This window comes from Arachis hypogaea, chromosome 13 (assembly GCF_003086295.3).
Source record: "Arachis hypogaea cultivar Tifrunner chromosome 13, arahy.Tifrunner.gnm2.J5K5, whole genome shotgun sequence".
In the NCBI taxonomy this organism is placed as follows: domain Eukaryota; kingdom Viridiplantae; phylum Streptophyta; class Magnoliopsida; order Fabales; family Fabaceae; genus Arachis; species Arachis hypogaea.
In genome coordinates this window covers 7006859-7078947 of record NC_092048.1, presented here as the reverse complement: position 1 = coordinate 7078947, position 72089 = coordinate 7006859, and the positions used below count along the sequence as shown (strand labels likewise).

Here is a 72089-nt window from a genome sequence, read left to right as displayed (position 1 = left end):
CGGAATGCTAAACCTAAGTGCCTTCTCTCTTCTTTCCAATTTAATTACAGAAAATTGACAAGATGTATAGTGCTTTCACTGGACAGCCATTAGAGAAGGTGCAACAGTATACCGAGAGGGATCGTTTTCTGTCTGTTTCTGAGGTATTGTCAACTTCTCTTCATAATTGCGATGAATATTTGTATCGAATTCAGCCGAAATTCTCAGAAAATGTGCCAACTTTCCAATAAAAATAAAATTTCGGAATCTCTCGGCAAATGTTTTGATATAATCTGGGTTATCTGTTTAGGTTATACCATTGAAATATTTGGCTGGCTTACAATATGAACTTAATACATGCAAAAAACACCCATTATCAGTTGAATAAAAGTTGCTTCTACAATTTGTGGTATTCTAATTCTTCTTTTGTTGCCTTTCCAAATGCAGGCTTTGGAGTTTGGTCTAATTGATGGTGTCCTAGAAACAGAATATTAAATTCCAATTTACTTGCAGGTTATTTTTCTTTTCTACAGATTTGAAAATGTTATAATTTATGTCAAAACTTGTATTGTAGAATTTCATTAATTAATGATAATCTCTTAATGTTTGAGTATGCATTTTTCTTCCAATTATGCAGTCATTTGGAAACTGGCTTTCACATAATGGTTGATCTAGTTTTAATTTACCGAACTGACTTTGTAATAGTTTGGGTCATGATCCAGTCTGGGTTATAGAATTTTGTGAAGTATACGGATAAAAATAGAAAATATGATTCCATTTAGGCCCGGCTCGTTTAAGCCCGTGGGTTAAATGGGTTGGTCCATTTAAGTTTGCTTCATTTGCGCGCTATAATTTTTCAGCCCGAACCGTTTATGGCCAACTTGATGGGTTAAACGGACTCGCCTGTTTACTATTTTATTTAATTTTTTGAAAACTATTTCGACAAAAAAATATCACTTTTAGGTTAAGAACCTTAATTGAATTTTCGGGTTGGGTCTGGAGAAATATCGGCCAAATGTGCTATTTTCTTGGAAAAAATGTAAAAAAAATAAACGGGCTGTCTGTTTAGTTTGAAATTTAAGCGGACTTAATTTTAAAGGCAAAGTTTGCCCATTTAAATGGGTAAGTTGACCTGATGGGTTTGGTCTATTTTACCGACGCTAATGTTTACTAGCAAAGTATAAAGAAATAATATAATTTGGCATTACCTAACTAATAATTATTAATCATGCTAATTTTACATAAAAAAAAATCAGCTACTAATTAGTGTGTACATATATTAAAAAACCATTCTTTTATTTTTCTAATATTAAAAACAAAAAAACGTTGACAATCTTTTTTATTATCAAAAGAGAAAGGTATCCAAGTGTATATATATCATTTCTCATTATAAACTAACAGTCAGAAGTGTTGAGATATGTGGAGATTAATTACAATTATCTATATATGTCTATTACCTATTGTATCAACTTACTTATAATAAAGGAGTTAAGCTAATTTAATTATATCAATCTAATTATTCTACTCATTCTTGTAAATAACTTAAATATTGGGATGAGATTGTGAAATAACAATATAATTGCTTCCATGATACTCAGTTAATTGTTTATTTTTAGCGGGATTCTGAAGAAACAGAGTTTGGTATATTCCCTAATATACTGAGACTTTTAAGTTTACAAATTTTTTTAATTCCATGTGATAATGTCACTCTACACTGCAATTTTTTAAGTTTGATTAAATACTCAAACCTCAAACTCAAAGCTAGGACTTTGAAGTTTGAACACATAGGATAACGAAAACCACAATAAAACGTTATATTTTATCTTCAATCTTATTCTAAATTTCTGATTGTACTAAAGTAGACATTTTCCTCCATTATTGTTGTGATCTACTCTTGGATCTGGGAGTGGGTTTCTCCATAGATGAAACCAATGCACAATAAGTTAAGGTTTCAACTTCCTTTTCACCCACTGCATGAGGAGTTAATTGTACGTTTATGTTGAGTGCATGTGCATTGGTATTGATTCGTACCCTATATCTCGACTAACAATCCAAAATTAAACTAGGCTAATAATCCGGAAAAGTCAAGTCAGAGTTCGGCTACGTAATCTGATATTAGGTCCCAACAAGTCAAAAACTATCTCTAAAACCGTTACCACAAAATCTGGACGAGCTTAACAAAGCTCGAACCTTCTCAAACCAAGTCAAATGTTATCATCAAAACTGACTTCAGTAAGCGTGAAGAATCCCGAAACAAGTTCCAACTGAACAAACTACACGCCTATATAAGCAAGTAAATAAGCTTGGAAGAGAGGTCACATAACTCACTCTAATTTTATTATCATCATTTCACTTAATTCACATTCTTACTTGAGCGTCGGTGTGCTTTTTGCAGGTGCTTCCGCTGCGGTGTTCCAACCTGGCCGACGTATAACTCTTCCACCTGGACACACTCGCTAGCAGGAGGAGTTGCTATACCTCGACTCTATACGCACAGAACATTTGGCGCCCCCCGATTCAATATAACCCCACTATTTCTTCTACCATGTTCTGTATTCCTTTCTTTTGCAGGGCCTCCGATCTTCCAATATCGCCGATAATGGAGTTCCCCATCACACCCAAGCCGAACTTCTGGCTCAGATAGCAGAACTCCAGGTAGAGGTTCGAAGGATAGCCGAGCTGACCACCCACAATAATGCTAGAAAAAACGAGGAAGGAAATTCCAAAAGCTCGGCCTCGGGAAACATAGACCCTCTAAGCATCACCCCACCAAAGGAGAAGTTGACGTTAGACAACCCTTTTTCGGAGGAGATTACCAATTTTCAAATGCCAAAGAACTTTGTGCTGCCCACCTCCCTAGAGCTATACAAGGGGATTGGTGACCCCGTGCTCACATTAAAAAATTCCAGTCCATGATATTTTTTAACGGTGCTAATAATGAGCCCATACTCTGCCGAGCTTTTTCCACTTATCTTGATGGTGCTGCTTTACTGTGGTTCTCTAAATTATCTGCAGGTACAATTTCTTCCTTTGAAGAGCTAGCGAGGTCTTTCATTAATTACTTCGCCGTCAAGGATATATGTACACGGATCAGACTACCTCAGCACTATCAAACAAGGACAACACGAGAGCCTGAAGGACTATATGACACGATTCACCAAGGTAACTATAGAGATCCCAGACCTCAGTCCCGAGGTCCACCTGCATGCACTTAAAAGCGGCCTCCGTCCTGAAAAATTTCAAGAGACTATAGCCGTGACCAAGCCAAAGACTTTAGCAGAATTTCAAGAAAAAACAGTTAGACAGATGGAAATAGAAGAGCTTAGAGAAGCTCGGCGGAATCTCGTGCTAAAGAGCGTGGAGGTTCGAGTCCTCTTCAAGGGATAATATTGAGATCTCTTATTGAATTGGAATAAGTTCGGCAGCAATAAACCAACTCAATCAAAAGAAGATGACCAGGAGGATCTTTTTGAATCAACAAATTGATCGGCAGGGGACTTATACCCTTCAAGCACTACTAGGCAAAGAACTATGGCTCGAAGATGTACTCTTTTTTCTACTCACACGACTTTTTTCTACACTGGATTTTACTTGGAGAGGTTTTAATGAGGCACTTTCATCCTATACCTTCTATATTAAGAGAGTAATTCTCAATAAAGAGTATATTATTTTTAACTTCATCATTCTTTATTTTTATCCATGCCTTTAGTTCAGCTATTGTTTACGCTCTACACATATTATGGCAAACTAATATTAAAGTCGGCATACAAAAACAAACCGACAGTTATAAGTCGGAACCAATCTAACAAACCGGCAACCATAAGTCGGAATCAATTCAACAAATCGACACCTATAAGTCGGAATCACTTCAAACAAACTGATAATTATAAGTTTGAATCAATCAAAGCAAACTGACATCTATAAGTCAGCCTTAGTCCAACAAACTGACACTTATAAATCGGCGTCAGTCCAACAAACAATCACCTATAAGTCGGCAGCATTCCAACAAACAATCACCTATAAGCTCGTTCAAAAATATATTGAAATAAGCAACCCATTTTTCAGTGACAAACTTGTCCAATTTTATTTCAAGATTATCATGTTGATCTTGGAGGCTAATTCTTATATCTTCGATTTATAACACAACCGCATCTCTTCAACATCCTGCCGAATTATAACTCAATTTTCATAAAAGCTCAACCTGCTTTTCTTAAAAATAAACAGGTCAACCTTGGGGCTGTGATCTAGTCATTATAACTCGGCGGATACAAACTATAATTCGGAGATTAGGTCTGATCTGTCCTTATAAGTCAGTCACGTAAGCTATAGCTCGGCCACTTGCAAATTCAAAATAAAGTAGTTCGTGATCCATCCGTATAAGTCGGCCGCGTGTGCTATAACTCGGCCACGTGCAGCAAATTCAAAAAGAGAACGGTTAATTACTTATAACCCTAAAAAGACCTTTTCAAAGAAGCCACCAAATGATTCTATGTGAGATTCTCGGACGGTATTCATGCCTCATATTTCGGAATGAGGAGAACATATATACCACAATTAAGTCATATACAAATCTTATATAAACAAAACCAAGTAAACATAGCAGTGTCCCAACCTCCTCCGGTGTTCCTCGACAGCTGAAGTATAGCTCGGCGTCTATGCTCTTAGGACAGAAAACTCCATACACACGGAAGGAGTTATACCTCGGCACTAGAAGGAGTTATACCTTAGTTTAAATTACTGGATAGGAACAAATGCAAGCTCGGGGGGCATCATGCCTACAATAGCTGAGGTATACGAAGAAACTAGAAGCTCGCCTATGTTTCCTCTGGAACACAAGGCAAGCTTGGGGGATATGATATGTACCCTATACCTCGACTAACAACCCAAAATTAAACTCGACTAATAACCCAGAAAAGTCAAGTCAGAGCTTGGCTACGTAATCTGATAACAGCTCCCAACAAGTCAAAAACTATCTCCAAAATCGTTACCACAAAATCCGGACGAGCTTAACAAAGCTTGAACCTTCTCAAACGTTATCATCAAAACTGACTTTAGTAAGCGTGGAGAATCCCGAAACAAGCTCCAACTGAACAAGTGAGGTCACATAACTCACTCTAATTTTATTATCATCATTTCACTTAATTCACATTTTTATTTGAGCGTCGGAGTGCTTTTTGCATATGCTCCCGCCGCGGTGTTCTAACCTAACCGACGTATAACTCTTCCACCTGGACACACTTGCTAGCAGGAGGAGTTGCTATACCTCGTTTCTATACGCACGGAACAGGTATATAAATATTGGAACCAATTTTAAACATAATTATAAGTGATTAGATTAAAACAATCGCTGTATATTTACAGCGAAAGTAAGAACTAAGAAGTGTAACATTCCTAAAAATTAACTTGTCATTAAAAGTACTAAAAAAAAGAGAAACAATAAAATAAAATATTCTAAATTAAATTTAAAATTCAAATTTTAAAACCATCTATATAAAATATAATAAACAAAAGATTGAGATTTATTTAATTGAAAATGAGTATAGCACTCCTTATTTAATAAAAAAATATTTAAAGGTGAGTCATTTTAGCTAATGAGACGAAAATGTTAGGAAATTATTTGATTTCCTAACTTATTTGTGGGCAATACATATATTAATTATAATCACAAATTATGCTATTTTAAATTAAATGACTTATATAATGGTGATCTCATTTATTGTTATAAATGCTAAATTGAATAAGTCATTATTACTTTTGATTTGGAATTAAATGAAAATAAAACCGGATATTATCTTTTGTTCCTTAGATAATTATCTTTTTGGATTTTAGATATATTATCTTTTGGGCTTCAGATACTATTTTATTTGGGCTTAAGGGTTTAATGGGTGCCATGCTCAAATATAAATAGACCTTCAGGGTTTCGGTCCCCAATATACCAAAGCCGCCTTTGTTGCTCTTTCCCCATCAAAAGAGTTGCAGTTCAGCCTCCTAGGAATACAGAAGGCTTTGGTTGAGGAAGATCGAAAGAACCACAAGATCCAAACTCTTCCAATCGTATGATTCATGTTTATCAATTCAGGTACGCTTCCGCATTTGATATGATATATTTTTGATGATTCAATATGGATGATCTGGGTTATTGAAATTAATTTATTCCAACAAGTGGTATAGAGCCATCTATAATTAAATCATCGAAAATATTCGATTTTATTTTAATGGATCAATATATATACATATGCGTTGTTCATCCGAAATTGTTGCACAAATTGTTCCCATTATGTGTCTGCATCAATACGTATATATACGCATTATATATATATATATAAAAGAAAATTATATGGTACAGATCTAAATCTGTACAAATTTAAAGATTTGCTTACTTAAACCACACTTTTTAAAGCCACACTTTTCACTTAAAACCGTAGCTCTTCACAAAGAAAAGCGTCACCTAATGGAAAAAAGTAAATTAGAAGATTTAAGAGAAGAAATAATTAAGTTATCAAAATTAATAGATAAAAAATTAATGATTTTAACTAATGTTAACTGTAGTGACACCGAATTCTTAAAATCAATACAAAATGATTTTTCTCAAAATCTTTATTTTACTATAAGCTTTATTGAAGGACTTCAAAAACCTGAAAAAACTTATTTTTCACACGGAATTTCTAAGAAATGTTATCATGGAAATGATTCCCCACATCTTTATCATACTTTTAACCCACAATTAAATTCTATAGTAGATATGCTTGAAGAAATACTAGTATCCATAAAATTTCAAAGAAATAAGGAAAAAGAAAATCCAAAAGAAGAAAAATTTCAAAATATAATCAACATAACAGATTTAAAAGTAAAACCACCACTAAAATTATGAATATTGAAGAAAAATTAGAAGAAGTTACAATGCTTTTTAAACAATTAAAAATGGCCCAAGAAAATAATATTATGGAACAGGGATTTCAGATAGAAGAAGAAATAGTAAATTCTGAAAATATAGAAAATGAAGAACACATCCTAGATTATTCAAGTGACGAAGAACCAGCAATTCCAATACAAGTAAAAAATGAAGCTGGAACATCTAGGGATAATCAATCTCAATTTAAATAGGAAACAGGTTTTGATAATTATGCTTTTAAAAAGGGGTTTATAAATAAAGATTCAAAATATACAAAAATACCATCAAAATACGTTCCTAAAATCCAGGAAATGGAAGGAGAAAGAATGCTCGATTTAGACTGTAAAACAAATGAAAAAGAAATTTTCGAAAACTGGTTGAATTCCTTCTTATTAGAAGCCTTTACTAATCCAAAACTTAATGAATTATCTGGAAGAGACATTTGGAATTACATAGGGTTTCATACTAAAGGAGCTATAAGAGATTATATGACATCAATAGAAAACCAAATAATAGAAGAATTAGCAACAAAAATAACAGCTTATGATAAGATATTATATATAATGATGATTCTATATAAAGAATTTTTTGGAAAAAATATTATAGATCATAAACAAGAAGTCTATAATAAAGAATATCAAGAAGCAAAAAACCATTTAGCTAACATTCACATATATGATCTATGTAATGTGGAGTCTTATATATGTGAATATAGAATACATTATTACAAATTAAAAGAAGAAGATAAAAATCATTATCTTAATATGTATATAACAAAACTTCCATATCCTGCTAACGAATTTATTATGGGAAGATTTATAAGAGAAATAAATAGAGGAACAATTGAAAATAATTTTGGTGGAGCAACCTCTGCAATAAGAGAGGAAATAAAAGAACGTTGTATGCAAGAAGCAACTCAAAAAAGATTTGCAAATATAATTAGAATTTGCTGTCAGGATAATGAAGAAATACCTCAAAAATATGGTCTTAATAAAAATTTTCAAAGAAAAAGAAAATATCAATTTAGAAAAAGAAAATACTATCCAAACTGGAGAAAAAAGAGGTATTTTAGAAAAAGAAATAACAATAAAAATAAGAGACAAAAAAGTGATTATTGCCCAAATAAAAAAGAAAATTGTAAGTGTTGGTATTGCCAAGAAGAAGGACACTATGCAAATGAATGTCCGAAAAAGAAGGATAAAAAGGATCTTACTAAACAAATAGAAATCGCTAAGTCTTGTTTCATGGAACCTTTAGAAGAATCTGATGATAACTTAGACTATATTTTTGAATATGTCTCGGAAACAGACTCAGAGACTGAGTAATAATGCTACATTTATTACTATAAAAATAACAGAAAAATTTATAAATGCTTTCATAGATTCTGGAGCAACACAATGCTTTGCTAGTTCAAATACAAAACTTGATTGGAAAAAATTAAAGAAACCATTAAGAGTTAGAATAGCTGACAAATCAATACATAAAATTGACCAAAAAGCAGAGATGGTTGAAATTTTTATTCAAAATTATAGGTTCATTGTTCCATCTATATACATGTTAGATTCTGGAATGGATTTTATCATAGGAAATAACTTTTTAAAGCTATATCATCCATTCATTCAAGAACTAACATATATAGTTTTAAAAGCTCCACACGATTCTTCAATAAATCAAAAATCAAAACGTATAAAAATACCAACTACTACTATAGATAAGATCTTAAAATTTAAAATATTTTCTATATTGGAGACATGTTATTTAAATTTATACTTTCAAATAAATATCCCAAAAAATAATCTTGAAATAAAGATAGAAGAACTTTTGAATGAAATTTGTGCTGAAAATCCTTTAGATATTAAAAATACAAATAACGAATTAGTAAGCATTAAATTAAAAGATCCGACAAAAGAGATAAATGTTCCAAATAAAATCCCTTATTCCGCAAGAGATAGAGAAGAGTTTTCATTAGAATGTAGAGATCTTTTGGAAAAAGGAATTATAAGATTAAGTAAAAGTCCTCATGCGGCTCCAGCCTTTTATGTCGAAAACAATAATGAAATTAAAAGGGGAAAACGAAGAATGGTTATTAACTATAAGAAGATGAATGAAGTAACTATTGGTGATGCTCATAAACTTCCAAGAAAAGATTCAATTTTAGAAAAAATCAAAGGAGCAACTTGGTTTTCATCTCTTGATGCAAAATCAGGATATTGGCAACTTCGTTTAGACGAAGAAACAAAGAAATTAACTGCTTTTACTTGTCCAACAAAAGAATCAACAAGTGTGTTGCTCTATGAATGGAATGTATTGCCATTCGGATTAAAACAAGCTCCAGGTATTTATCAAAGATTTATGGAAGAAAATCTAAAAGAGTTAAATGAATTTGTTTTAGTATACATTGATGATATACTAATTTTTACAAAACAGGATAGAGAAGATCATCTTCAAAAATTATTAATAGTTTTAGAAAGATGTAAAGAAAAAGGATTAGTTCTTAGCAAAAAGAAAGCAAGAATAGCAAAACAAGAAATAGAGTTTCTTGGATTAATTCTATCCACTCAAGGAAAACTAAAACTTCAGCCAAATGTCCTAGAAAAGGTAAATTTATTTCCTAATAAAATAGAAGATAGAAAACAATTACAAAGATTTTTAGGGTGTATAAATTATATTTCTGATCAAGGATTCTTAAAGAATATAACAGAATACACTAAAAGCTTATTTCCAAAAATAAGTACTAAAAAAGAATGGAAATGGGATGAAAAAGATAGTATGCAAATTCAAAAGATTAAAGAATTATGTGAAAAACTTCCAGAACTTTATATTCCAGAAGAAAATGACTACTTAATAGTAGAAACAGATGCTTCAGACATAATCTGGTCAGGATGTCTAAAAGCTAAGAAAGCTATAAAAAGTTTGGAGCAAGGAAAAGAATCACTAGATTCTAAAAATTCCCCAAAGGAATTACTTTGCAGGTATATTTCAGGGACTTTTACTCCAATAGAACAGAGATATACCACTCATGAAAAGGAAACTCTAGCAGCAATTAAATCTCTTAAGAAATGGAAAATTGATTTACTACCCAGAGAATTTACATTAAGGACAGATTCAAGCTACCTAACAGGTTTCATACGATATAATTTAAAAGTTGATTATAATCATGGACGATTGGTAAGATGGCAATTATTTTTGTTACAATATCCAATAAAAATTGAATATATTAAGGGTGACAAAAATGTTATTGCAGATACATTAACAAGAGAATGGAGTTCGTCTACAACGCATTAGATCAAGAAATTCAGAAATACGAACAAGAACTCGAAAAATGCAAGCATTGTCAGCAAATAAGGACACAGATCCAATCCCTCAAGAAGGCCGTCGAAGCAATGAAATTAACACAACAACCAAAACCATCAGAGCTCAGCCAGCTAAGCGTGGTGGACAAATCAGGTGAAGAAAAAATTCCAGAAAATAAAACAATTGCTGAAATTATCAAAAAATCTACCCAAGATAAAAAATATTATGTAATTTATAATGGCCCCATGAAAGGAGTATATGATGCCTGGGAAAAAGCAGCACCATTTACACATCAATCAAGAATAATTCATAAAGGAGGGTTTTTAACACTGGAAGAAGCAAAGGAATCTTTCAGGGAATATGAAGCTCTTCATCCAGAGCAAACCCTAAAAAGAGCAGATAAAGCTCCAATTCAAACCCAGAGAACAGGGATAATAAGAAACATTCCTACAAGGGCTGAAATCAAAGAAAAGAAAAGGGTCTGTAGATCAAATCTCAGAGAAACCCTTAATATAGTCCTGAACTGGACTGAAGAAAAAAGAGCAATTTTAGGATATTATCCTATTGCCAAAGAACAGCTAACAAAGCTGGTTATATTTCCAGATGCATCCCCATCGGACACCTATCAGTTTTTCCAGTATGGATTAATTGATACAATTTTAATTTTTAATGATCTAAAAATTATTAGTGAGTTTCCTGCAGGATTCGTTGATGCAGTGAAGAGATTTAAAAATATGATTGACAACGTAAATCCAAGGGATATATCCCTAAAATTTACGAACAGTCAACCTATTTTTAATGAAGAAGAAGAATGCTTGGTTCCAGCACACCAAGTAATATTCATGTCCGTCTTCCCAGGAAATTTTCAACCAATTGATCAAGTTCAAGATTTAACAATCTACAGTCATGAAGGAAGGCTAGCTAGCACACTAGCAAGGGTCTTCGAAAGAACTCAAAAGATAACAAGGGAATCTCACACAAGAATTAATTATAAAAGCAGAAATACTTTGCTTGTGTCTAGTAAAAGGAATGAAATTGAAGAAAGAGAGATGAGACTCTTAGTGGAATTTGAATCAGCATTCTACAACTTGTCTGGACTCTTAGAAAAGCTCCCTGAAGGGATAAAGAGGAATCTCTGCTATCTGATAAAAGAGAGAGAAGACCACAAGTGCCAGCTATGCGTCTCAGAGTTATCTGAAGAAAGCAATAATAAAACGGAATCAACCCACATGATAAAGGAAGAAGACAACGCATCTGAAGGACACATAATGAAAGAGGAAGACAGCACATCTGAAGCATCTCTCAACATTATTGCATAGTGACGTAAGCGCTTAGGTCATAGAGCACCAACAATGTAGCTGGTGCAAGATAATAAACAATGACGTAAGCAATGACGTCATAAGAAGGGTAAGGATGGGAATTGTCCATCAGACCCAACCATTATAAATAGGTTGCTTAGGCAATTGTACAAGGCATCAGAAAATAGAAAGCATGAGGCAAAGAGTACTCAAATGCTAGGAGAGCAAGGAGGAAGCTGCCGAGGCGATTCTATGATCTGAAGAAGAATTCTCATTAGGGAAAAATAGTTCTAAACTCCCCTCTGGAGTTAGTATTTACAATCTCCCCTCTGGAGATAAAAACACCTTATGTAAAATATATTAAATAAAGGAAGTTTTTCTCCAAAAAGGTATGTATTCATTCTAGTCTTTCAATTATGAATTATTTAGAAAGTTTAGAATTAACAGAAGAATCTGATTATTATAGATTAACTGCTTTATTAGATAATGAAAAACAGGCTGTTTTAAAAACAGAATTAAATCTCAAATCAAACGAAAATTTTAATAAACAAAACCTTTTAAAAGAAGTTTTTAATAGAAAAAATATAATATACTATGGAAAAATTCAACTTGAAGCCCCTATAAAGATAAAATCCGCCAATGGAGAACTTGAAATAGCTTTAATAAATGATGAAGAATTAAGTAAACAGATTGAGAAAATTAAGGATCAACAAAAAAGATCTAAAATTGGATGGATTCATATTAGTACTATACAAGTCTTAATCAAATCTACATATATGAAAGGAATTAATTCACCAATAAGCTTAGCAATCTGTGACAAAAGAATTACTGATGACCCAATAGATCAAATAATTGGAATTGTTCATGGAAACTTGGCAAATGTAAATGTTAAATTTAATGCCCATCTGGGATATGCTATACCTTTATCAACTGAAAATCTTGGAAGATCTATAAGTATGGCTTATAAATTTCACAGAAAGAATCTAATGGAACAAGATGATGAACCATTTTCAATTACATATGCAATAAATTATGCTTTAACAAATAGTCATCATAGTATAATATTTAAAAACAGAGAAAGAATTTATGTCGATGAATTATTTCAGAAAATTGTAAAAACAGAAATACCAAAATATAAAGCTATTGAAAACCCAGTTCTATTAATAAAAGAACCGTCAGGAAAATTAGTTTCATCGAATTTTGAAATTAGAGAATCTAAAATTAATAGCCCTTTAAGTCTATCTAAGTTGAAGATTAAAGAAGAAAATTCTGAAATAAAAGAATTAACAAAAAAGGTCGAAAAATTAAATGAAACCCTAAACACTAAATTATGACAATAAATAAAGAAGAAATATATGTAACCTATCAAGACAAGAAACAAGAGCTTTTTGAAAGAGAAAATCGTTTGAATTATTTACAGTTTTCTGAAATAAATCAAAGAGCATTTGAAGCTCTAAAAATAATCTATGACAAGTTAAAAAGAGAAGTTAAAGAGCTAGAAAAATTAATAGAATCTCTAGAAAATAGTGATGAATCAATGATAGAGTTTGCAGAAATTTTAAAATAAATAATGAAGTATAAAAAGATTGAAAAACCAGAAAATAAAATAAAAAGAAAAAGGGCAGAAAAATTAAAAAGTAACATAAAAGAGTATAAAAGGGAATTAAATAACCTTCAGATCGAAATTGATGACCTTATAATAAAAAGGATAGAAATAAGAATAAATATAAACAAATTGGAATTAAACTTAAAAAATTTATAAATGCCACCATATTATGACTTAAAAGAATTAAAGCTGTTAAAAGAAAAAATGGAAAATGAAGTTGAAAAATTAAGAAGGTATTTAGAAACAACAGAAAGTGTAGAAATAAAAGAAGTTTTTGAGGATTTAAGAAATTATATTAAAGAAAAAGACAAACAGATAAAAGATTTTATATACAATAATCCATGCAAAAAAGAATATTATAAACTAAAACAAGATTGAAAACTATAAAAATGAAATTACAACATACAAGGACTAGTAAAAGATTGCAAAATTGGTATCAGAGCCAAGTTAACGATTAAGGGTAACACTTTCTCCTTAAGCAACACTTTTAGTGATACACTTTTAAACCAAATAAAAACAAAAATCTATAAATCTGTACCAAAGTGCATCTGTACACTAGATGGACCCATATATAAAACGTATTCCGATATACTGTTTTGGTTCGCTATATATATATGTTACGCATATGTATATTATTGGATGATATATACAACTTTCACGGTATATAACATGTAATTATTATTATTATTATTATTATTATTCTTTTTTTTACGTTAATGTTGTCTCGGTTACATATATATATATACGGTCAAATAGATATTTTTTTATCATGTGTTTTTCGTATATTTTTGTAACTGTATATAATTGGCATTTAGTTGTGTGCCATTAATTTGGTAAACTTAATTGATTATCCTTTTAGGATATAAGGATTAATATGTATATGTTACTTATGCGAATATTAATCGATCTAAAAGGAGATTTATATTTGGCCAAGTTATGTATATATATTAATAATAATATTTGAATAATAGAAAATATTATTTTGTTGTTACATAAGGAAATTGGTAACAATTTGGATTAGTATACCCATCTATTTTATAAAGATTTGGTTTTGGAATAAATTAATTGAACATTATGCTGCCAAAGTAGCCTCTTTTGTGAAAATTGATTTATTCAAAACATAAAGAATATGGTGTTATATAATTCATGCGAATATTGATCGGCCCAAAGGAAGGTCTATATTTGGCCGAATTACATATACATATTGATGGTAAATATATATTTGGGTAACTAATTAAGAATAAAGTAATGCTTATTATTTATGCGAACAATAATCGGCCCAAAGGAAGTTTATTGTTTGGCCAAATAATAAGCATTGTACACTTTTGTTTATTTTCTATTAATTATGCGGTCAATAATCGGCCCAAAGGAAGGTTATTGTTTGGCCAATTAATAGAAAATATATGCGGTAATAAATAGGTTGCGAAGTTTAAGTTTCCATGTGCACATTAAGTCGGTCCAAAGAAAGGCTTAATGTGTGACAGGAATTTTGACAATATTTAATTACTGCAATGAGAGTATCACTTACAGTTAATTTTTCTATCCAAAGATTGAAAATTAATGTTGTGCTGGATATCTCAATATGGATTTTTACCCATTAATTAACTAATATTTACTGCATGTTCTTTTGTTCTAATCCAGAAACTATGGCTTTAGCTACCAATGTTTCTGCGCAAATTAGCAGTATTCCTATGCTGAATGGTTCAAACTTTAAAGTTTGAAAAGATACCGTGGAGATTGTCCTCGGTTGTATGGATCTAGATATAGCTCTTCGAGAGGAGAAACCCACTTCCACTCCGGAAAGTCTCAATGAGGTTAAAATAGAGAAGTGGGAGAGATCCAATCGAATGAGCATTATGATCATGAAACGCTCAATACCTGAGGCGTTTCGGGGCTCAATTACTGAGGATAAAGATGCCAAACAGTTCCTGAAGGATGTTGAAAAATTCTTTACTAAGAATGAAAAGGCGGAGGCAAGTAGCCTTTTGAGCAAACTTGTCTCCATGAGGTATGAAGGTAAAGGGAACATAAGGGAGTACATTATGGAAATGTCTCATCTTGCTTCAAAATTGAAAGCACTAAAGTTAGAGTTGTCTGAAGATTTACTCGTACATTTCATTTTGATTTCCCTTCCTGCACACTTTGGGCAATTCAAAGTGAGTTATAACACTCTGAAGGACACTTGGTCCTTAAATGAGCTTATATCTCACTGTGTGCAAGAAGAAGAGAGGCTACAACAAGATAAGACTGAAAGTGCTCACATGGCTTCATCTTCTCAGTATAAAAGAAAGCGTGATACTACTGCGAATGTGCCTTCTTAGCAGAAAAAGGCTAAGAAACAAGATCAAGTGTCAACTTGTTTCTTCTGTAAGAAGGTGGGACACATGAAGAATGATTGTACCAAATATGCCACCTGACGTGTAAAGAAGGGTATAATTTTTACTTTCGTTTGTTCTGAGGCTAGTTTAAGTTATGCACCTGTTGATACTTGGTGGGTAGATTCTGCTACTACTACTCATGTAAGTGTTACTATGCAGGGTTGCCTGTGGAGCCGACCGCCAAGTGATGCTGAAAGATACATCTATGTGGCAGACGGTAATATAGTTGCAGTCGAAGTTATAGGAACCTTTAGATTATGTTCCATGAGTGGATTTTACTTGGATTTATTAGAGACATTTTATGTACCGTCATTTAGACGAAATTTGGTTTCTGTTTCTCGTTTGGACAAATCAGGTTATTTTTGTTCATTCGGAGACAATAAAGTCAGTCTCTTTTACAATTCGAATAATATTTCCTCTGGTCATTTGGTGGATAATCTATATAGGCTTAACTTAAATTCCTATAATAATGAAATATTGCAAACGGGTACAAAACAAAAAAAAACTGAATGAGAATTCGGCATCATTATGGCACAAACGCCTAGGCCACATCTCTAAACAGAGAATTTAGAGGCTCATGTCGGATGGAATTCTCGGACCCCTAAATTTGGCGGACTTTGAAGTCTGCATTGAGTGCATAAAGGGGAAAAGGACAAACGAAAGGAAATTAGGTGCCGAGAGAGATAAAGATGTCTTAGAACTAATACATACCGATATATGTGGCCCATTCCCTACTGTCTCTTGGAATGGACAACGGTACTTTATTACGTTCATAGATGATTACTCTCGTTACGGGTATCTATATTTAATTCATGAAAAGTCCCAAGCCTTGGATGTTTTCAAGTCTTTCAAAGATGAAGTTGAACTTCAACTTGGAAAGAAAATTAAAGCTGTCAAATCTGATCGTGGTGGTGAATACTACGGAAGATATGACGGTTCAGGAGAGCAACGTCCTGAGCCTTTTGCTCTTTTCCTAGAGGAGTGTGGTATTGTTCCGCAATACACTATGCCAGGCAAACCTAGCATGAATGGTGTTGCAGAGCGAAGGAACCGAACTCTTAAGGACATGGTGAGAAGTATGATTAGTCATTCTTCCTTGCCTGAATCACTCTGGGGAGAAGCCTTAAAGACCGCAGTGTACATCCTTAATAGGGTGCCAAGCAAAGCAGTTAACAAAACCCCATATGAAATTTGGACTGGGAAAAGGCCTAGTATAAAGCATATGCATATTTGGGGATGTCCAGCTGAGGCGCGACCTTATAGGCCGCATGAAAGAAAAATTGGACTCAAGGACAATTAGTTGCTACTTTGTTGGTTACGCTGAGCGTTCACGGGGGTACAAGTTTTACAATCCTGCATCAAGGTCTATTTTTGAGACGGGAAATGCGAGATTTCTTGAGGATGTTGAGTTTGGGGGGAAGGAAATATTAGGAATGTTGCTTTTGATAAGGATTCTATAACTGACAATGATCAGGATCTTGTGCCTATTATTGTTCAAGATACAGTTATAGTACAAAAGCACAATGAGAATCCTGTTGTAAATCCAGCTACAGTACAAGAGAACAATGAGAATATTGTTGTTGCTCAAGATACTGCTACAGTACAGGAAAATAATGAGAATCCTCCTCAAACCCAACCCATACAGCAAGCTCAACAACCTCAAGAAGTGTCATTAAGGAGATCCAATAGAAAAAGGAGAAAATCCATCTATGGTCTCAAACAAGCTTCCCGTCAATGGTATCACAAATTTCATCAAGTCATTACCTCATACGGTTTTGAGGTAAATATTATAGATGAATGTGTATACCGTAAGTTCAGTGGGAGTAAATACTTTTTTTTGGTCTTGTATGTTGATGACATTCTATTTGCCAGCAACAATATAGGCTTGTTGCATGAAACTAAGAAATTTCTATCGAACAAATTCGAAATGAAAGGTCTTGGTGATGCCTCTTTTGTATTAGGAATCGAGATACTAAGAGATTACTCTTAAGGTATTCTTGGATTGTCACAAAAGAACTATATCGAAAAGATTTTAAGTAGATATGTCATAGAAAGTTATAGACCAATGGACACACCCGTAGTTAAAGAAGACAAGTTTAGTCTCAAGTAATGCCCCAAAATGATCTTAAGAAGACAACAATGCATGATAAATCTTATGCATCAGCACTAGGGAATTTAATGTATGCTCAAGTCTACATACATCCCGATATATCATTTATAGTGGGAGTGTTGGGTAGATACTTGAGCAATCCGGATATGGATCATTGGATAGCTGTTAAACGCGTAATGCGTTGTTTAAAAAGAACAAAGGATTACATGCTTATTTATCGGAGATCAGAAAATTTGGAGATCATTAGGTACTCTGATTCCGATTTCATGGCATATGGTTGCGAAACTTTGTCACTAAGCTTCATATAGTAGATGACATTGAAAGGCCATTAAAGATATTTTGTGACAGTAAGTCAGCAGTACTATACTCCAATAACAATAAGAGCTTGACAAAATCGAAGCATACAGACATTAAGTTCTTAGTTGTCAAGGAGAAAGTTTAAGAAAAAACAGATTTCCATAGGACATATAGGAACAGAGTATATGCTAGCAGACCCATTAACCAAGGAATTGATCCCTAAAGTCTTTCAAGAGCACACTGCTCGAATGGGTATCAATATTTGTGATGCTTTGGTTTGGTGGGAGTTTATGCTATATGTCCTATGACAGATAATGAGTTATTTTTCTGCAGAATTAAGTTGATGGTTTATTTCATGTTATGTGAAATGTTCATTTTGCAATATTTGTATTGTGTTTGATCTCAATAAAGTTGGACCAGCTGGAAATAGACATGCATGAGATCACTTGGCATGTAATTTCCATATTACTCATCCAAATTTGATCTATGTCGTTGAGTATATTAGGATGGTGATTGGCGTGGTTTAGTCACGGCATTTAATGTGATAAAAGCTGCGGTAGTTCCATATCTAATGTATGAGACGGACCAGATTGTTAAAGTAATGAAAGAAATAACATTCAGATGCGCGCATAAAGTTTATAAAGATGTGATTATGTCAAGAAATAATATATGTATAGCCCAAGTGGGAGATTGTTAGGAAATTATTTGATTTCCTAACTTATTTGTGGGCAATACATATATTAATTATAATCACAAATTATGCTATTTTAAATTAAATGACTTATATAATGGTGATCTCATTTATTGTTATAAATGCTAAATTGAATAAGTCATTATTACTTTTGATTTGGAATTAAATGAGAATAAAACCGGATATTATCTTTTGTTCCTTAGATAATTATCTTTTTGGATTTTAGATATATTATCTTTTGGACTTCAGATACTATTTTATTTGGGCTTAAGGGTTTAATGGGTGCCATGCTCAAATATAAATAGACCTTCAGGGTTTCGGTCCCCAATATACCAAAGCCGCCTTTGTTGCTCTTTCCCCATCAAAAGAGTTGCAGTTCAGCCTCCTAGAAATACAGAAGGCTTTGGTTGAGGAAGATCGAAAGAACTACAAGATCCAAACTCTTCCAATCGTATGATTCATGTTTATCAATTCAGGTACGCTTCCGCATTTGATATGATATATTTTTGATGATTCAATATGGATGATCTGGGTTATTGAAATTAATTTATTCCAACAGAAAATTCAAAACCTCACAAGTGACATTATATTGTATGATTTGAACAAAAGTATTAGTCTAAATAGAGCAACTCGTGAAGTTATACAATTTTCATTTTCATTACAATCATAGTTAATTAAAAACCCAAAAAATTCAAATAATTATAAATGAAAAGTCTTGGCATATTCATCTATTTATAAGTTAGTTAATTCATAGAAATTAGTCTTATATATGCAGAAAGGAATTGATCTCAAAATTAAATAACTCCTGAAAAGTGACATTTGAATATATAGTTGAATACTTTTGTGTGTGTGTGTGTTATAGCGTGCACTACACAACTGATTACGTTTTATATCACATAAAATTTGCATTATTGATGCTCAATTGCTTATCGATAAACATAAGTATGATAACCTTATTAAACTGCAGGACTTAATTAGATAGTCATTCTTTAATGGTTAATTATCTTGTCTAATAAGCAAGTTCTATTAATTAATATACTAAATTAATTGACACAGTCACAAAGTTTTTGTGCAATCTGATAATATTATCCTATTTAATATGGTGAATGGAAGAAATCTCCCTAGTGCGGTAGTGCCTATAAAGGGAGTGCTTCTATTCAAGTTGAACTCATTCTCACTTCACTAGTGATATTAGTGAAGAAGCTTTTTTCAACATAGTTGGAAAGATGGCTACCAAGCTTGCTCTTTGGTTTCTTCCGTTTCTCCTTTTCTTCTTAATGGTAATTCATTTATGCACACTGATCTTAGTCTTGCTCTATGTTATAGAATAATACTATACATTTAGTTTTTTTATAAAGTTCAATCAACTTAAATAATAAGATTTAACATAATGTTAGTCATAACTGATTTTTGTTATGTTAGACTAACTGAATTGAACTTGATTAACAAAAAAATTTGAATATGTAACATTATTTTATATGATATTATTGAGGGTGGTTTCCATTATGTATGTCGTCCTAGTAGACATATATCACTATTTAGTAAATGAACTGCAAATAATACATTATTAAGAGTTACATTATTTACTTATGTTATTTTTTTTAATGAGTAATGCTACACGTCAAGTCTTTTATGAACTAAATCTAATCAAATTAAATAATAAGATTTAGAATAATGTTAGTCATAATTAATTTTATTATGTTAGATCAACTTATTTGAATTTAGTTAACAAAAAGACTTGGATGTGTAACATTATTTTTTTTAAATATCCATTTGACATTATATTGGTGGAGTATGGAATTTAAATAGAATGAATTCCATATTCTATTTGATGGTAAAAACAAATAATGTTAATGATTTGGTGTCGAATAAAATAACTTTCCATACATATTTTGGTCCTTCTTCTTCAGTTGTCTTATTAATGAAGGAATATAATAAAATATTTAAAAACATAAATCTTTTTTTTTTTTTTGTCTTTGGACAATTAATATAAGAAAATTTCTGAGAACTTTTATTGAATTTGCCTAAAAATAATATTGGAGTAAGGTGGAATCCATGCCTTTATTTTCGAGTCTTACATGTGAATTTTTAAACGGTGAATTCTAGTATGTCTATGTTTACGGTAGCTATGAGACTATGCAAGTGTTTTAAAAATTAAAGTCATATTTTATTTCATTTTGGTAACACTTTTTAAAAAGTGTTGCTAAATAATAAAAAAATATTATTTTAATTTTAATAACACTTTTTAAAACATTATAACCTCCATAGACACCATAATAGACATATTAGAATCATCATTTTTAGACACGAGTAGTGCTAAGGAGCCAGCAACTTTTGTGATTTGTAGTCATTAAATAGTTATCAATGATGATTTTAATGGTGTGAAATTGGTGTGAGATTTTATCCAATAGCTCACTTTTCTTTGCTAATTACATGTTGGCCAAAATTTGAAAAAATTGCTGGTCCTAGACTTTTCCTTTAGATACGATATAAAAACCTTAATGTAAAGCCGAAGGTACTCGTTTATAATAAATAAAAAATAATGTGTACGTAATAAATTTTATTAGCTAGCCATTTTTTATTTATTGAAAATTAAATTGCAATGAGGTTAGTAATTAGTTGCTAGTTGTAGCCAATAAAAAGTCAATAAATATCGTCCGAGAATCAAAATTCATAAAAAGAAAATAGATAAGAAATCCTTTTACAAAACTGGGATAAAGAAGAACACCATTCATGTCACTACCCATGATGCATTAGTTGTCAATTACTGTCTAAAATCCTAGTACTTCAAGACACGCATACCCATTTTCAAAGTCTGTTTATGAATTCCTTGTCCTTTAATAACAGAATGGACATGGCATCAGCAGCAGAGATTTGAAGGTAGAGTTGCAAGATCATACAGATACGAATTCACAAGCTTACCTCACAGGGTACAACACTGAGAAGGAAGCAGATTCACAAGCATACCTCACAGGGTACAACTCTCAGAAAGAAGTGAATCCGCAAGCATACCTCACAGGGTACAACTCTCAGAAAGAAGTGAATCCGCAAGCATACCTCACAGGGTACAACACTGAAAAGAAAGCAGATTCACAAGCATACCTCACAGGGTACAACTCTCAAAAAGAAGTGAATCCGCAAGCATACCTCACAGGGTACAACACTAAGAAGAAAGCAGATTCACAAACATATCTCACAGGATACAACACTCACAAGGATGAATACCTTACAGGGTACATAGCCACTTCAGACAATACCCAATCAAATTACAAAACATCCAAAAAACACAACCACCCTTCACATCATGCAAACAACGTAAAAAACCATCCATCACATTCACACCATGCAAATCTCAATCAACCTTACATCACCACCTATGAAACTTCTAATGCCCATGATGCCAACAAACCTAACTACCTTATAGGTTATAGAACCAGTACCCATGCTCCTGGCAAAGATATTACTGGGTACACAACTACTCCCCGTGATCAAAAGGAGTCTCGCTATGGTATCGACACGCCATACATCACTCAATATGGTGGTGGTGATGGTTTCAAGGAAGATTCAGATACACCATATATTGCTCAATATGGTGATGCAAAAAAAGGTCCAAAGGAGTCTCGCTATGGTACCGACGAGCCATATATCACTGGATATGGTGCTGATGTTGCTCCCAAAAGAGATTCAAATGCGCCATACATCGCTCAATATGGCGTTGGTGGTTCCAACAAAGAAATAAAAAAATCTGCCACAGCCCAGGATTCGGCTAAGCCCAACTTTACAAATTATGGCCTTCATTCCAAGAAAGCACAAGGGTTGAAGGGAGGGCCACCATCTTCTAATGTAGACCACACTGAGGCATTCAAGGTTGGATTCTTTGCCATGGATGATCTCTACATAGGGAACATTATGACCCTCCAATTTCCTGTCGAAGACTTTTCTCACTTCCTACCAAAGAGACAAGTTGACTCCATTCCTTTCTCAATCCCACAACTTCCAAGTGTCCTTCAACTCTTCTCAATCTCTCAAGATTCTTCACAAGCCAAGTCCATGAGAGGCACAATTGAACAATGTGAAGCAGGAACCATCACAGGGGAGACTAAGATTTGTGCTAACTCTTTAGAGTCCATGCTGGAATTCGTCCACAACATCATTGGATCAGAGGAAAAGCACAACATTCACACAACTAGTCCATCTTCAGGGGCTCCTCTGCAAAAATATACCATTTTGAAAATATCAGAAGATATCTATGCTCCTAAATGGGTAGCTTGTCATCCTCTGCCATACCCATATGGTGTTTACTATTGCCACTTCATATCAACAGGGACCAGGGTGTTCAAGGTCTTGTTAGATGGTGAGAATGGAGACAAAGTTGAAGCTCTTGGCGTGTGCCACTTGGACACATCTGATTGGAGCCCAAATCACATTCTGTTTAAGCAGCTTGGGTTCATGCCTGGGGAGGCTCCAGTGTGCCACTTCTTCCCTGTGAAGCATCTTATGTGGGTTCCCCAACCCTCAACAGCCACCATGTGAAAAGAATAGAGTTTTGTGTTGATTAGGGAGTGACTATCTATGCAATAAAAGGGTCAATGATCATCTTTGTTTCTATCCTTGTGTTTTATGTGTGAATTTTAACTTTTAAGATTATGCAGCAGATAGCTGCAATCCTAATATGGAAAAAGGTTAATATTGTTCTTAATATTTAAAATGGTTTATTTTTATTTTAAATATTTTATTTTATTTTTTGATTAAAATTAATATTTTCTTTTCAATTTTTTTTTCTATATTATTATGGTCTTTTTCTTCAAATTCTTTAACTAATTTTACTCCCAAATTATTGCAATTATCATTATACACCCAAACATCTATCCCCCTAATGCTTTATCCCTAAAACCCTGAATCCTAAATCCTAAACCATAAACACTAAAATCTAAACCTTAAATCCTAAACCTTAAACACTAAAATCTAAACCGTAAACCCTAAAATCCTTAAACCCTAAAACCTAAACCCTAAACCATAAACCCTAAAATCCTTAAACCGTAGTTAAAAAAAAAACAAATAATATTTTATAACATAATAAACAGCAGATTGTGAAAATATATATATATGTATATATGTAAAATGTGAAACACAAGAAAATCCACAAAAATACACCTAAAAGAACAGTACTTTTACACCCAAAGAGTTATCCGCTACTTCTGGTACCCTGAACTGATAATTCATAACACGTCTTTGATATTGGCTAGAATTTGAATGCACAACTGATGCACCATCAAAGAGGTTTAACTGAATATAACAAACTCACATATTAGCTAAACTATTAACGAGAAAATTAAACTCAATCACCACATATTTAAAGAACATTACTTTTACCTCGTTTAAAGCTTTCGTTTTCTTCTTCTTTGTGGCATTTACAATCTATTTGTCTAACTTTGAACCTAGCCTATTTTTTGGACGTCCTCTTGTTCAAATCCTTGGAGAACTTTGAAGCTCGTTAACGGATTCCAAGTTGGCGTCTTCGTGAGATAAAGAAGATATCCCCTTCCATTTGGCTTTCAATGATTCCATCTCAACCATGACGTTATCGTACGCACGGTGCAGAATTGCAGTCAGCTCCTCCGATTCTGATGCAAATTCGCAAATATTTTACGAACGAAAAATCAATTGGTCAAACCTCTTGCTTCTTGGCTCCAACAGTGGATCGTCGTGGCTGCTCTTGATGTGTGTGTGTCGCCTCTTTACCTTCTTGCTCCATTGTTCCAGTATATATCTAGGTGACACTTGGCTTACTCGTTCAAAACTTAACACGCTTAGTGCGTGACGGCACAATATCCCTCTTGACTCGAATAATAAGCATTGACATTTTACCTCGGCTGCTACTGAGTCGTAAGTAACTACAAACTTGTTGAATATTGAGCTGAAAACTTGTTCTTCAACTTCGTATACTAAATAGCCTAGAGCAGAATTTGTTAATCTAGTGATGCAATTCGCCTTTCCTCTGAATTGTGCTTGGACTTCCCTAAACTTTTGAAGAGTGTACACATTTTGAAACTGAGTTTCAATGGAGGATTTTGTTGCACACGGTATGACCGTATGAAAATCTGCAGCATCTGATTCTCTCTCTGCTTGCTCCCTGCTTTCGAGGCAATTATCGTATTGTTTGATAAATTGAATAAGCGAGCTGTTCTGAGTAATAAACTTGTTAAAAAATGAATGCATGCTCTCGCTCCTTTGTGTGCTTCTCATCCCTGTCCAGAAGTGGTGATCCAGATAGATTGGAACCCATATATGACGGTCTTCATAGAGATCTGCAGAATACACCCAAAAACAGACTATAAATACACCCGAAAAAAAATTTAATTTACACCTCTACTGCAGATTTTAAACAAACATTACCTGAAAGTCACTTGTTGTCCACAAGACCAAAATTCAGCAGAAAATCATTCCAATTCCTATCAAATGAGTCTTTACTATGAGAGTTTCAAACAACTTGGCTCATTTCTTGTTCAATTTCTGCATGTCCCTTGTACCCATTTAATTTGCTTAGAATCTTCTTCATGATGTGCCAAATACACCAACGGTGAACTGTTGTTGGCATACAAGCCTCTAAAGCCCTTTTCATTGATGCGCATTGATCGGTGAGAAACCCTTTCGGAGCATTTCCTCCCATACAACGGAGCCAACATTGAAATAACCATTTGAATGATTCAATTTCTTCATTTTTCATCAAAGAGCATCCAAGAAGTGTTGACTGACCGTGGTGATTCACCCCGACAAAAGAACCACAAACCAAATTATACTTGAAACAAGTTACCATAGTGCAGAATGAAAAATCATTACGTACACCCAACAAATACTTTGTATACACCCAAAAATACCCAATATACACCTCTGCGGTAGATTCATAAAAAAATATTAATTTAGCATCATAAACAGGGACATTTTATTACCTGTTTGTATTGTAGGTGGTGTCAAATGAAATAACATCTCCGAAATACTCAAAGGCAGCTCTACTTCTTGCATCGGCCCAAAAAGCCAACTTAATCGATTGATCCTCCTCGAGTTCAAGCTCAAAAAAGAAATTCTGATTCTTCTCTTTCATTCTTAACAAATATTTTCCGAATTTCTTTGCATCTTCTTGTTCAGAAACATTTTGCACTTCTCTCGTAATGTAATTCCTCACATTCTTTTCAATAAAATTTAACTCGCGATGACCCCCGGCAGCCGCAACAAATGATTGGTAAGTTTTGCTTGGTCTAATACCAGCCTTCGTTATTCTCTATTGTACGACGAATGGACATGCTTAGTTCCCTGTACTGTTTGAGCATCTCTGCTTTACTTGGACAGCAAGGGTGTGAATGATCCAGCACAATCTTTGAAATGATCCAAGCACCAACATCCTTCAATGTGTGTATATAAATTCCTGCAGGACAGTTTAAACCAGCTGTTGAATTTGTCTTCTCGGTCGGAGATATTTTAGATTTCCATTTTTCCTCTCTGCTATATGTAATCAATTGATTCTTAATCTCGTTTTCCTTCCTATTTGTGCTCCGAACTCTTATAGAAAAACCTGCAGCCTTGGCGTAGTTCCTGTAAAATTTTCCAGCATCTTCAAGGGTAGTAAAGGTCATTCCAACCTTGGGAACAAACTTGTCATCAACAACAGAGAGAGGCTGCAGAATACACCATGTCAAACACTAAAAATACACCCAATCATGTCTGATCTAATACACCCGAACGACAACAACTCAACTAAAATAACAAAAAAAGCCATAAAGTGTAAATACACCCACACTTCCCCCTAAAATACACCAAAAAAATTCTAATCTACACCCGAGCGTCTGCTATAAATTGCAGATAATTAATCAAAACTAATACATTAGATTCAATCCACAGATTTATGCTCACACGTTAATTTCACAGTCAATGTTCACGATTTATTCAGCTAGACAATGATATACGAATAACTGCAACAAAATTCAGAGTAATCGTAATTAGCTGAATGTAAATCAAACCTCAGGAACTTCGTTAGATTCAAATTCAAAATCCACTTCGCCTTGATTCAGCTGACAATCTGAGGTTGAATCATCCATTATCTTCAAAACGAGTTCAAAATTTGATTTCAGAAACCAGAATATAAAAAAAAAAAACGAAGCTGGAGTTACAAAGAGAGGAACTCACGTCAATGACGAAGAACAAACCAGTGATAAAGGAAGGGAAAAAAACGATCGAAAAGGCAGGGGAAGACGCTCGAGAAGAAGAACGAAGAAATTTGGCAAGAAGGAGAACGAAGAAGGAAACGAAATCTTTTAAAATTGGTAGTTATATATTCGCGGGATCTGTTATATAGCGCGTGTAAGCTACGTAACACTAGGAGCGCGTTTTGGGAGTTACTGATTAATTGAACTTGTAAGGGTTACAAGCCTTAATCGCTTGTATGCGAAGAATTTCTGTATATTATTATGCTCTTTTTTTTCTTATTCTTTAACTAATTTTACTCCCAAATTATTGCAATTATCATTATAACAATTATAATTACAATTTTATTGTTACAAAATAAGATATATGCTATAAATATGAAATATTTTAAAAACTAAAAATAAAATTTGAATGTAGTCCGAAAATCAAAACAGTAATTTACTCAAACTATTGCGATCATTTGAATGAGCAATCATGATTGTGATGATTCAGAATCAAACATAATTGTAAGTGATTAAAATTCAAGCAATAACCACATACATATATATTGAAAAGGTATCTTATGGCAGTTATGGGAATAAAATTTTCATATAAGAGTGTATTTATAATTATTGAATTAATTTAAATGATTAAAATTAAATGTATCTAATAAATAGTATATAAATAATGTATTAATTATAGTCATTGAACTTATACGTGAATGGATTTATCACTATTAAATTTTTTTATTTTTGAAATTTACTAAAAATTGAATTCTAGATTTTTCAAACATAAAATTTTGATAATATATGATAAAATCACTCATCTCAAAAGTTTAAGTTTATATGAGAAGATAACGTAAATGGTTATATCGTATATATTTTTGTTTATCTTCTCATTAAAATCATATCTATTAAGTATCTCAAAAATTCAAATAATTATAAATGAAAATTCCTTGAATATTTATTTATAGGTTAGCTAATTAAGTACAGAAAGGAATTGATCTCAAAATTTAAAAAACTCCTGAAAATGATACTTGAATTATATTTTTCTTGTCTTAGCGTGCACATCACAACTTATTACGTTTTGTATCACATAAAATTTAGCGTTGATGCTCATCGATCAATAAACTTGAGTATGATAACCTTATTATTAAACTGCAAACTTAATTAGGTCATTCATTAGAGGTTAATTATCTAGTCTAATAACAAGCTAGCTCTATTAATTAAAATACTAAATTACCACAATCACCAAGTTTTTGTGCAGCCTGAATATTATTATCCTATTCAATATGTGAAGTGGAGAAACCTCCCTAATGCCTATAAAAAGAGTAGTTCTCTTCAAGTGGAACTCATCCTTACTAGCTAGTTACTTCACTAGTGAGTGCTGAAAAATCTTTTTCCAACATATATATAGTTGAAAGGATGGCTGCCAAACTTGGTCTTTGGTTTCTTCCTTTTCTCCTCTTCTTCTTAATGGTAATTCATTTATGCACATACACTGATCTCAGTATTATATTCTTTATTATATCAAATTATTGGGCCAATTTCCATGCATTATGTCCTAGTAGAACTATATATCCCAATCTAGCATATATTAATTAGTTACTTGTTTTTTTCTTTTTTTGATAATTATTAGTGACTTATTATACCTTTTTTTAATATCTTTTTGACATGCATAACTCAGGCCCCATAACTTTCATACATATATAAAATTTAATTTTAATGTACTAATAATATAAATTATTTTATACTATCATTTAATTATGTCTGTTTATTTAGATAATTATTCACATATTAATTGTTAAAAATAGTTATTTTTACTAATTTGGTGATACGTAATTAAATACACATATAAAATTCTTTTTACATATTTAGTACATTAAAATTAAATTAAATTATATATATAGTGACGGTATAAATTTTACATAGAATAATGAGTTTTATACCCTATTTAATAATAATAAAAATAATGTGAACAGTTTGATATTGAATAAATAAGTCCAGCACATACATATTTTTCTATGCATATCTTTAATATATATTACTGGAGTATAAAATTTACATAGAATAAATTTCATATTCTATATAATAGCAAAAAAAATAATGTGAACAATTTGGTATTGAAGAAAATAATTTTAATACATATTTCAAGAATGAAATCATCAATTTTATATTGTTCTTCATTTATCTATACCAATATATAAAGGCAATACTAGAGTTTGGTGTCCAATTTTTATAGACACCATTTGCCCTCAAATAATTCATTTTACAAATCAAATTTATGGATAAAATAGTAATAATACATTTTTGTTTATAATTAAAAAAAAATCATTAACCCATTAAATAACTGCTGCAATCGTGAGGAAAATAAATAACTGCTCCACTTACAAATATTTCTCATGTTGTCGATCCTTTTTTCTGCATCTTGCTGCTATCTTTTGGTTCTGACATGTATTTACTAAGAAAGGGACACCTGCAAATCATCGTGAGAGAATTTGACAAGGAAGTTGATACAATTTTTATGCCAATTCCATTGCCAAATACAGCTACCTTTTGAAAAATAATAATAGACGTTATGAGTACTAATTTTTAATTTTTAAAAAAAATTCAAAGGACAAGTACTCTTTATCTTATTCCATTTTTACATCTAAAGTTTGTATTTTTTGTGTATAATTATAGATCGAGCACTACTACTCAAATATATTCTATAGTATTAAAATTTATCTATAAATATATTCTATATTTATTAAAATTTATTAATATTTTTTTTGCATTGTTTGATACGTATTATCAAAGTCTATGTTTATTAATTGATACGTATTATTAAAGTCTATGTTTATAATTTTCTAAACTATTTAAACTATTAATTATGTAGAGTATTAAATTTGACATTTATTTATAAAGAGTACTAAAATTGACATTTACTAATTTTTTCTTTATTTTTAATATGTTCTATATTAAAAAATATTATTTTTTATTAATTATTAGATTCACATATAACACAATAAATATAATAAATATAGTGAGATACAATAAATATAGTAAGATACGAACTTTGTTAATTGATTTTTTAAATAATCTGGCAACTTAAGATAAGAACTTTGTTAATTGATTTTGTTAATCTCTTTTTTATTTTTAATCTATTTTACATTGGATAATATTATTTTTTATTAATTATTAGATTGACATATAACATTTAAATGTGTTAAGATAAGAACTGTGTTATATATTTTTTGTTATTTCAACTTTCATGATTATTTCGTTCTCTTTATTTTTCTATGTCATAGACCAAGTAAGTTTTAATTTATTATTTTTCTTATATATATATATTCTATTTTAAAATTATTTTATTTTTTTAGGTTTTCTAATATGTTTTATTGTATTTTTCTTTTACTTTAAAGATTTTTTGGTCTGAAGATCTTCTGTTAAACGATTCTAATCACATGATCAAGGAAGAAGTTCAAGATAATAAGTTTGAATTTTGGTAATTTATTGAGTCTAATTGAAATAAACACATTGAAATATAATAAACAGAATCATTAATGCAATATTTATTAATGAATAATTACTAAAAAAATATTATCTATACCAATGTATAATAATTGTGGTATCCAATTTTTTCTTCTTATTTTATCCCTGTTTTCTTTTTATTAAAAATTGGCTTTATCATATGACAGGACTTAAAATTTAAAAACATACTCAATTCTTTTTATTTTATTTTATTTTTTTCAAAAACTGGCTTTAACTCACGACAGATTTAAAACCGATTCACTTTCAACCACGACAGAATTTAAAGTTGATTCACTTTCAATAAAAAAAACTATTAATACCTACTCAATTTAAATATCGATTCATTTTCGATAACAAAAACTTCTGCGCCTTCAATCGTACTTTATTCACTTTCGATAACAAAAACTTCTACGCCTTCAATCGTACTTTACTCAATAGAGTTAAATATCTGTTTCACTTTCAATCATGCTCTTGCAACCTTATGTTGTGACAAATATAATTGGAAAATTCAACGAATCAGCAATCATATTATATCAACTAATATAATTTCTATTCCAAATCCATTGTCAAGTACATAATTAACTACAATTAGACAAATGATAAGAGCCACCCATCATCATCATCATCATCATTTTGTTTCAGGTAACATAAAACTTAACATGTCTTATGATAATTTAATTTTTTTCGACTATAAATTCAATTTTTGCTTAAAATCTGTATTCTACTCTTTGAAAAATCTAGAATTGAAAGCGCATGATAATGAAATTGGTCCAAATAACAGACGTCATAGTAACATAATTGGTTGGTATTCTATAACAAAATTAATTAAATTAATATACACTATTTATATATTTCTGATGCTTATTATTTAACTTAAAAAAAATTACATATATAACAGAGCACTCCTTAATAAAAAATACAAAAAGTTATTAGAATTTGGTGTCCAATTTTTTTTAGACTTCGTATATCCTTACATAATTTATTTCATACAATAAATTTAGTGGACAAAATAATAATTTTTTTAATATTTCATCTTTATCATATAGTATATAAATAATTAAAAAATTAAAATAAACAATGTATTCATAAAACTAATAATAACAAATAAAATAAAGAGAAAAAATATTAACATATAGCTTATTTTTTTGCCATGTGTATTTTTAAATTTGAGTGATTAAATATATTTTACAAAGTAATAACTATAAAATGAAAATAAATTTTTTGCTCTAAATTATTAAAAGAAGTATTGAGTACTCTTTAACTAAAACTTTTATTATAAATTTATTACAAAAAAAATATATTTATGTTTCAAATTAATGTAGATGCTTGGGATAAAATATTAAAAATAAAAAAAAGATGCATTTGCATTCTCATATTAAAAAAATAAATAAAGTCATTTTAAATACAAAAATACTATGTTATAAGATAATTATAAAAAGTTGTCAAACATAATAATTTTATTATCAAAATAATATTTATATATTGTGTTAAATTAATGTAACATAATGATTTTTAATATACTTTAATTTAATTTTTTTAGTTTTTATTTTAATTTATATATTTTCATATTTTAAAATTTTGATAATAATATATATTTTTTATAATTTTAAAATAAAACCAGGAGAATTATGACTTAAATACAAACATAATGATAGAAAAAGAATACAAGAATATTGATATTTTATCTCATGTATTTAAATACATGGCATAAATAAAAATTAATCCTTCTTATTATAAAATTATTTTTCATTTAAAAATTTAACAAATGCCAAAATTTGATCACGGTAAAATGGGTCATAATTTTATAAAAAATCTAAATACTATATTAAATATTACAAACAGTGATTGGATAAATAATTTTCAAATTCTAAAATTAAAAATATAGATAACACTCTACATATTTATATGAGTTACTGAATCAATTTTTATTGAATAACTATCTTAAATATTAATTATAAAAAAATGCTACTATATCAGCCAATAATAATAATAATCATGAGACACGTAACATTATTTATTATTAAAAATATATTAATTTAATAATATTAAATATGTAGTAAATTTCTAATGTGAAATATTAAAATATAAACACAAAAAATAAAGATAAATTAGAGTATAACAAATAAACTATTTTTTAAAAAATATTTCTGCAATCTTAACGGACAAAATACTCATCATATTGTTAATTTATCATAATAAATTTAAAAAATAAATTTAAAAATGTCACAAATTAATGGACGATATTCAAACTTTGAAAAAAATCAATGAAAAAAATATAATAGAAGAATATTATTTTTAAAATATTTTCTGTTTTAGAATAAAATTAAATAAATTTAAAATAATTAAAATCACCTTTATACGCGACATAAAAGTTAACTTTAATCATGATAACTAATTTTAATCTTATGAATTCAAATTATGCTTATTATTATCTGTATTGCTCTTTAAAAATATAGGTCTGGAATCACATTATAATGAAGTTGTTCAAGTAAAAGATGTGGTGATGTCCTAACTGGTTAGTACCCTATATATTCAAAACATGTAATAACGTCGTTTTAAGTCATTTTGCCTATACATTAAATCTTAATATAGAAGATTAACAAAATTAATTAACTTAATTTACGCGATTTGATTTGATTTCTGAGAACTAATTTTTAATTCTTTTAAGATAATCTACAATATATTAAGTTTGTATTTTTTTGTATTAGTGTAGGTCGAGAAATACACCACTGCTACTAATTCAATGCCTCAATCAATCTCTTATAATGAACCAGTTACAAATAATACTAAAAGCCATGCAAATATGAAGTTAGTACTCACTTACTCTACTTATATTTTTAATATTTTATCTTCATCGCATAATATTCATTTAAAATATTTTTTGTATTGAATAAATTAAGAAGTTTGATATTGTGCACTATTATATAAAATGTCTAATGTTAAACAAAATTATGAATTCTATAATAAAAAAATAAAATAAATAATTAACAAATACTATAAATTTTAAATAGGCAATACATTCGTAAGACTAATAATAACAATAACTTTGTAATAAAATTTTGGTAACAACATATATTTTTTAAAATTAAATAGTAAAATTAGAAAAGATCTACCTTAAACACAAAATAACAACTATTGTAAAATAGTACAAAAATATGTCTTATTTTATCTCATGTATTTATTAATGTATTGTATAAATTATATAGATCCTTTTTATTATAGAATCTTTACCCAATTAAAAATTTAATAGATAGTAAAATTTGGTCATGGCAAAATGTGTTCTAATTTTTTAAAAAATATCAAAATACTATATTAAATATTATAAGTCAATAGGTAACTAAACTAAAAATCCTCAAATTAAAAATATAGATAACATTGTATATATTTTTATGAGTTATCGGACAAATTTTTATTGAATAACTAATTTAAGTACAAACTAAAAAAATGCTACTACAAATATTATTTAATGACAATAATCGTAATACATATAACATTATTTAGTGATGAAAAATAAATCTTAATTAAATTACAGTAACTAAATAATAAGTCCTTGATGATAAAAAAATTATCAAATTAAAATTTAATAATGTATGGAATATAACATAAACACCCAAAAAAAAAAACAAAATAAAGTACAATGAATAAACTAATTTTTAAAAATATTTTCGCAATTTTAGCGGACAAAAACTTCATCATATCGTTATTTTGTCATAACAAATTTAAAAAATTAAATTAAAAATATTATAAATTAATAGACGACATTTAAAACTTTTAAAGAAATACAAAAGAAGCATTATCATTCTGAAAATACTTTTTGTATATTTTAGAATAGTTGAGAATAAAAATTTACTTTATCGAATATTTCACCTCATATATTACCTAGAACTTTAACTATGACGATTTTATATTATCTCTTTATTGTGTGGTTTTATAATTTAACATTTTAAAGTGTTTTATAGTAATTTTAATTTCAACAAAATATGATATAAATAAGATCACGTCAATATTAAAATAAAAAAATATTTATCTAATAAATTTGAAAAGTAAATAATATATTAACAAAAAAATAAAATTAATTTCTTAAAAATAATAGAAAAGCGGCTGAACAGGCACGTTAGTGCCTGTTGAGCCGCTAGTAATATATAATAGCAAAACCTGTTTTGGTGTTCAAAATTTTTTTTTCATTTTTATCCTTTTTTTTAATAACCTACCCCACGTCAGTTATTCCGTATTACAATACTCTCACTACCTCGTCTTCATTCACGTTCTCTCTTATTTTATAAATCCACGTAATTTCTATAATAAATATCTCTTTCTTCCTTTATTCTCTCTCACTTCACGTTGGCTGTTACTAGAAAAACTTCCTTCATTTTTCATCAATCTTTTCATGCATCTTTCTCACTTTATCTAATATAATTTATTTTTCGTCATTAAATAAAAGTGTGAAACTATGTTTATACGTTTGTTTTGATTAATTACCGTTGGCAGGATACCAATGAAAGTGGTCGACCGACTTGGCAAGACTATGCCAGGCGACGAAGACAAAACATGAGTGAAGAATGATCTAAATAATCATGTATATTTATTTAATTAATAATAATTTATTTTTTCTTAAGTTTTGATTCGATAAACCTTCCATAATTATCCTAAATAATATTGTTATAGGTATTATTATAATATCTTAATGTACTTTAAATTAAATATTTATAATTTATAACAATATATAAAGGGAATAGCAGAGTTTAGTGTCCAATTTTCACTTTTCTATCTTAATCTTATTGATAAATAGTGTTTAATATAATTTTCGTCTTAAAATTTGGTCAAGAATGTAATTATTAGTTAATTTTTATTTGTTATTTGTACAGTTACTTTTTTATTCTACACATAACTTCTACCCACGTTGTGTTTTTTATTTGTTCCATAGAGTACATGTAGTATTTTCTCCCTATCTTTATTTCACATAATTAAAAAAAATAATTATAAATATGTGTATAGAGAATGGTAAAAAATAATAAAAATGAAAATAAAATTTTTTTAAAAAATAGTGAAACAAAAAATGATTTAACATATTGAATATAAAATAAAAAATAATTAAAATTATGCAAGAAAAAGAGTTCTTTAAATTTAAATTTTTATATCTGCTTCAAATTAAATAAGATTAAAAAAATAAATAAATTTATAAATATTTATAAATATTTATAAATATTTATCTTAATTGTTACATATAAAAATAACATAATAATTTTAGTATCATACTTAAATTAATTTAAATTTTATTATTCTATACATTGAAAAAATAAATAACTTATAAAATTTTTATTTTTATTTTTATTTATTAATAATTTATTATTTATTAAAATTTTTTTTATCTCAAATTTATAATTTAAAAAGCATAAAAATTAATTTTCTAAAAATATTAGAAAAAAATAACAATATAAAAATTACAATTTTGTTTTGAAATTAAATGAAATTTTAAGAACATCTTAAAAATTTTATTAGTTAGAGACATAGAAGTTGACATATTAAATTTAGAAAAAGATTAAGAATTATTAAAAATAAGTGTTAAGAATAGGAGAGATATTCAATAATAATGTAATATCTTTATATTCAATTGTATATGTTAATAGTAGCTAAAATAGTAGTGTCCATATAATATTACTCTTTTAAGAAGATATAAAATATTTGATATTATTTTTTTATAATTGTTGACAAATTTTATAATTTGATTAACGAAAAATATGAATCGTTGATATCTTAAATTTTGTCTGAAAGCAATAAAATATGACTTAACAAGTAAGTCTGAAAAATAATAAGGATCTATATAATAGGTATACATCTAGATATCTAAATCAAAGAAGAAAAAAATTTTCTTTAGAAAATTTGTAATAACTCAAAAGTTAACACCATGGTAGTTATAGATCAGAGTGATAAACAAAGATGAGAGTTAGGATAATGGTATGGTGATAATTAATTGCTATTAGGATGAATAGAAGAAGAAAAAATAAAATAAAACAAGGCAACATAATAATAATGATAAGAGAAACGATAGTGTATAATATGATGAGATAATATAATCAAAATAAAAATTAATAATCTTAAAAAATAATAAAATTAAAGATAATTAAAGAGGTTCAAGATAAAATTAAAAAATATATTTTTTTTATCTATTAGAATTATGGATGAAGATAAAAAAATATTTTAGATATAAATTTTTAAAATTTGCTTCTAATTAAATAGGATTGAAAAAATAAATAAATTCAATAATATTTATAAATAACTAATCTTTAAATAATATCAATAAATTTTTATATTAATTTTATTATACATAATAACAAATTAATATTTTTTTAATCTTATTTTTAAATTTAAATTTATTTTTTTTAATATTTTACATGTTAAATAATTTAAGATATTTTATTTTTTATAATTTATTTTTAATTATTATTAAATTTATAATTTAAAATAAAAATATAAAATTAATTTCTTAAACTCAATAGAAAAGCGACTCAACAGAAAAGCGGCTCAACAGGCACGATAGTGCCGTGCCTGGTGAGCCGCTAGTGGTATTAACGAGAGAATATAATAAAATATTTAAAAAATGCACCTCTTTTTGTTAAGTGTGTATAGCAAGCATCGTAACCAACCTCCTACTCAATAGAATTATTTTTGCAAGTTTGTGTTGCATATGAATATGAATTCCTTGTCCTTTAATTGCAAAACAGAATGGGGTCAACATTGGTTGCAGAGATCTAAAAGCAGAGTTGAATTCACACCATGGAAATCTCAATAAAGCTAACTACCTTATAGGGTACAAAACCAATACCATGGTTCTGACAAAGATTTTTCCTCTTCGTCAACTAATGTAGACCACACTGAGGCATTCAAGGTAGGATATTTCGCCATGGATGACTCTCCAATTTCCTGTCGAAGAGGTTGCTCACTTCCTATCAAAGAAAGAAGCTGACTCCATTCCTTTCTCAATCTCTCAAGATTCTCCACAAGCCAAGGAATGCTCACACAAGAGACTAGGATTTGTGCTAACTCTTTAGACTCCATGCTACAATTTGTCAACAACATCTTTGGATCAGAGGAAAAGCACAACATTTACACAACTAGTCCACCTTCAGGGGCTCCTCTGCAGAATTACACCATTTTGAAAGTATCAGAAGATATCTATGCTCCTAAATGGGTGGCTTGCCATCCTCTTCCTTACCCTTATGCTGTTTACTATTGCCCTTCATAGCTACAAACACCAGGATATTCAAGGTCTTGTTAGTTGGTGAGAGTCGAGACAAAGTTGAAGCTCTTGGTGTCCGCCATTTGAACACATCAGAATTTAACCCAAATCACATTATATTCAAGCAACTTGGGTTCATGCCTGGGGAGGCTCCACTCTGTCACTTCTTCCCTCTGAAGAATCTTATGTGGGTTCCCCAGCACACAACCACCAGTCCACCACCATGTGAGAAGGACAAAGTTCTGTGTTGCTTAAGAAGTAAGTATGTATGCAATATGCAATAAAGGGTCAAGATAGAAGACCTCTGCAATAAAGGGTAAAGTGTTTTATGTATAAATTTCAAGATTATGCAGCTGGCTAGGTGGCTGGTGTTTAACTTATCTTGTATGTCTATTTAAATAAACTATAATTATTTCTAATTGTTAAAAAAAGGTTAAATCAATAGAAGATCAGTGTACGGTGTAGAAAATAAAAAATACGTGTCGTTATTTGAAGAATGTTGCGTGCTAGCAAAAATATTAATGGAGATAAGTTCTGCACTATTAAGTCCCACAAAATCTTAGGATTACAGAACGATAGATTCCATTTGAAAGGTAATTTATGTTAAAAGCTGCTTACCGCTGAATCAAATTAATTAAGATATTAATTAATGATTATTTTTAATTCTTTTTTATCTATTTCTGTGACTGTATGGATATTTTAGAGGCTTGAAGTTTGGATATGGCTTTTTTGTAAGACACCAAGATATTAGGGAATTGAATTGGGTTATTGACTTTTCTTTCTTAAGTGGTCCTAGCCCAAACAACTGGTCTCATCAAAATGGATAAAAAAATTTTAGTGGTGGGCCTTAATATTTTTATTAGAGAAATATTTAATATCATTCTCAACTATTTATCACAAAACAAATAATCACATGAATATTAATGGATATAATAATGAGGAGTGTTAGAGGCAGCAAATTTGTGATTTGTAGCTATCAATTAGTTATCATTAATGTTTTTAATGGTGTGAGATTACATCTAATAGTGTGAGATTACTCACTTTTCTTTTGATGATTAAGTACTTGCCAAATTTTAATAAAAATGCTGGTCCTCTAGACTTTCTCTATAATAATATTGTTTTGATTTATTTATATCTTTAAAATTATAATATTTCAACATAATTATAATGCAATGTCGATGTAACTTCTAGACCTAAGTACAAATGAAGGGTGTATTTAATATAGTTTAGTTACACATTTTAATTAATTATTACTTATAGGGCTAATCACAGCTAGCGACCTGTACATCTACTGGCACTCCAGAGATTATCGTTTTGAATTTATGTCTGGATTTAACTTAGACAGGCAGCTTATCTTTGTGATGGGATGACACGTGTATTTTTATAGGTGTAGAAGAAATTTATCTTCTACACCATAGCATTCGCCTAAATAAAATTTAGGATTATAATTCCAACAAAAAACACACTTAGTGGAATAAACTAACTAAAAAAAATAAGACTGAAAAACCCTAGCAGAGAAAGAGTACGTACTCCGTACTCAAGGAGAATGAGAGAAGGAGAGAGCGGGGGCGAACGGTTGAGGGTGAAACACAGTGAGGAAGATGGCCATGCCATCGGAAGAGATAAGGGAGAGAGTGTGGGTGGGTGTGTATCCGGTGTTAAGGAGGGTTCTTTTCGAGAGGGGTTAGAAAAGCCATCCAAGGTCTCTTTTAGAGATAAAGTCATTGGTGCAGAAAAGTCTAAGGCCTTTGCATTAGTAGGGTCTTTATCTGGGGATGATATCGCGACGGTGACAGGTAAGCAGGGTGATTCTCGTCCACCAAGTGTCAATTTTACCAAGGAGGCAAAGAGTTGTCTAGCTGAACCTTATAAGGAAGCCATCGTGATCAAGGTGCTGGATAAGCATTATGGCTACACGGCTCTCATGCATAAGCTTCGGATAGTATGGCGCATCAAAGGAGGGTTTGATTTGTTGGATGTGGGATTTGGATATTTTTTGGTTAAATTTGATATTGCTGCGGATCGTGAGAAAGTCATTCTTGGTGGCCCGTGGTTGATAGACGGTCACTATGTTGCAGTAAATCCATGGGATGTGGATTTTAGGCCATGCGAAAAATCCTTTGGATCAACGCTGGTATGGATTCGAGTCTCGGGACTTCCAATTTGGTGCTACCAGGAACAAGCAATGCTGCGAATTGCTTCTGCAATAGGGATTCCGGTGAAAGTAGATTTGGCTACTAAGCTTGTAGAAAGAGGAAAATATGCCCGAGCTTGTGTTCAAATTAATCTTGAGTTGCCTGTAATCAAACATATTATAGTGGAGGGTGTGACTTATGAAGTGGAGTACGAGAGTTTACCGTTGATTTGTGCTACTTGTGCACGATATGGGCATGATAAATCGTTGTGCATGGAGAAGGAGTCCTTGGAAGGAAACGGAAATTCCTTTGGTGATGAAAAAAATAATGAAGCCCCGACACTAGTGCCACACAACAATCATGAGATTCAACAAGAGGCTGAATCAGAAGCTCGTGATTTGGGTGAGAATCCTCGTAATTTGGGTGAGAAATTAGGAGTTGTTAAAGGGAAGGATGTGGTTACGAAATCATTGGCTCCTCACGTGCCTGATGGTCATGTTAATGAGGCATGCATGGATGATGGAGAGGGCTGGCAACAAGTGCTCCGTAAGGGAAAATTCACAATGGGCCAGTCATCAGGTTTGAAGGACCAAGATGGAAAGCAGCACAAGTTTGGTTCGAGAAGGATTCCAAGACCCAATTTTCATGGTGATGGAGGTAAATCAATTGGCATTAGGATGGGGAAGCGAGAAAAACATGAAATTGCGCCATCTCCATCACGCAGAACTCCTGCACGTCGTGGAATTTCTCTACGGAAGCGTCCTCGGCCTTCCTCCTTGCAGAACTCGCCAGTTGATAAAAATGGTGGCACAATGGAGGAAACCTTAGTAGATGGAAGCATGGCAGGTGCAGTGTCAGGAGGTTCGAAGGTGGCAATTATTGAGGATCAGAGTGTGCCAGTACCGCAGGACAAACCACCTATTGAGGTTGGTGATTCTGTTTAGAGTTTTATGTTCTTATTTATTCTGTCCCTATTATCTATGGATAGTTTAAATATGATTGTTTGGAATATTAGGGGTGCTTCTAATAAGTTAGCCCGTGTGCATTGCAAGGAACTTGTTAGGAAATTTAGACCTGTTTTCTTTATTGTGGTTGAAACTCACTCCCCTTTTCAGCATTTAAAATTATTCTGGGAAAGATTGGGGTATTACTCTGTTGGTATAGTAGAAGCAGAGGGGCATAAGGGAGGTATTTGGTTTCTATCCTCTATGAAGGGTGTTTGTTGTAAGTTCATTGATGCTTTTGATCAGGGTGTTACTGTTGAGGTTCACTTTGATAATTTAATTTGGAGGTGTAGTGGTATTTATGGCAGTCCTCAATTTAATAAAAGGGTTCTCCTTTTGGATTATCTTGTTGCACAATCCATGGTTTTTCAAGGACCTTGGATTGTTCTTGGTGATTTTAATGAAGTCAAATTTTCTCATGAATCTAAGGGCTGTCAGTTTTCTCATCAAAGAGCAGACATGTTTGCTACTTCATTAGGGGATAGTGGTTTGTTTGATTTGAAGACTATTGGGAGGCAATTTTCTTGGTACAAGAGGGTGAAAAATTATGTTGACGTGGCAAAAAAGCTTGATCGAGTCTGTATAAATAATAGTTGGTTATCTATCTTTCCAGAGGCTTATGCAGAAGTTTTAAATAGGCTTCAGTCTGATCATTGCCCTATTCTGGTGCGTTGTAAAGGTCGTGCTCATCCTAAAGGGAATCGACCTTTTCGATTTGTTGCTGCTTGGGCTACTCATCCTGGGTATAGGGTTATTGTGAACCAGTCATGGTGGTCTGGTAATAGAGGAATTCATGGCAAGCTTTTGGAAGTACAGAAGAATTCACTAGAGTTTAACTCGAAGGTATTTGGTAACATTTTTGTTAAGAAATGTGAATTAGAGCAGCAGATTAATTATTTACAAAAGCGTTTGGAAGTGGTGGATAGTATTTATTTGCGTCAGAAAGAGCGACAGTTGCTTGATGATTATAATAATACTCTAGTGCAAGAAGAGCTCCTATGGTTCCAAAAGTCCAGAGAGCAGTGGGTAAGGTTCGGGGATAGGAATACAAGATTCTTTCATATTCAAACTCTTGCGCGAAGGAAGCATAATAAGATTCATGGCCTTTTTCTCAAGGATGGAGTGTGGGAAACTGATCCAGAGGTTCTGAGTCAAGAAGCAGAGTCTTTCTATAAAAGCTTATTCTGTCATTTGGATGATGTTGATTTGGGTTGCCTTGGTGATGTGCCTCTTCCTTCTCTAAATGAGGAAGCTTGCAATAACCTTACGGCACCAGTTACTATGGAGGAAGTCAAAGCAGCGGTTTTTCACATGAACTCTTTTAAAGCTCCGGGTCCTGATGGGTTTCAAGCTTTCTTCTTCAAAGAATATTGGGAGATCATTGGTCTTGATGTTTGGAAGATGGTTAAGCAGACATTCTCCGGTGTTCCTCTTGATCCGAGAATGTTGGAGACTTTACTAGTTCTCATTCCAAAGGTTGAATCACCGGTATCTATGAAAGATTTCAGGCCGATTAGTCTCTGCAATGTAGTTTACAAGATCATCACGAAGGTCCTTGTTAATAGGCTTCGTCCTCATCTTGCGGAGATTGTTGGCCCGCTTCAAGGAAGATTTATTCCGGGACGAGGAACTCCTGACAACATCATTATTGCCCAAAAAGTCCTCCACTTTATGAAGAAGACTAAATCAAAGAAAGGCACACTGGCATTTAAGATTGATCTGGAGAAAGCTTATGACAGAGTTGACTGGAGGTTTTTAGCTCATACCCTTAAAAGCTTTGGTTTTCCTATTCCTACACTTAATTTGATTATGAATGGTGTCACTGCTTCTTCCTTATCTATTCTTTGGAATGGGAGTCGTCTGAATGGCTTTACTCCTAGCCGAGGTCTTAGACAAGGAGACCCTATGTCACCCTATCTTTTTGTGTTGTGTATGGAGCGATTGGCATGCTTTATTAGTCATCAGGTTGATTTGGGCTTGTGGAAACCGGTTGCTATTTCTAGAGGAGGACCAAGAATATCCCACTTAATGTTTGCGGATGACTTGCTTCTATTCTATAAAGCTACAAAGAGACAAGTGCAAAATGTGATGTTGGTTTTAGAGACTTTTTGCAAAGCATCTGGGATGAAGATTAATGTGGAGAAGTCTAAAGCGCTTTGCTCCAAGAATGTCTCTGCAACAAGGAAAGAGGTTTTCACTGGGGTATCCTCTATCAGATTTGTCCAGGACTTGGGCAAGTATCTTGGAGTTACCCTTAGCCATTCTAGGGTGACTCGTTCAGCTTTCAATGGTGTCCTGGATAAGATTCGGAGTAGGCTAGCAAGCTGGAAAGGAAGTTTACTCAATCGGGCTGGTAGACTTTGCTTGGTTAATTCTGTTGTCGCTGCTATTCCCACGTACCAGATGCAGGTCTCTATTTTTCCCAAAGGAATCATTAGTAAATTGGAGTCTATAATGAGGAATTTTCTTTGGAAAGGACAAGTTGATGGAAGAGGATTGAATCTTGTTAGTTGGAAGGTACTGGTTACTCCAAAAAAATATGGAGGTTTAGGGATTAGAGATCCTTATTGTGTAAATATTGCTCTTCTTGGGAAGCTAGTTTGGACTTTCTTCCAGCAGCCAAACAAGCTATGGGTCCAATTGTTGGATGCCAAATACCGATCATCTCTATATGACTGTTTTAGTTATCCTAAGAACAAGGACTCTCCCATTTGGAGGTGTCTTTGCAAGGCTTGGGAAGTGTTGAAGGATGGGTTTGCTTGGTGTATTGGAGATTTGAACCAGAATTTTTGGTTTTCTAGCTGGAGGAAAGAAGGACGGTTATCTAATGAGATCGATTATGTTCACATTTCTGATTCGAATCTCCGAATTCAGGATATTTGGTCGGTTGGTAGGTGGCATTTGGATACTCTTTATTCTCCTTTATCTCAAAATCTGAAAGATAATATTCTTTCTTACAATCCAGATGAACAAGCAGGTCCGGAAGTGGGTTGGTATTGGAGTGGGTCTGCTGCCAAAGTCTATAACTCTCGCAATGGTTACTTGTGGTTGTGTAAGCAGCTGTTTGGTTGGGAGGAGCGGGAGAATTGGCTTTGGCTTTGGCGCCAGCTTGTTCTGGAAAAGCATAAAATTTTGGCTTGGTTGTGTCTTAAGGAGGCTTTTCCTACTGCAAGTTTTCGCTTTAGAAGAGGGATGTCGTCGTCGGATAAGTGTCCAAGATGTCTTTCTAGCCAGAAATCGGTTTTACATTGTATTCAGGATTGTCCCAAAGCGCAGCTTGTCTGGCATAGGTTGGATATTTCTTGTCATCCTTTGGATTTGAAGAACTGGTTCTTGTATCATAGCAGAGAGCATCCGTTCAAGTTCTTTTCGGGACTTTGGTGGATATGGCGAGCAAGGAATAATGACATCTTTAATCCCGATGAAACTTGGCCTCCGGAAAAAGTGATTTGTCTGGCATTAACTTCAGAAAAGGAGCTTAGGAATATCTTTGAATTACAACGTATGTCCCTTCCCTCTGCTCTAAATGGTTTTTGGAATCCCCCATCCATTGGTACTTTTAAGATTAATTGTGATGCTAGTTATTTTGGTTCGGGTGATAGTGTTGGTTTTGCTTGTGTTATTAGAGATTGTAATGGGAGCTGGCAAAGGGGGTGTTTGGGAATGATTGAGAGTAATAGTATTCTTCAAGGAGAATTGTTTGCTATTTGGAGAGGATATCTCTTAGCTTGGGATGTGGGTCAACGAGATGTTATTTGTGAGACGGATTGTGTGGAAGCATTTAATCTTGTTACTCAAGATGGTTTTGGGTTTATTGATCCACTGGTGCTCAAAATAAGAGATATCATGCATTGGAATTGGCGGGTTGACTTTCGTTTGATTATGAGAGATGCAAACACGGTGACAGATATTATGGCAAAGATGGCGATGAAGTTACAACTTTCGCATGTGGAGCTTCTTTCACCTTGGCAGGAGTTTAAGAGTAGTCTTAAACAGGACTGTCCCTCTATTTAGACAGTTCCTTGTTTTGTTTGTTTTATTTTTCTTTGTTTAATTTATTTCAGTCACCAAAAAACTAACTAAAATATAGAACTATAGTTATTTATAGCATCTATATATGCATATGCACATAAAACACAAAGATGCATCACATGATCCTATCCTTTGCTTCGCAGGATCCACAAATTAAAATCCTCAGCATCATTACGTATTCACATGCTACATTAAACAATTAAAGTTTCAGCTTGAAGCTTTCTAGTGCAGCATCTATTGCTGCTCTTTTCTGGGTATACAAATTTTGTTTCGATTGTCGCAGTAACAAAATCTTGATACGCATTGTTTAGATAATCAACTAAATCCTTCATTATTTTTCAGTAACTCTATGATCTGTGAAGAATACACAATCCAATCCTCATCACTTCTACACGACGGTTCATGAGTCTTCTTTTCTTCTTTTTTTTTTTTTCTTTGTTATTTTTGGCCATATTTACATTGGGCGAGGAATACGAAAGCCCAAAACACACATTCTTTCGCACTTTGGGCCCATTTCTATTTAACTGCCATTCACTTAGGCCCATTATTAGAAATTTTGGAATATTTTTTGTCAACACTGCCGGTCAAAATAATGACAAGAAAAGTAGCATTAGTCAAAGCTGCTTCCATTATTGTGGTAACAGGTGAGTTTAACTTTATCCTAGTTGCCAGTGTCCAGTGACACAAATAATAATATTAATATTATTTTTTTATTGTCTTCAAATATATAAAGGGTCCAATAGAGCAATTTCTAGCATGAATATATATAAAAGGCGATGCAGATTGCATATGCTTATTAATTGTTGTTATGGTGGTGGGGATACATGTGTTTTGGAAGTGGCTTGATTAGTGTGAGCCACAAGATTGGTAACATGCAGAATTCTATCTCCACAATCATATGGGGTTATGAAGAAAGAGAAGTGTGGAAATTAGGCACTCTGAAAATGACGTTTTTGAGAGAGAGTTGGACACTTTACTACTACTATTAAAAATACTATTTGAATATATGTATCAATTAAATTTATTTTTATGATATATTTTATATTAATAATTAATTGAGTAAAGTATCGTTTTTGTCTTCAATGTTTGGGGTAAGTCCTATTTGTGTCCCTAACGTTTAAATCGTCCTATTTATATTCCTAACGTTTATAAAAGTGATTCAATGTTATCTTATTATCAATTACACTAACAAATCAGATTATATTTTTCAATTATTCTCACTTTGATATATTCATTCTCAATTAGGTCTCACTTGTATGTGTTCGATTTTAATATTATACCCACTATTTGTGTTTAGATTCAATTATATTCCTAGAAAAGTGAATTATGTAAATGTTGTAGGAATTAGTTTCAACTTTTGATGAGCTATTTTTCGGAGTGGATCATCGATTCTATCCCATACATTTGTATTCTAACTTAACATTAAATCACTTTTACAAATGTTAGAGATACAAATAGGACGATTTAAATGTTATGGACACAAATAGAATTTATCCTAAACATTAGAGACAAAAACGATACTTTACTCTAATTAATTTTAGTACATATTTATCATACATGTGAGTGTGTGACTTCCACTACTCGGGAGGATTGCTCCTACCTAGGAACACCACATGATGACATCATCATCATCTCATTTTTTGCATTACCATAAGCTAACTCGTCTAATAGGAATATTCACATTTTAATTATTACTACCTTAAACTTACGTCTATTCAAAAAACTAAAACATCTGCATCATTATTACTTTATAGCAAGTATCCACCACCACTCCTTCCTCTCTTCTCTATTATCATGATAATTAATCATTAATATAGCAATATAAAGTACCTCACATGCTCATTATTCACAACTAATACATACACTTTCATAGCAGTGAAGACAGATGATGAATATGGGAAAAGAAGAAGTTGAAGCAGAGAGCAAGAACAGGAGCCTTGAGGATTTCGATCCACAAAAGAAGCCTAAGCGAAACAACTATGCTTTTGCTTGTGCCACTTTGGTTTCCATGACTACCATCTTGCTTGGTTACGGTAAGTACCACTAATTACCTACAACATCATCACACATGCACACATATAAGTATATAATTAATTAACCCCGTTATTAGTTCACCATAGCTTCAATATCTTATCCTTTCATTTTTCGCTTAGTTTCTAGAGAAAATGAAAACATGTCTTGTTGAAGGAAAAAGACAAAAACAAATACTATTTTTTAATAATAAAAAAATGAATGAGTGTTAATTAATTAATTAATTACATGTTGTTTATGTTGCATAGACATTGGGGTTATGAGTGGAGCAGCAATGTACATACAAAGAGACTTGAAGATATCAGATGTGAAAATTGAGATTCTGCTGGGAATCATAAACTTGTATTCTCTAGTAGGGTCATGCCTCTCGGGAAGAACCTCCGACTTGATTGGTCGTCGTTACACCATAGCGCTTGCCGGCGCAATCTTATTCGCCGGAGCCATATTGATGGGCTTCTCTCCCAACTATGCATTCCTTATGTTTGGCCGTTTTATTGCTGGTATTGGCATCGGCTACGGCGCCGTCGTTGCTTCCGTCTACATCGCCGAAATCTCCCCTGCTTCCTCCCGTGGATTCCTCACCTCATTCCCTGAGGTTGCTTTTCTTCTCCTACTCTATCATTTTAAAGACTTATATCAAATTAATTTCTTTTTAAGGAACTTTTTTAACATTGAAACACATATTCCCTGTAAATGTGCGTAGCTTCGACAAATTATTTGAATATACTGAACTTTGTTTTATTATATTTAATGAATTGTTGTAGGTAAGTGTCACTATCAGAGACATAATTAAGTTTAGACAAGATATTTCAGTCTTTTGTTTTAGTAAATACTTTATTAACATGAATCAATTTTTTTAATTAAAAAGTATTGCCCATACTCTCAAAAAAGTCTCATGTACATGCAGGTATTCATAAACGGAGGGATATTACTGGGATACATTTCAAACTTTGCATTCTCAAAGATGAAACTCCAAGTCGGTTGGAGAATGATGCTCGGAATCGGAGCTATACCTGCTATGGTTCTAGCTATTGGAGTCTTAGCTGTACCAGAGTCACCAAGGTGGCTCGTCATGAAGGGTCGCCTGGGCGAAGCAACAAAAGTGCTAAACAAAACCTCCGACACAAAAGAAGAAGCACAACAACGCTTATCAGACATCAAAAGAGCCGCGGGAATCGCACAAGACTGCAACGACGACGTCGTTCAGGTCGCAAAGCAGAACATCGGCCAGGGTGTATGGAAGGAGCTTTTCCTCTACCCTACACCCGCGGTTCGCCACATTCTAATCGCAGCCCTTGGTCTACACTTCTTCCAACAATCTTCTGGCATCGACGCCGTTGTTTTGTACAGCCCGCGAATATTCGAGAAGGCTGGGATCAACAGCGACACGGAGACACTACTTGCAACTGTGGCCGTTGGGTTTGTTAAGACGGTTTTCATTTTGGTTGCCACGTTTACTTTGGACCGCGTGGGGAGGCGTCCCCTGTTACTCTGCAGTATCGGCGGAATGATGCTCTCGCTTCTCACGCTCGCTACCAGCCTCACGATCATTGATCACTCGGATCACAAGGTGACCTGGGCCGTTGGATTGAGCCTTGCCACTGTGTTGTCTTTTGTGGCCACGTTCTCGATTGGTGCGGGGCCCATGTGGTCGGTTTATTGCTCTGAGATCTTTCCGTTGAGGCTGAGGGCGCAGGGTACGGCTGCGGGCGTTGTGGTAAATAGGGTCACGAGTGGGGTTGTCACAATGACGTTTTTGTCCCTCTCCAAGGCCATTACTATTGGGGGCGCGTTTTTCCTCTTTTCGGGGATTGCCATGCTTGGCTGGATATTCTTCTATACCATGCTCCCTGAAACGAGGGGCAAGACCCTTGAGGAAATGCAAGGGTCTTTTGGTAAATTCTGGGAAAAACCCAATTCCACGGAGGTTGATGGTGGTAACGCCCAAGTTCAGCTAGGATAATATAATGTGGATATTATCGTTACGAAAATAAAATAATGTGGATTATTACAGCAGCTAAGTTTTGTCTCTATTTAGGTATCATATGCTTCGATTATTACTGTGGTGGCAGGCTAGCAGGTCAAGTTGCAATTGGCAATGAATTCAAATATAGCAGCTTAGTTGCTCGTGACACATTAATTGATATGGACTCATATATATATTTATATGATGCTAGCATACATTAATTGATATGGACTCATATATACATTTATATGATGCTAGCATGCAAGGTGTTCGCAATTCTTTCTGAATTTCGTTTACCCTTGAAACTTATCCCTCCACAATTCTATATTTATGAAGCGAGACAAATATTTAGTAGTTTTGGATGGAAAAACTAAAAAGTGAAGGGAATTAAATGAAGATACATGATAACTAAGTTGATCAAGTTTAGATTAAGCGAAGATACATATCGATACATGTGACATAACTTCTGTTTCAGAGTCATTACTAATTAATTTCCTATTCTTTCTACTAAAATTAAAATACTAAAAGTGTTAGTCTCTTTAACGTTTTTCTCAAAATTATTTCCTACGCAAGTCTCTAATGTTTAGCATATAGGGGACTACATAACTAGCCCCTCATAACTTTGAGATGCATTAACGTTAGACAGCGATATTCTTTTGTTTTTTTACAGCAAGGACAAATATGACCCAACCAGAGATCTTTGGTAAAGATTTTCATCCAGCGATTTGAGGTAGCCTGATGTAATTAGATAGATGATATGAGTATGTATGACTTGATAGGGAAACTGCAGCAGTGTACTAATTAAACAACCATAACAAAATAAGAATTAATACAGAATTTACACTATATATATGTACGTGGTTGTTTTCGTTTGTTGCTTCATATATATATAGTATTTTTCTATCTCATATTCTCATTGTCCTTTTTTTATCTTTATTTTGTAATAAATATATCTTAATAAGTACAAATTTGTTTGATATAATTAAACACAATAACAGTATGACATATTCCCTCTATCGTGTTAAGAATCTTATAATGATGCGTCTTAGACTTATTTGTCATGCAATTATTTCTCGATAAAGAGTAGTAGACTGAAATTTGGTAGTGTTTGGTAGAGAGACAGAGACGAAAAAATTGAGATCGAGAGACAGAGACTAAGAGACAGGAATTAAAATAAATCTCAGTATTCTGTTTAGTGCAAAATGGGAAATAGGAATTGAAACAAGAATGAAACTCTAATTTAATTTGCACAAAGGGTAAAATTAGAATTAATTAATTGAAATGAAAGTATTTTAGGTATAAAATGTTATTAAAGTTTCAGTCTCTATCTCTAAAAATTTCAGTCCCCTGTGTCCCTACTTTTTGGAAGTACTAAAATACTGAAATTTTAGAGACAAAGACTGAAATTTTAGTACCAGTCTCTGAACTAACAAATACGATACTGAGTATCAGTCTCTCAGTCTCTGTCTCAGTACCTCAAAACAAACGCTACTAAAAAGAAATAAATAATATTCAAGTTAAGGAAACTAGTGAAGTGTACAACATTAATGATCCAGCTCTGCAAACTTGATTATTTATGGTATACAGGGGTGTTAGGGGAAAAAAAGTTAAAACTGTACGAAATTATAAAATAATTTAGTAAAAAATTAAGAAAAATGTGAGGATCAATATTTTTTTTATCAATATTAACTAATATTTTATATCATTTATATAACTAATATTTTATTTAATTATATCTATTTTATTAAATAATCATTTATGATATTAATATAAAAAATAATTATATTTGATGATGTAGCACTATGTAATTAAATATACATATAAAACTGTTTTACATTAAAAATACATCAAAATTAAGTTTTTAAAATTTAATATAAAAAAATATTTTTATCAACTAAATATTAACAAAAAAATAATAAAATTTATTGATTATATAATAATATCGTTAAAAGTTAACCTAAAATCACAATTTTTTATAGAGAAAAACTGAACTTTGATGTCCACCGGGCTATGATGGCCAAACCTGGATGATAGACACATGTGGATCGTGAATTTACACAAATGCTTACAAATTCCTCATCTCTTCTCATGTTTGATTGATGACTCTTAAGAAAAATTTTGCATAAACAATCTTAAAAATAACTTAATTAATGAGGATTTTGAATTCAGTAAATGAGTCTGGTGTGGAGCTATATATGCACAAATACAACATATTAAGATCCTAACACTTACTAATGAGAGATTTTTGTAGGGTTATACTAGGTAATTAATAATATTTTTGAACAATATGAATAATTACCAATCAAATTAAAATATACTATATTTTCAAATTACCCACCTAAATCTTAATATTAGAATAATCATCCGTACACCTAGTGAAATGAACAACATCCAATATATTCATTATTCATATTATTTAATATTTTCATTGTCTACCTATATTTTTTCATTTTTGTATTAGAAAAAGAAAATTAATAATTTATGACACATTTATCCATTCTGGTAACTTATATAGTCTTTTCTGCAACGTAGATATAAATATATGTGAGCTTGTTAAACTTAATTTTCTGCAACATAGATATTTTTTGCCGGTATATATATATATATATATATATATATATATATATATATATATATATATATATTTCTGCGTGAAAATGAACTCTGAGGTATAGCTCGTTTGGCTGACGCTTGAATTGACTTTTTTTTTGAAGTAAAGAGTGTGGAACGTTGTCTTCTCGTGAGGAGGCGGCGTTGGATACCTGCAAAGGGACTCCAACGCTCAAGTAAGTATGAGTGTGAGAGAGTTCAAAATAGGAATCAGAATGAATTGCGTACCTTTAGATTAGCAACTCGTTAGCATTTATAGTGGGTTGTTCGAATGGTTTGTTATCTGAATTAGGTTTGTTATTAATTCGTATCCTTGTTGCAGGTTTGACGGGGTTTATGCTGGTCTGTCTGGATTTATTGGGATAGTGATAATCTTGAGTGAAGTGGTTATTCTAGAGAAGTTATCTCTGCCAGCTATACTAGATTCTGAGATTGTTGTTGTTGTGGGCCAGGTTTTTGGTAACGGATCATGTATATATATACATTTCAATTCTCAAGACAAATGGCACATGCCTGGTTTCCCACCACATCGATCGCCTTGATCCATGCTTAGTGATATTTGCAAATTATTTAGGAACCTTAGTTTCATTATCATCTTGATACCCTACAACTATAACTTATGGGGCATCTTTGTTTTTCAATAGCGGTGGAAAATTTTGATGCTAATCAGCCTCTCACAACTGGCACCTGTGAGAGACAATGCAGGTCTTTTTTGCTTGAGCTTATTAGGAAAGTAAAGGTCCATTTCATGATTAATGGTTTATGGTTGATTTGTGTCTAAACTAAACATGTGATGGATTAATTTGATGAAGCCGGACGATATATATGAGTGGATTATTATTATATGCATTAATCTTATAGTCCACATATAGTTGGCAAAGATATTTTAACATGTCATGATGGCATTGTTTAAAATAAGGATTCTGTATTATGGTAACAAATCAATAATAAAAACCAATTTTTAGGTTAAGTTTAATTTTAATTGATTGAAGGGGTAAAAAATTTTACATAATCATTTATTTCAATTTATGCGTGTCAAATGATTTTTTAATTATTTTATTAAAATTTTAAAAATTAATTATTTTTGTTGATATGACAATTATATAATTATTTATGTAAAACTCTTTTATACTAATAATAATATATAAAATTTAGTTATTTTATAAGTTTTGGTTGAATACCATGTGTTCTTGTGTGATGAGTCTTGTTAAATGTATAACTCTTCCGTTCAAGTTTAAGTTTGTTAAAAGAAAAAGTATAGGTAACAAACAAGATTTTTGAACAATGTGTAAACAATAGAAATTAATAGGATTAAAAGAGTAAATTTAATTAATAGCATTAAATTAGAGTATAGTTGGTAGTTGTTCATGATTAGGAGATTGACCCTAGCTATCATTACTCAATAGTAGCTTACGTTAAATGATTTCTTTTTGTTAATTGTGAATATTACTATATCTTCATGGTATTTCAAAATCATCTAATAAGTTCTCAATATCACTCCTCCCGTCACTGTGTATTTTTTATGTGCATTCACAGTTGGGTTTTGCTGGTCACAAGTTTCAAGGCCTTAAATAACATATATCTTGTATGTCGGCAAGTTATTAATTAATTTGCATTTTGCATGAGAACCCAAATTAAAATATCCCTCGATTCTTTGACGTGAGATATACTACTTGATATGCATGCGTTGAATATATTAGTCTACCACTTGCTATATATATATTATTGTTGTCGTGTATAAATAAATAAGAGAAATGTTAGGTAAATAAATTATTTTTTATAATTAAATTTAATTAAATTTTTTTATTTTTTTAATTAAAATTTTTAATTAGTAATCTTTAAATTATTAGATTAATTTAATTTAACTTAATTATTAATATAATTTGATCATCTAGTATTATCGAATAAATAAATACAATAACGTCACTCTCTTAGGCTTCTAGTTCAATCCATAGAAAAGTTATTGCAAAATTATTCGCCACAAAAAGAAAAATGAAATATGCAAGGCTGAAATTTCCATTGATATTGAGAGGTAGGTTGGAAGGAAACGGTTCTTACTTAATTAACTTATTAGAAAAACTTTAACTCATAAATACGCTGTTTTAAATCATGATCACGAAGAACCAATAATGGTCTAAAAATAATTATTTATGTACAGTTATTTTTATGTAAAATTATTAATTAAAAATTATTAAATAATTTAATATATTTGACTAAATTATTATAAGATAATCTCAATTAATAATTTTATACAAAAATAATTATATATAAAAACAATTATATATAAAATTTCATCTTATCCAAAACTTATACTTCATAAAGAAATATAATTGACTCTTAAGAAATACAACTAAAAAACTAATTAAATAATTATTAAATAAAATTTACTTTTAATATATTATTCGTATAAAATAAATTTATACATAAATTTAATTACAATTATTTAAAAAATAAATATAATTATACGATTATATAAAATATTTTATATTATCAACACATCAAAATTAAATTTTATTAAATAAAACATAAAGTGAACCCGAGGTCAATGTTATTAAGATGCTTGTAATATTATCAAATTCAATCAAATCCACAAGACAACAAGGGCAAGTGGACCACTCTTAATAAGACCCTCGAAAGATTCCTGAACACAACAAATAACAAGAAAGCAGGGAAAAAGTAATTACAACCAAACAAAATAATAATATTGCATCCACTGTCCAAATCTATCAAATTTCTACGTTTAGCCCTCCATCCTCATAGGAACTTTTTCCACTTTGTGGATTAACTAAATAAATAACCACTTGCTAATTAAGTGTCATCCAATCTTCAATAATTTTAATCAACTTTGTAATCGATAACTCTCCTAATTGGAGATCTATTTCTAATTGCATATAAGAAACGTGTGGGGAAGTAAAAATAATTAAAAAGCACCATTTTTTTAAATTTTCTTTTTGATTACATTACATACACACACACTTGCTCGTTGCACATTTGAAAGGTCACTCCTACCCTAAAGAACATAAATATAATTTATATATAAACCCTTAATAATACACATTTTTCCCCTCTAAGATTGGACATTATTGGTTGTTGTTCCTAGCTGGACTTGTCCCTTATTACCATTGTCAACTCCCTTAGTACCAGCAGGGTTAGCCCTGAATTGACCAAAAGACCCTTCCATGTCCTCAAGAGTCTTACCTCTTGTTTCAGGTAGCATGGTATAGAAGAATATCCACCCAACAGTGGCAATTCCACCGAAAAGGAAGAATGCACCACCAATAGAAATTGCCTTGGACAGGGACAAAAAGGTCATTGAAATAACCCCACTGGTGACTCTATTCACCACAACACCCATAGCCGCGCCCTGCGCCCTCAACCTCAACGGAAAAATCTCAGAGCTATAAACCCACGTGATGGGACCCGCACCGATCGAAAACGTGGCCACGTAGGACAAAACCGTTGCAATACTCAATCCAACGGCCCACATAAGCTTCTTATCGGAGTGAGTAATAATCGTAAGGCTAATACCGAGCGTGAAAACAGAGAGTATCATACCGCCCACACTGGATAGTAACAGTGGACGCCTACCCACACGATCCAACATAAACGTGGCAACCAAGATGAACAGAGTCTTAACAAATCCAACGGCCACGGTTGCAAGAAGCTTATCGGTGTCGCTAGTGATCCCAGCCTTCTCGAATATTCTAGGGCTATACAAAACGACGGCGTCTATGCCGGACGCTTGTTGGAAGAAGTGTATGCCGAGTGCAGCGATTAGGATGTGACGAACTGCGGGTGTAGGGTAGAGGAAAAGCTCCTTCCATACACCCTCGCCGGTGTTCTGCTTTGCGACCTGAACGACGTCGTCGTTACAGTGTTCTGGAATACCGGCGGCTTTTTTAATGTCTGAGAGGCGTTCTTGAGCTTCTTCTTTTGTGTCGGAAGTTTTGTTTAGCACTTTTCTTGCATCGCCAAGGCGGCCCCTCATTACGAGCCACCTTGGTGATTCTGGCATAGCTAACACTCCTACTGCTAGGATCACTGAAGGAACAGCTCCGATTCCGAGCATCATTCTCCAACCGAGTTGAAGTTTCATTTTTGAGAATGCGTAGTTTGATATGTATCCTAGTAATATTCCTCCATTGATGAACACCTGCATGTAAACGTAATAATAAGATAATATAATCACATTTAATTGATTGATTAATTTTTGTTTTATTTTATTTGTTTACTTAAAAGTACTACCATTCTTTGGTAACTGATGATGTCTATGAGTCAGAGCTGACCTAATACGCTAAATTTCGTGTTTACATGCATGTGGATTGTGAGTACCAATCAATTCTCACTCTCCATGTTCATCTTAATATTTTTATTTAATTTAGGTTAAGCACCAGATTTGTCCCGTTCAAAAATAGTGAAAACATATCCAAACTTAACAACTTGTAAATTAAGATAATGACGATTGCTTATATTTATCTGAAGATGAAATACTACAACATTTTACTGCTTAGTCCAATTTTTATTTTTTGTCACACTTAAAAATTTTGATCTAAAATCTCTTATGATCATGGTTTTTGGTCATGGTCTAAAACAAAATTTTTTATCATGCTTTATTTTAAATTCATGATCATAACTATTATGGTAAAAATTTTAAAAGATAATTTATTTTATAAATTTATTTTAATTTTAGGTCACACTTTTATGTTTAAAAATTGAGACTTAAAAGTGTCTAATATTACGATTTTAAAAAAAATATAAAAACATTATATATATATTCTATAAAAATAATTAATTTACAAATTAATTTTTTATAAAAAAGTTGTAAAAACAAGTTAATTTTGTTACGTGTATATTTTTTTTATAATAAATACAGTTTTAATTTGATATTAGTATTTTTTAATAATTAAATATGTATTCTCTTTGTTTTATTAATTAAAAAATAATTAATTAAAAAAAAACTATATTTTTATATATGTTTTAAAAACAGTCGGCGTATAAATAGTGTTTTTTGAAAATATAATAAGACGAAGAGAGAATCTAAAGAGCACAATAAAATTACCTACACATATAGAGTGCACATGCATGTATTTGATTTTCCAGCTCAGCATCTCAATTTTTAATAGATGGATAATAATAAAGAAAATGAATTCCATATTGAACGTACCTCAGGGAAGGAGGTGAGGAATCCACGGGAGGAAGCAGGGGAGACTTCGGCGGTGTAAACGGGAGCAATCATGAGGGCGTATCCGATGCCAATGCCGGCAACGAATCGCCCGAACATGAGGAACGAGTAGTTGGGAGAGAATCCCATCAAAATCGCTCCGGCGAAGAAGATAGCGCCGGCGAGCACTATTGTGTACCGGCGTCCGATCCAGTCGGAGGTTCTTCCGGCCAAACATGACCCTATCAAGGAATACAGATTGATAATTCCCAATAAAATTTCAATTTGGACGTCAGAAACTTTAAGGTCCCTTTTTATGTAGATTGCTGCTCCACTCATCACACCAATATCTGCAACCATAACATAATATTAATTACACTAAAACCAAAAATTAAGATTTTAGCATATATATATATATATATATATATATATATATATATTATATTCTTTACCTTTTTCAAAATTTTGAATAACTGGATAATACAAATCTTTTTTTTTTCAATTTCACTAATTTTAAATAATTTTTTCAGCTAGCATATGTGTGGTACAGTATTTAGTTTTATTCTTTCCTTGGAATAAACGATTTTTTTTTTTATTATTTTTCTCTTGAAACAATGAAGAAGAAAGGACAAGAGAAACAAAGTGTAACCAGGCCTAGTTTTCTTCAATTCGTTGTAACAAGATGCAGGGGATAGGAAGACAAATAAGCTCAAAAGTGAAATAACAAGTAAGATTAGAAGGCAGGTAGGAAATGAAAGCGGTGAGTGCTGACCATAGCCAAGTAAGATTGAAGTCATGGAAGCCAAAATGGCACAAGCAAAAGCATATTTGTTCCTTTTAGGTTTCTTCTTGTGAGGATCGAAATCCGCAAGGTGGTTAGTGTTGTTGTTAGTTGCAGCTTCAACTGCTTTGGCCTCAGTCATTTTGACTAATTATTGCTTGCTATAGAGAAGAAGGAACGAAGAAAGAAAGATGGATGAGAAGTGTGTGTGTGTTAATGGTACATGTGTATGATTAATAATTAAAGTGGCATGTGATGATGCAGGTTTGTGAGGATGGTCTAACTGCTTGCTTATATAGACATCACCCCCTTGGACCATGGACTTATGGACTCACACACATTACTCATTTACTCTCTCTCTATGTACAGCCTCACAATCTTCTCTCTCTTTCGTCAACGTCTTTTTCACTCTGCCTAATTTTCACACTTCTCTTTTCAATTTTTTTTTAATTATTATTATTATTTAAAATCCCTCTACTTATTGAAACTATGCAAATTGAAGTGGATCTCACCTTACAACATATTTTTCTTATTTGTTATTTGTTTTTGTTAGGATGAATTTTTGAGGTATACTTCGTCTCTTACGTCGGACATCAAAAAATAATGGATGGATATATGTAAAAGATATTTAGTAAATATTTAAGAGGTATATAATAATTTTATGAATATAAAATATTAGACATGAAATTAAACTTATTATATTTGTGTGTGTCTGAGACTAGATATAAAAAAAAAATTTATAAACATAAAATTGATTAATGGAATTCATGTTATGACCGTTTGGTAATTAAAATAGAAATGATGGTCATTAAATCAATAATAAAAGTGTCGGTTATAAACAAAAAATGAATAATAATTAATACCAAATTATGACTCATAATGCACAATAAAAATCAAATTATAAAGTGACATATCACTATTTATTAGTGTATATTAATATATTAGGCTGCGTTTGTTTTTTGAGAGAAGACAGGACATGACACTAAGACATAGACAATAGGACAGAGACACTAAAAATTATTTTTTGTGTATTGTGTTTGGATAAGATGGACAATACACTAATGTAATGTTCTGTATTATGTTTGGATAGACATGGACAAAACTAAGATATTATGCAAAATGACTAAAATAGTTATGTGATTCTAAATTTTTTACATCAAGTACAAATTAATTTAATAAAAAATAAGAGTATATAGGAGTACAGAAAAGTACAAGAAGAATTGGTCTATGAACCAATAAGATAAATAAAGTAACAAAATTAAGAATAAATAAAGTAACATAAAATAGAAAAGTGAATTAAGTCTCCATTAATACAGCATGCCATAGAGAAGAGAATAAACGATAAAAAAGAATAAATTAATTATCTAATAAGAAGTTCTAAAAAAAAAGAGTATCTGAAAAAAAAGAACGCAGAAAAAAAATTACGATATAAAAAAGAAGTTAAAATTAGAAAAAATAAGGAGAGATAATAGTAGAATAATAAAAAATATCTATAGATAGAAAAAGAAAAAATTTTGATAAAAAGTCTGTGTCCACTCTTTAAAATTTCGTATCCATTATTGTCTTTCATAAAAAAATAAACACAAAAATATAAAATAATATCCTAAAAACACATTTTAATTATTAATTATCCATGTCTCTGTATCCTATCTCTAAAAATAAACGCTACTTATAGATTAATATTTCATTTAAAAATTTATCATTAACAAATAAACTATTGCACAAAGCGAAATGCAAAACTCCATACTTGCAATGAGCTAACCACTAAAAACAAATACTACTATGATAGCTACAGTACAGTTAACCTATATTTTCATATCTCAATAATAATAATAATAATGAAATTAATAATGTATTTATATTATTAATTAATTGATAAATGCTTTATCTCCATAGAGAAACATGGCAGCCGGAGAGAGAATGACTTACATTAAATCAATGGTAAAACAAATAACTACAGTTGTTTTCATTGATCTGCGTGTATATCTGAAAAATGGTTTACCAGTCTGGAGAGAGTTTCATTACGGACTTAATTGTATTAAAGATTCAAATTGACTGAATAAGACGGAAAAACACTTTCATTGTAAAAATTCCAGTTTCATTTTGCTGTCATCAATTTGATTATATACGTCGGCTAATCAACTTTTAACTGCCATTCATTTTTGGAATCAAGGAAGCTAATATAATGAGTCGGAACAATAAATAATGATGATTATCTTTTACATGAAAATAATAATTAAAAATGTAAATATCTTAACTATAATTATATATGTAAATATCTTAACTATTATTTTCATATAAAAAATATATTCATGTGAGTAGGTATTATTTAAGATAATACCAACTAACATTAATAGTCACAAAAAAAAAAAAAAAAAATTAATTAAAACATACCGATTATCATCTTTACCTGAATCTGCCACATATGGGTGGGTGGGTGCATGGAAGCAGAAATTAAAGTGGGCAATTTGATGAATTTTGTTATTTTTAGTGAAAGGACAATCCATACATTATAAATATTATTATTATATAATTACCTATCTGTTACTACTTAATAATGTGTTATTGCTTCTTTACCTAGCTAGCTACATATAAACTTTTTATTCGAAAATGGAAAAGATATTGCAGTGCTATTCATTTTTTTACCTCTCATTTTTCAAGTGCTAGGGTTAATTATCTTACCAACAAACACCATTTAATTATGACTAGACGATTATCGCGAGGTATTAAGAATGTTATCTAATAACTGTATTATTTAAGACTATCATTTTCTCATTAAAATTGTTGATTTGATATACAAATTAATGTAGTGCACAAGCTAAGAACTTGAAAGCTCTTAAGAATTTTAATTATCGATCATTTGTTGTTTGAAATAAAGGGCATAATTTATAATACTCAACTCTTTGATGTTAAGACTGTTTCAACAGAAACAAACTTAAATTAAAAAAATGAATAAATAACTAATTTTTAATTAGTTAATATTAGTTATTTTTATTACAAAAATATCTTTTAACTTATTTTTTGAAAGATTTGGGATTACGATTTAGAGTTTAAAATTATAATTTAGATTTTAAGATTTAGAATTTATTATACAAAAATAATTTTAAAATATTAACTGAAATTACCTAACAAAATTAATTTTCTAAAATTAAAAAATATATATACACTAAAATACTGTAGTTAATATTCATGTATTTTGTGAAATATGCCATAATCATCCCTATTACAAATATTATAATAAAAGAAATGCTCATGTAATCTTACCTATATGACTCAAGAGATTTTAGTATAATTTATGCTAAAATATTACTATATATCCATTTGTATTGATTTCATATTGTATTGTTCTCTATCATTCATTAATTATTGTAATAATTAATAAATGCTAAATAAAGTAAGTTATGACTATTTTTGGTTGATTTTTTTTAGTTACTAAATATTTTCGTTATATTAAATAAACAAAAATATTTGGTAACAAAAAAAATCAGCCAAAAACAACCAGAACTTACCTTATTTAGTATTCATTAATTGTTGCGAAAATTAATTAATGCTAAATAAAATATTACCCAAAAAAAGGGGAAAAGATTTGTTGCGATCCAAGACATTAATAAGTCAACAAAGTGAGTGAATTTGGATGGAAACAAATTGGCATGGGAGCTTGTTTCAGATAATTTACTTTCTCAAGTTGTTCTAAATAGTAGCTTATTAATATTTAAATTTATTTCCATTTATTTAGGTCAAGGGTCAAGTTTTGAAGTTCAACAATGACGGGCTGATGATATCTTTGATTGAGGGCCCCCTCAAACCTTCAAAAGTCTTTTTGTGGGACACCAATTACCTTTTAACCATTATTTCCAACTTGCAATTTTCCTTCTATTCAATGTCTTCAATTATTGAATAATGTATTTTATTCAACTTTTTCATATATTCCTGACCTAAAGAGGAAAATTTTTTAATTAAAAAAATATTCAATAAATACAAAAGATGAAAAGATCAGTCCTCATCACATATTTGTATATGTGTATAAATATTATTTTGTATATTTTTTTAACAATATAATAATTATTAAAATAATTAAATATTTTTGTAGCGGTATATATAATTAAATATTCTCATGAATACTAAATATATATTTTTATACTGTAGTTAATTCGTGGCTAATTTTTTATTCAATAAATATGGTTAATTAATAAAATAATTATTATTAAAATTTATTTTATAAAATTATTCTAACGCATGAAAACAATAACCAGATGGACATGAAAACAGAGTTTATTTTAAAGATTAACAAAAAAAATTATTATATAAATAAATTTTAATTTTAATATACTAATTAAATATTTTACAAAAGTTATTTAATTAATTTTTTATAATTATTTATATAATTAATATAAAAAATAGTGAGATATTATTATTTAAATAATATTATATAATTAAATACACATATAAAATTATTTTCTAATAACAGTACATTAAAATTAAATGTATAAATTAAACTATGCGTGGTTTGACTATTGAAATTGAGTACGTAGTCATTGACTCAGTGAGTCAGTGTGTGTTACATTATTTGAGTAATTGAGTCTACTATAATTTATATAGCACAACGCTAACTTAAACGGCAGTAAAAGAAGCTGACATAATCTTCAATGATTTTGTGGTCACATACTCACATGGGAAGTCATCTAAGTCTAAGTGAGTAACACCATCAGAACTTGGAAGAACGATCCACAATATAAAAAAATATAATACATAAGGAATTCATAGATATTCAGATAAGTTATGTTGAATAACAGTTCTCCTATTTCTCGGTAAGCTAGCAAAGTTATTCTTCAAAATTTATGTTCAATACGTTTATATTATTCAATTGATGAGTCAAATAGTGTTGTAACTTGTAAGAGTTCAATAATAATAAAACAATCAAATTGAAAGAAGTAATATGAAACTAGCGTATATATTTGCAACACTACTTTATACACCGCCGCATTTAAATGCTATCTACTCAATGACCAAATACATTTTCAAACATGTAATAAGTTGTGGGTACGATTTTTCAAATATATGAAGTTATTAGGGATGGCGAATAGCATATAGATGGGAGATGTTTTTATTTATTATTTTTTGAAACTGTTTTTTTTTTATAATAAATAAAATAAAATAAAAAACAAAACAAGTCAAGCTTGGTAAAGGTTAATTATTTCGGTATCAATTGACTCAATTCCATATACAAGAATAATGAGACACGGATAAATACATAAACACACATATATAAATTTTTGTTGAAAGAAGAGCCGCCATTATTCAGTAAAATATTTATTATCTCATTAATTATTTAATTTACACATCATTTACCAGCTCTTTTCGAAAGCCTAGCAAATTAAAACAATCACATGAAACATTGTTTATCTATAGTTTATGCGTATGGATATACAGCTGCTGAATTTAGGCCAAATCAATTACAAAAGATTCATCTTATCCGTATTATTATATGTTTTCTCATTTGTAGATATAAGATCAGAAAAATTTCAAGTGTACCGAAAACACCGGTATTTTAGTTGTTTTAATCGTTGATTTTAATTAATATATATTATATATATTTTTTATAATTTAAATCAACGGTTAAAATAATTAGAATACCGGTATTTTCAGTATACTTAAAACTCTTTCTATAGGATCAACTTTATTTTACAATAAATTCTTATGAAAAAAGATTTTAATTTTTAAAATTACAGATAATTATTTTCTTGGATTGTGTTTAATTTGAATCATTTTAAAACACTAATTGTCTGAAATTAAATCCTACTAAATGACCTAATATTGAATGATCTTTATTTAATATGATATTACACAAAAATCAATAGTGATTGATTTAAACTATAAACTTGCATATGTATGTATGAATGCAAGTATAGCAATGATGATGGATATACTTGTCCATTTTAGGTTTAACCAACTTAACTACCATAATAATCAGAACGGTTCAATATGATAATATATAATATCTCCTCTGATAATGGGGTTGTCTTGTACCTAATCAAACTCTGGCCAGCCACCAATAAAAATACTCTACTTTTTTCAACTAGATATTTCTGTTTTTATATTTTATTAAAAAAAAAAAAGAAAAAGCGTAATTGCTTGAGTATTAAGGTTGAATTGTACCTCATTAATGTCCAATCTAGTTGATTAAATTGGGTGAAACAATTTCTTACTTTGTTTGCAAGTGGCATGGAATATAATATTTCACATATGTAGATATATTAAGATGTGAATTAATATTATTAAATCTTCTATCTATCCCTTTTTTAGGTATTATTTCATTTTAACATCAAAATTAAATATAAAAGTAAAAATGCTTGTTCATTAAAGCCTTCTAGTTGTGAGGATTTTTTTGAATAGATTTATAGTTAAGTACTTTTAGGTAATATTTCTTTGAGCTTAGTTATTATCGCTATAAGAAAAATGTTAAATACCGTCGGATTTATTATCGGATTTAACGTCATATATTAATGTCAGTTTTATCGACGAATTTATTGACGGTTTTGATGTGAAATTCATCAGGTCAAATCATTATCGACGAATTACTATTTTCAACGGTAAATTTGCCGATAATAACTGGAGAAAAAACGGAAAAATAGGTACAAAATGTAGCGTGGAATATACTGGCGGAAAAATCTGCCATTAAACATAATTAGTGGAACGCTGCATTTTGGTGACTCGCAATGCATTACCGTCAGATTTATCCGCCGGTAAATTCAACGGTAGCGCGCCCTAAAATTCGGAATACGAACCCTCTTCCTCTTAATTTCAAATTAAAATCCACCCCCTATAGCTCCAATGACAGAACCGCGGTGGGTAATTCCTCTAATGCGTCCCAGTCAAATGCGCTTCCACCACTGCCGTCATACGAATGAGAATTTGGCTTTATGGCATGCAGGTATGAGTACTATCTTAATATATTTTATCCGCAATCTATTTTGACTTTGTTAAGTTTTATGTGTTTTTATGTGTTTGTTAATATTAAGTTTTTTGTTGATATGTTTGTACCAAATAACAATGCATGTACACAGGAGATTTCCAATATGATTAAGTTCATGTACAACAACTCATGGTCGAACTACATCGAAGATCCCTACTTAGACCAGAGAGCGATGGTTTTATTTAACTATATTTTATTTTGAATAACTAATGTTGTTGAATTACTTTGTGCAGGAGAAATTTATATGGGATCAGGAACATGATATCTTGATCAAGAAGATCTTCGACCACCAGATAGCTAAGCGATTTTAGCAGACGATGCATGACGTTCATCAGGGTCATGACCACCTTATGATTTGGCTCCGTCTAGATCCTAAAAAGGAACTGGAGGTCTATTTTAGTACTGATAAGGGGTTCAAGCGTCGCTGTCTGACGAACAGAACTAACATGGCTTCACAGAGATTGTCGAAGTATACCGATGGATCGACGACTTTCATGAAGACGAAGAGCAGGCTGGTATGTAATTTATTTGCTAATCTTTGGTAATTATTACTTGAATTAATTGTTACTTGATTTATTTTATTAGTTGGTTTCAATATGTGTAGTCTAAGTCATTGGATCGTGAGGTGACATTGGTGGAGACCTTCAAGTATACCCATACGTTGAAAGCCAACAAGAAGGACTACACGCAAAGATTGAAGGCTACGACCTAGCAATCTCAGCTGCCTGGTGGGGTCATTCTTCGCCAGCAGCCTCCGCACCCCCGCATTTGCGGCTTTATCTACCTGTGCCTCTGCCACCAATCCTGTCGTTCTAAGGAAGTTGATGACTTGAGGGAGGAGGTGCAGAAGCTCATAAAGGAGCTTCATCAACAAGCTCAGTAGTCTGAGCAGAGGTACAATGAGCTTCTTGCATGCGTGGGAGACACCGTTGCTATCAGCTTAGAGCTGACGAAAAAGCTGGAGCGGCTAGAGCGTTTGAGAAAGTAGATGGAGGTGTACAACGAGTAGATGCGCGCTAGAGGGACACCGACATTAATACCTACTCCGCTGCCTCAGCAGGAGGAAGACAATGATATTTACCGTGATCCGTAGGGTCTAAGAATTTAATTTATTTTATACCTATTTCATTGTATTTTACTTCTTTGACTTTTTATAATATTCAAATTATTGATATTTAATAAAATCATTAGTTGATTTCTAGTAATTTTGTCTTTGTGCCTAATTTTGTAAACAAAAAATTTAATTTGACTATCAATTGTGTGCTAATTATACAAAAAAAAAGAAAAAAAACTATTGCGAGATGTACCGATGAAATAATCCGACGGTAATTGGACGCTACAAAACATAATATATTGCCAAATTTACTGTCAAAAAAATATGACGATATTCAACCGCTTATTTTTATCGTATTAATTAAAAAATTATATGCAAAATCCGTCGATAATTAGCATCGGACGAAATAATTTGCCAATAATTTTTTTTGACGCCGTTTATACCGTCAACTTCAATTCGACGATAAATAATCCAACGATAAATTAATTACTAATTAAGGAGGATTTATTTGATAAATCTGTCAATAATTCTGATGGTACTTAATATTTTTTTGTGGTGTACGATTAATTTTGATTTTAATAGGGTGAGTTGCATTGCGCTAAATTGATCTAAAATTTTGTGTGTAAAAAAAAAAATATACTCTTTTGAACCTTATATTTAATAATTTGTAGAGATGAAAAGACATAATTTTTCATTTTTAAAGCACTAATTAAGTATGCATATTTTGTAAGATATATCATTACTTGTTAAGTAAATCCGATATATAGTTAAACTTGGCTCGCTAGTATGTGTGTGTGTTTGATTACCGCTTTATTCACTAAATATCTACCCTTTTTTTGTTTTATTTTCTAAATATGAATGAATTTGTAGCTCCAAATTAATTATTCTAGTATTTGTATTATGTTTATATTAAGAGACCAAAATGCTGAAGGATTAAAGAGAAATGTGTAGCTTATGTGGTCCCAACTCCCAAACATAATGGATCCCACAATTGTCATTCGCGTTCAAGAACTTAGCACCTTTTTATTTTTCAACTTCATTTTCACACGTGGTTTTGAATTTAGAAATCTCACACTGCTACACGTACGTTTACTTATATTGCCATCAATTGATTACGAAGTAAAAGCCAAAATAATAATAATAATGAAATAAAGTGGCATCATACATATGCCTATCACATTGATTGCTTTATTTGCTTAATAGTCGCACCGGCCAAACAATTCGAGTGTGCACCTTCTTTATTTTTCTTTTCACTTTTACTATTTTAAGTGAATTGTGAGGTTGTATATATATATATATATATATATATATATATATATATGGTTGCGTTTGTTTATGAGAAAACACTGAAACACAAAATTTTATATTTTTATATTTTGTTTGGTGATAAATTAAAATAAATTATAAAAATTTAATTAATTTTTATTTTTTTTATTTAAATAATTTGAGATAAAATTTTTAATAATAAAAAATATAATTATAAAAAATTAACAAGAATAATAATAAAAGAAAAAATGAAAAATGACTTCATATTTATTCATACAAAATTATCCCAATAACAAAACTGATTTGAATCCAATATGTTTTTACCCTTTACTTCCCTCCCATATTCATATTATGAACTGGTTTCATTGCTTCCGATGCAACTATAGTTACTTGTAAAGAAAAAATGTCAAATAGCATTTAGTCGTGGCTCTGAATTTTTAACAAAATGCTTTTCATTTGTTAAATTCGCTTTGGTTTACAACCTTCAATTTGGGACTTGTCTTGAATTGTTAGAAGTGCATTATGATAGCTAAGCTTTAATTTGATCTTTCTTCATTTCTAGAATAGTTCATATCAAGTGGAATGTAAGATGTTGTTTTACTTTATGCTCTAATTGTAATTTCAGCTTTGTTGGAGTGATAATGAACTCGTTAACTTGTTGCTTCAGAATTTTGGCATTACATTAAGGACCATTCTAAGGTTTGTTTCTACTTATAATATGTGTAAATTACCAAAGTATAATACTAAATAAGCTAAGCAATAATTTCAAGAAGAAGAACAACTAATGAGAATGAATTAGGATTATATAAAAATGAGGGATTAAATTTGGTCGAAATTTGAATTTGGCCACGTCAATTGGCCATTGTAGCGTCCAGCATGATAATGAAGTGTCACGTCATCACTGTAATTTATTACTGAAAAAGAGGTTTAAGTATCACTATAGTACTCGGATCTCAGTCTGAGAGGATTACTATATTAAAATTGAAATCTTAAGAACAAAATTGGATAATAACATAAATCAGTCTATTATAAAAATTTACTCATGTACAGTGACATAATACAACAAATAATTACTATTTCGCTTTATTAGATATTTATTTTTGAGTAATACTAATAAAGATAAGGTAGTATTATAACAAACTGCTAAATAGTCTAGTATAAAATCTATTGAAGATCACTACAAAAAAGGGTTAAAATGGCGGTTTTTTATAGAAATTACGGCGGTTACAACCGCCATTATTACCAAAAACGGCGCCTCCAAGAAACGCCGGTATTCTAGGCGCCATTCGAGTTATTACGGTGTTTTTCTGAAAACTGCCGTAATAACCAGTGGATAATACGGCGATTTTTTTACGGTTAAAATGGCGGTTTTAACCAAATAAAACGGCGATTTTATTGTTGTTTAAAATGGCGATTTGTAACCGCCGTTTTTACCAGGGTTTAATGGTATCCTTCTTGTTTAAAATGGCAGTTTCTAACCGCCGTTATTCTTCTAGTTTAAAATGGCGGTTTCTAACCGCCGTTTTTACATGAGTTTAAAAAGGATACCATCCTGTTGATTTCGAAAAATCATATATCAGTCATAAGAGTTGATTGATTTAGAACAAAAATAAAATTTGATCACATTAATAATAGGATGATAAAAATACAACAGATAAGAGTACTAAATCTATCTGTAATGTTACAGAGAGAGTGAGAGGAGCGATGGTATTCAATGCTAACCATTCCATCCAATGTTTTGCTGTCAGGTGTGCAGAACATAATTGTCGAGACAGGTGCAAGATGGAGTTCTATTTACTTATTTCTGACCTCAGGAGCAGGGTTCAATCATCATCCATTTTCACATTTTGTACCAATGAAAGAGCCTTGAAACCAGATAGTCAAATGTATCATCTTTAGCAAAATGATGATGACGTTGGTCTCTTTTTAGCTGCCATGATCTCCATTTAGATATGATTTTATCTACGCACATTGATTAAGTTATAATTACAAAAGGCGAGATACTAATTTACGCCAACAATTTGGACACAAACATAAATGAATGGTAAAAACAGAATAAAGGGATAATTTATACCGGAAAATGTTTCTTGACGAATGGCAAGCAATTTGAATTGTGGGATGTGAGCAATGTTTTGCCAATTCTATCCTCTTACTCTGGTGCATCACTTCTGCAGCTCCTTATGGCAAATTTTACAGCTTCATTTGAATGCATGTTTTGTTTCATGTACCTAAGTAGTTAAAATTTGGAACTGTGCTTTTCTTCTATAGGTTCAGAGATTAACCACGATGAAGCTGTACTTAATGCATTGGAAGCGCCTCTTAAATTGCAACGTCTTGAGATATTCTTTTATCGAAGACAGTGGTTGCCTGATTGGATGAAAACATTTAGGAATTTCTTAAAAGCTTTCAAAATTGAAAAAAGTATAACAACTCAAGTAAATTCCTTAAAAGTTTTTTTTGCAAACAGAAAACATGAAGAAGAACATCTATGCAGTTCACAGTGCACGTAATACCAGAAGAAAATAAGTATTCACATGATTCTAGTCAATCCTATAATTATGAAGAAATTCAGTGAAGACCTTACTCAATTTCTTCTAACAATCCCCGATTTTTGACCTAAAAATAAATTGAACAAGGAAGAAAATAAAACCTATAATTAAATAAAATAACTAGCAGTTAGCATAGAATAATCAAAACCTAGAATCAAACAAAATAAGGTAGATGAGGAGAAGAGAAGCTCGAAGAACAGAAACTAATAGAATACCTGGCAAATCGCATCCATGGAAGCAAATGTACCATCAGAGGAGAAGCATTGATGGACATGACATCGATGGAGGGGAAGAATCATTGATAGAGGAGAAGTTCGCAGAGCAGCTGTGATGATGATTTTGAATTCTGCCACACCAACGCAACTCTCACACACATAAAACAAGGAATCGAAAGAATAGTAATAAACAGAGAGGAAGTAACAAATCATGAATCAAAAGAAGATGAAGAAGAAGAGGATGAGAGTTTTGTATAAAAACCTAGAAGGGAGAACGGACACGGAGAAGACGAGTTAGGGTAAGAAGCTCGCACAACATAGAACGCAGAAGCTCGATGGAGGAGAAGCTCGCATCAATGGCATAGAAGCTCACAAGAATAAAGGAGAAGCTCGCATCAATGGCATAAAAGCTCACAAGAATAGAGGAGAAGAAGCCACCGGAGGAGAAGCTCGTTGCTCACGCTCTACTCTTCTACTCGCAATTAGGTTTAGGTTGGGTTTTTGCTACAGCGGGCCAAAATCACTAAAAATGTCCCTGATTTACAAATATATTATGGCAGTGATATAAACTGCCTTGATCTATGAATATTGTGGCGTTTTCACAAAATTACCTTAATATTAATAACGTTTTAACCAATTTTTTTGTAGTGGATGAATCTTTGTTGAGATAAAATTTTGAATGATTTTTTAAGGAAAAGTATAAATAGACAATGAAAATATTAAACAATGTGAATAATGGATATATCGGATATTCAATTCACTAGGAGTGCGGATGGTTATTCTAATATTAAGATTTAGATGAGTAATTTGGGGAGTAGTGTGTTTTACTTAAATTAGACTAATTTTAGAGTTCGCTGTTCATATTGTTCAAAAAAGTAATTAATTACCTAACATAACCCTTTCTTTAATTGAGTTTCACATGTTCTTATTTTTAGGAGTTTTAAATGTTCTTTTTCTTGTATTATGTTAGCTACAATATTAGTTATGCAATATTAGCTCTCGCGATTTTTTTGTATATTCAAGGACTCATTTGTGAAAATTTTTTGTTATTTAATCATGTTAATTAGGGATAAGAAAAAAGTTCGCAGAAACGGATATTTGCAAAAATTACCTATATGAAAGAGATAAATGAAGATATGCAAATTTACATAAGACCCATCCGCATAAATAAATAGAAATAAAAAAATATCAATTATTTTTAAGAGTTTTTATTAATATTTTTTTAGTTATGGAATATTTTCAATTGACTAACTAACTCTTTAAGGAATAATTATTGTTTTTGCTGAGTTTGGCCGTGTATAGCTCGTCCGTCGATGAATGTCTTCAAGTTTCTCATCGGGATGAGTTATACGTTGGCAAGGAGAGAATAAGGGGGTGAGCGGGTACCTGCAAAAGACACTCCGACACTCAAGTCAGTAAGTGTTTAAGAGGTATAAGAATAATTCTATGAATATAGAATGTAAGACATAAAATAGAAGTTATCATATGTTGTATATTATAATAATTTTATGAATATAGAATATATCTAGAATGTATATAGAATCTATAATGTATATAGAAATTGGTGCCTTTTATAGGCATAGAATTGATGAATAGAGTTGATGGTATTACCATTGATCATTAAGTCAGAATAATGGTCATTAAGTTGGTAATGAAGGTGTCGGTTACAGAATGAATGATAATTAAGGCCGAGTTATAACTTATAATGCACAATAAAAACCGAGTTATAAGGTGACGGATCATAGCCCCCAAGCTTTGTCTACCGATCATATGATCCAGGCTAAGCTTAGAAAATAAAATGATTTATAACTCGGTTAAAAGATAAGTGAATAATGATATGGTGAGCCCAAGCTTAGTCGGGTTATTATGTCGGCACTTATTCAAAAAATAATTGAGTGATAAGAGTCATTCAATCAAGATAGTTGTGTGGGGAATAGTTTTCCGCTTAAGAACAATTTTAGCATTTGATTGTATGTGAACTAAAAAGTTCAGAGATAGATATCCATTGACGGAATCGATTGTATGATCCAAGGATATAATGGTTAATTGTCTTGGAAATTTTTCTGGCCCACAACAACTTATTGATAAATTTCTCGCTCAAAGCAATTAGTTATTGAATATTTACAATTTATAATGAAGGTATGGCATGAATAAGATAAATTGAGAAAATGAATAGGTATAAAGTCGCAACATATATTGAATAATGTATATTGTAAAAGTAAAATAGTTCAAAGTAAAAAAATATACCTTGAAAGTTGATAATTGTAGAGAAGAAGACGACATATATGAATGTCATACATGCCAAATGTGAATATATGAATTTTGTTCTGTAGGATATGCTTTAATTTGATAATAAAGCAATAAGATAACAGTTATTGAATTATACATTTAGTATAATGTTTCTAGCCGTTACAGTATGACGAAGGATATTTCTCGTGCAATAATAGTAAATTTTGAATGTTTGCATGTGTTTTTACTTAACTTTTTGTATTAAACAAACAGTAACATAAAAGTTAATAGCATAAAGTAAATAGTGTAACAGTTATATACAATTGATATACAATTAATTTTCGATAGAATCCAATTTTAAGATTTGAACTCATCATTACCGTCATTTAATTGTATAAATGAAATCATTAAACAATAAGAATATAATACATAATAAAATAAAAATGCAATTGACATGGTTGATATATGTTATTATTGTATAGGACATATATTGAGGTTTAATTTGAATATAACTAATAAATCAATAAATATTAGTTACACAAAATATAAATGCATAAGTATGTTGAATAAAATATATAATTTTACTTGTGTAAGTAGAGAACTTTGAAAAA

The 72089-nt window shown here is 31.1% G+C and overlaps 4 protein-coding genes, 1 long non-coding RNA gene and 1 pseudogene across 6 annotated transcripts in view; 4 read left to right on the top strand and 2 right to left on the bottom strand.

The window, feature by feature from the left end:
• Positions 1–592, top strand: part of LOC112736865 (ATP-dependent Clp protease proteolytic subunit 6, chloroplastic) — a 2816-nt gene extending 2224 nt beyond the window's left edge. For both annotated transcript variants that reach the window (XM_025786511.3, XM_025786510.3), the window contains exons 8-9: positions 51–143; positions 427–592. In XM_025786511.3, the coding sequence (XP_025642296.1) occupies positions 51–143; positions 427–474 (141 nt within the window). In that variant the 3' untranslated portion in view covers positions 475–592. The remainder of the gene's footprint in view (positions 1–50; positions 144–426) is intronic.
• A 19095-nt stretch (positions 593–19687) lies between these two features.
• On the top strand, positions 19688–23139 carry LOC112736864 (uncharacterized). The gene is made up of 2 exons (XM_025786509.3): positions 19688–19825; positions 21393–23139. The coding sequence occupies exons 1-2, from the start codon at positions 19772–19774 to the stop codon at positions 23076–23078; spliced, it is 1740 nt and encodes a 579-aa protein (XP_025642294.1). The 5' UTR covers positions 19688–19771; the 3' UTR covers positions 23079–23139.
• A 13708-nt stretch (positions 23140–36847) lies between these two features.
• On the top strand, positions 36848–37824 carry LOC112735725 (BURP domain protein USPL1-like; annotated as a pseudogene).
• Positions 37825–46200: 8376 nt separating this feature from the next.
• On the top strand, positions 46201–48916 carry LOC112736863 (polyol transporter 5). Its single transcript, XM_025786508.3, has 3 exons — positions 46201–46676; positions 46923–47269; positions 47582–48916. The coding sequence occupies exons 1-3, from the start codon at positions 46529–46531 to the stop codon at positions 48635–48637; spliced, it is 1551 nt and encodes a 516-aa protein (XP_025642293.1). The 5' UTR covers positions 46201–46528; the 3' UTR covers positions 48638–48916.
• Positions 48917–54167: 5251 nt separating this feature from the next.
• Positions 54168–57599, bottom strand: LOC112736862 (polyol transporter 5). The gene is made up of 3 exons (XM_025786507.3): positions 57184–57599; positions 56415–56761; positions 54168–55403 (listed from the first exon to the last, which is right to left on the bottom strand). The coding sequence occupies exons 1-3, from the start codon at positions 57332–57334 to the stop codon at positions 54318–54320; spliced, it is 1584 nt and encodes a 527-aa protein (XP_025642292.1). The 5' UTR covers positions 57335–57599; the 3' UTR covers positions 54168–54317.
• Positions 57600–68125: 10526 nt separating this feature from the next.
• On the bottom strand, positions 68126–69130 carry LOC140178099 (uncharacterized). The gene is made up of 3 exons (XR_011870336.1): positions 69065–69130; positions 68560–68852; positions 68126–68447 (listed from the first exon to the last, which is right to left on the bottom strand). It is a non-coding gene; the product is annotated as an uncharacterized lncRNA (long non-coding RNA).
• Positions 69131–72089: the final 2959 nt, after the last annotated feature.

Coding starts and splice junctions, on each gene's coding strand:
- LOC112736863 (XM_025786508.3), top strand. CDS start 46,529: ATGATGAATATGGGAAAAGAAGAAGTTGAAGCAGAGAGCAAGAACAGG. Junction 46,677..46,922: donor TACCATCTTGCTTGGTTACG/GTAAGTACCACT, acceptor TATGTTGCATAG/ACATTGGGGTTATGAGTGGA. Junction 47,270..47,581: donor TCCTCACCTCATTCCCTGAG/GTTGCTTTTCTT, acceptor ATGTACATGCAG/GTATTCATAAACGGAGGGAT.
- LOC112736862 (XM_025786507.3), bottom strand. CDS start 57,334: ATGACTGAGGCCAAAGCAGTTGAAGCTGCAACTAACAACAACACTAAC. Junction 56,762..57,183: donor TTCAATCTTACTTGGCTATG/GTCAGCACTCAC, acceptor TTATGGTTGCAG/ATATTGGTGTGATGAGTGGA. Junction 55,404..56,414: donor TCCTCACCTCCTTCCCTGAG/GTACGTTCAATA, acceptor GTTTACATGCAG/GTGTTCATCAATGGAGGAAT.
- LOC112736864 (XM_025786509.3), top strand. CDS start 19,772: ATGGCTACCAAGCTTGCTCTTTGGTTTCTTCCGTTTCTCCTTTTCTTC. Junction 19,826..21,392: donor TTCTCCTTTTCTTCTTAATG/GTAATTCATTTA, acceptor CTTTAATAACAG/AATGGACATGGCATCAGCAG.